The 72089-nt window shown below is 43.6% G+C and overlaps 1 long non-coding RNA gene across 1 annotated transcript; it reads left to right on the top strand.

Annotated features, from left to right (window-relative positions):
- The first annotated feature begins 23918 nt into the window (after positions 1 to 23918).
- LOC137352355 (uncharacterized) lies at positions 23919 to 31320 on the top strand. Its single transcript, XR_010969687.1, has 3 exons — positions 23919 to 24084; positions 28558 to 28749; positions 29059 to 31320. It is a non-coding gene; the product is annotated as an uncharacterized lncRNA (long non-coding RNA).
- Positions 31321 to 72089: the final 40769 nt, after the last annotated feature.

Raw genomic sequence — 72089 nt, 5'->3', positions numbered from 1 at the left:
GGATTCAAGCCAAATGCAGACAAAAATGGTCACACTCAAATCTTTCAGGATTCAAATCTCATCCCAGTCATACCAGTCAAGCAAGGCTCCTGACTGGGCTAGGCAGATTCATTGCCTGAGGTCTGATAGATTAGATTCAGCACAAAGATCATTTCATTCCTGTTTAACAACTGAAACTCCCTAATGAATTGCAATTTTTCCTTTATCTCTCACAAGGTCAGTGTTACATTATAACTAATTATAAGAACATAATAAATAGGAACTGGAGTAGGCCATTCGGCCCCTCGAGCCTGCTGTGCCAGTCAATAAGATCATGGTTGATTTTATTGTGGCCTTAACTCCATTTTCCTGCCTGCCCCCCATAACTCTTGACTCCCCTGTAGATCAAAAACCTGTCTAACTCAGCCTTGAGTATTTTCAATGCCTCCACTGCTCTTTGATTGATTTTTTAATTTAGAGATACAGCACTGAAACAGGCCCTTCGGCCCACCGAGTCTGTGCTGTACCACCTCCTCACCTGTCCCTATATTCCCCTACCACCTACCTATGCTAGGGGCAATTTATAATGGCCAATTAACCTATCAACCTGCAAGTCTTTTGGCTGTGGGAGGAAACCGGAGCACCTGGAGGAAACCCACGCAGACACAGGGAGAACTTGTAAACTCCACACAGCCAGTACCCAGAATTGAACCCAGGTCGCTGGAGCTGTGAGGCTGCGGTGCTAACCACTGCGCCACTGTGCCGCATCAAGATTAACAACCCTCTGAGAGAAACAGTTCCTCCTCATCTCCGTCTTAAATGAGAGACTCCTTATTCTGAAACTACGTTGCCTAGTTCTATATTCCCCCACGAGGGGAAATATTGGGCTGAATGTAGGGGCCCCGTCACGGGTCCTGATGGCAAACCCTTAAGTGGGCAACGTCTCCGCTCGTCATGTGTGCAGAGGGCCCACCGCAATGACACGGCGGGCAGCCAATTACAATAATGGAGGCGAGGGGTCCATCCAATTACTGGCATGGGCGGGCTCTGAGGTGAAGATAACGCTGTCACTGACCCCACAGCACTGGCTGGCCTTACATTTAAAGAGCTGCCAGTCCTGCTTGTATTGCTGCCTTTCAGTGAGGCAGTGAAGCTAGAGTGTTGCTGGAGCTTTGAACTGCTGGACCCCCCTGCCCGCACCCCACCTGTAACTCTACAGGAGCTACTGGTTCCTGTGACTGCAACTCCTGGACCCTGCTGCACCAGGACTTCAGCTGTCTAAACAGAGCCTGATAGAACTGGGACCATGTCTGAGGAATGAGACCGGGTGGCCCCAGGATTTAGCGATACCTGCCTGCAGATTCTCTTCCAGGCTGCAAGGGAAAGACAGGAGATCCTTTTCCTCAGGGGTGGCAAGAAGAGATCCTCCCACCTGACCAAGCAAGCCTGGACAGACATCGCAGAGGAGGTTAGCAGCCATGGGGGTCACCCCCCGCAGACAATGGTCCATTGCAGGAAGAGAGTCAACAATCTCCTTCGGTCTGTCAAAGCGAGTGCTCCATACCTCTCTCCTTTTGGATATTGCATGTGGGTACGCAGCAGGCAGCGCGACATGGGGAGGGAGGCACCATAAAGGCGTGGCACTGGGGGGTTAGGCATCACCACATCCTGACGGTTGCATGGCTGCATCTCGGCCACAGGTCACCTTCTTTCAAAACTCACCCCCATTACCTCCCCTGACAGCACACGTGGGGCGGAGCTTTGTAAGAAAGCCAGCAGTGGACGAGGGGCTGCGACTAGTGGAACTGTTATCTCATTCTTCCTGCAAAGTATTACTATCTCCCTCTTTCCACTTGCAGGACAAACGGGCCCATAACAAGAGGGAGTCCTCGCGGACTGGTGGAGGAATTGCTGAGATACGGCACCTCTTGATGGAACTGGAACACATATATATCTAAAGAGTTACTGCACAAGGACATTTAAATGTGTCTTACTATGCCGGGCTCCACCGACAACTGCCTGGTCACACATGACTTGACATCACTTCCTCTGATGATCTGCACTTGCAGTCCTTAAGGTGATCCCTTCTGAAGGTCGTCCCACAAAATCCCCCTTTTTTCCAAAGATAAAAACATATGTACAAGAAACAACAATGTTGTGTTTCATACGAACTATACTTGATTGAAAAAAACATTATTGCAGATAAGATAATTTAACAGTCTCTAAAATGTAGAGGAGGTTTGCTTATTCATCTAGATCCGGTTGTCATGAGTCTCTTCCCAGAGTTTGGTTCATCCAGAACAAATATAAATAATACAGAGTCTGTGGTGTCTGTTAATTCAGTTACCATCCGGCTGAATCTGGAGTTCTGACGTTCTTGGTTGGTGGATGTTCTTGGAGACAGTCGAGCAGATGTCTTCTTCCCGGGGGTCTTTGTGTTAGATCTTTTCCAGCCAGCAGATAAGCTTCAAACATCCCCAAGGTCACCTGGAGTGAGAGAGAGAGAGAGAGAGAGAGAGAGACACCACCCAGCTGGTTGAGGCTGAGACAGCTGAGGCCTCCGACAGTTGGAGGTCTGTGGGTGGCCAGGCCCACGCTGAGCTCCAGGATGATGACTAGCCTCTGGTGTCGATAGCACAGGGCATGCTGGAGTTGCAGAGAGGGACAGGGCAAAATCTGGCGGAGATGCCAAAAAGCCATGCGCAGCCATGCGGGAATGATGGAGGAGTCCATCCATATCATGGCTGCTGCCATGTTTCAGGCCTGTGAGCACATGGCTTCCTCCATTGAGAGGTTGATGACCCTCATGGACAGCCAGATCCCACAGTTACACACTGACCTGCATACCATCACCTTGGCCATGAGCTCAATGCAGCAGTAGCAAGATGAGACAAGGAACAGGAGCACAGAGGCTTCTGCAGCTCCTGGTCCTTTTCTGGTGAGCAGGGAGGCTCAAGAGAGCCTTGAAAGGGAGGAGGAGAGACTAACAGCCACATCTGGGAGCTCCCTCTACCCGACCCCCTGGCAGAGCCCCTGCCAACCCAGACCCTCTCAGAGTCTGCAGCAAGGTGGTCTCACAGTGGCTTCCAAACCCCCCCTCTTCCCCCATGCAGCAATGCTCCAGGTTGCCTACCCATCACAGCAATGTGTCCTTCTGTCTGTGCTGCCAGGTTTCACTGGTCGTGAATCTGGAGGCACACTAGTGCTGCCCGCTCTTCACAGAATTGCTCATCGATTATTAAATCGGTTATAATGATATTTAAATACACTTAAATCAGCATTTCAGCAAGTTAAAATAGGTTCCCATCGCATTGTGGTGATATTCCGCCATTGAAAAAAACTGGAGGCGACGTCACAATGTTGGATTTCTGGGCGGACGGCTGTGCTGTGATTCCCCGCATCCTCCACATCACCATTCCCACCCTCGACAGCCACACAAAATCCAACCCAAAGTGATCTGTCTCTTACCCGGAGAGGAATCTGTATCCCACAGTGACCCTTCACTGGGAATGTGGCTGGTTGGCTCGCAAGTTCCAGACTTCTGAAATTGGATCTTAGAAAGATGCACTTTCTAAATTTCCCCGTCTCTCCTGCAGGCAGTGGAATCTGGCTGGCAGGAGGGTGGTGGCAGGTGGGTGCAGGATGTGCCTGGTTTCTGATCTCTGCATGGAATTTACAGCAGAGAAAGAGGCTATTCAGCCCAGTGGCTCTGTGCCCTCCCACTTTCATTACCTCTTCCTACCCTGGCTGCTTGTCTCCCTATTCCCCTCTCTTTCATGCACACATCTAGCCTATCCTTAAATGCATCCATTCTTCAACCATTCCTACATTCTCACTACTCTCTCTGTAAAAACATTTCTCCTAAATCCTTTATTTGAACTGTCAGTGAGTATCCTATTTTTATACCTCCTTGTTCTGAACTCATCGACAGTATCTCCACATTCACCTGATTAAATTAATTGTGTCTCTCTTAGCCTTCTGTCCAGAGAAAAGAGTACCAGCTTGCTCAATCTTTCCTGATAGTTGCAAACCCCTCAATTCTGGTAACATTTCTGTAAATCTTTTCTGCACTTTCTCTGGTCCTTCATTACCCTTCCTGTAATATGGAGACCAGGACTGTGCACAGAACTCCAAGTGTGGTCTAGCCAAGGTTCTATGCTAATTTCACATTACCTCCCAACTTTTATATTCTATTTCTCTAACAAATTTTCCAGTACCTTATTTGCACTCTTTATGGCCTCATCAATGCATTGCTATTTTTATGTATTTCCAGATCTCTATGCTCCTCCACCCAATTACCTCCTTAGCTACCAAGGGGTAAGTGGCTTCGTTGTAAAATGGATTTCCTTACACTTCACTATATCGATTCAATATGCCATTTCTCCTCTCACTCTGTTAGACTTGCTGTATTTTCAGAGACGTCTTGCACATTATTAGCCATTTCAACCTCTACCTGCAATCCGTGAGTCCAAATGGAGTGATAGAATTATACAGCCCAGAAACAGGCCCTTCGGCCCACCGTGTCCGTGCCGGCCATCAAGCTTATCTATTCGAATCCCATTTTCCCGCACTTGGTCCATAGCCTTGTATGCTATGGCATTTCAAGTGCTCATGTAAATACTTCTTAAATGTTGTGAGGGTTTCTGTCTATACCAACCCTTCAGGCAGTGTGTTCCAGATTCCAACCACCCTCTGGGTGAAATTTTTTTCCCTCAAATCCCCTCTAACCCTCCTTCCCCTTATATTAAATCTATGCCCCCTGGTTATTGACCCCTCCGCTAAGGGAAAAAGTTTCTTCCCAGCTACCCTATCAATGCCCCTCATAATTTTGTATACCTCAATCAGGTCCCCCCTCAGCCTTCTCTGCTCTAAAGAAAAGAACCCTAGCCTATCGAGTCTCTCTTCATAGCTGAAATGCTCCAAAAACATTTGTGTATAAAAAAATGAAAGACTTGCATTTATGTAGTGCCTTTCATAATCACCGGTTGTTTCAAAGTGCATTACAGTGAATGAAGTACTTTTGAAGTGTCGTCACTGCTGTAATTACCATTGACCTGAATGGTTCTAGGAATGGGGGATTTTCGTTACAAGGTTAGGTTGGAAAAGCTCGGTTTGTTCTCCCTGGAGCAAAGAAGATTGAGGGGAGATTTAACAGAGGTGTACAAGATTATGACAGACTTAGACAAGTTAGACAAGGAAAAACTGTTCACATTAACTGATGGTACAAGGACTAGGGGACACAGATTGAAGGTTTTGGGCAAGAGATGCAGGGCGAATGTGAGGAAGAATGTTTTTACACAGCGAGTGGTAATGACCTGGAACTCTCTGCCCACGAGGGTGGTGGAAGCAGAGGCGATGAATGATTTCAAAAGGAAACTGGATGGGCACATGGAGGGAAATAAACTTGCAGGGCTACGGGGATTAAGCAGGGGAGTGGGACTGACTGGATTGTTCCTTGGAGAGCTGGCATGGTCTTGATGGGCTGATTGGCCTCCTTCTATGCTGTAAATGTCTCTATTGGGAAATGCGGCAGCCAATTTGTGCACAGCAAGCTCCCACAAACAGCAATGTAACAATAACCAAATCATCTATTTTTGTGATGTTGATTGAGGACTAAATATTGGCCAGGACACCGGGGAGAGCTCCCCTGCTCTTCTTCAGGATAGTGCCTTGGGATCTTTTGCGTCCACCTGAGAGGTAGATGGGGCCTCAGTTTAATGTCTTATCCAAAAGACGGCATCTCCAAACGTGTTGCACTCCCTCGGGACTGCACTGGAGTGTCAGCCTGGATTCAATGGCCAAGTCTTGGAGGGAGAACTGAATCCACAACCTTCTACCAACAAAGCCAGGGGTAAGCTGTTTTCTGATGTGTTATGGTGGAGACTGGATGTTCAAAGTCTCTATCACCTGGTACCCAGCAGTTTGCTGAGCCTTTGCATACCCTCCTGTACTGGTCCCATTCTCTGCTTTATGCCTATTGGATTAAGAGTATACTTGATGCAACCTTGGTTTGCTTTCAGAGTTTACATAAGGTGGCTCAGTGGGCAATGCTCTCTTCTCTGAGTCAGAGGGCTGTGGATTCAAGTCCCCACTCCAGTGAGTTAAATGCATAATCTAGGCTGAAACAGCAATACTAAGGGAGTGCCACATTGTCGGAGGTAACGTCTTTCAGCTGAGATGTTAAACATGTCTGCCCTCTCAAGTGGATGTAAAAGATCTCATGGCACTATTTCAAAGAAGAGCAAGGGAGTTCTCCCCAGTGTCCTGCCCAATATTTATCTCTCAACCCACATCACTGAAGCAGAGTATCTGGTCATTATGGCATTGCTGTTTGTGGGAGCTTGCTGTGTGCAAATTGGCTGCCACATTTCCTACAACAGCATCCTGAGGCTATAAAGGTTCTATAGAAGTACAACTTCAAACCTCTTCCCTTCTAAATGTCCATTTGTTGGGGAAAAAAAATTTGCAAGATGAATGATTTGACACGGTGTGTTATCCTGTCACAAGTCCTTGCCAATTCCTACAGCGCAATTTCAAGCATCGGCAGTTTGTACAAAAAGGTCTTGAGAACTGATCACAAATCACTTAGTGCAGCAAATCATATCCATATTTTCATAAGCAAGCCTTTCCTTTTTATTGCTGCTTCATTTTCTGCACGTCAATCTTCAAAGAAAGCACATGATGCTAAACGACACGACACATGAAAGTCGGGTGTCACAATGGCACCAGTGGGGAAGCAGAAGTGAAAACTTAAGCGAGGGCCATCGAGGCTTTACAGAGGCCAGAGCAGCTCTCCATGAGCACGAGTTGAGTCAGGACCACACCCAGGAGGATAAGTGAAAGGTCATGTGCATTTGTTAACCTAATTCCAACAAGGATTAAAACAGCAGATTCAGGTTACACTGCATAGCAAATACTGTACATTAATTAGCATTCCATTAGTCAGGCTGCGTATAAATAGAGTGAGCTTTTGGCACCTGCGCAAGTCACATTGAAAGTGTTGATATCAATGTAATTAGTGGTTCACTGCAATAAACCTATTCTTAGACTGGACTCTTACAGCCCCCAATCATTGCACAGAAGCCACGTATATCACATGCTGGCACCTGGCCAGTGCCTGTATACTACTTCCCAGAAACTTGCGTGCATCTGTCAAAAGATGGCAGGATGTTTTCCAGCCATCCAGAGGGATTGTGAGCGCCGCCAGTGTGAAACTGGGATTGAGATACTTTAAAGCCAAGCATCACCGAGGGACAGCCTCAGCATGTGCCTGTTTTCACCTTTGTTTCCATCCTCCGCATGACAATGTCAGTGACACATCTTCAGAAACATAACACTAAAAGGTATCAACTGAGGTTGGTGATAGCTGTCACCAGCCGTGCACAATGCTAGTCTGACCCAACACTGTTTACAGCACAAGGGACAGGCTCCATTAGAATACAGTCAGTCTCAGAATGTGTTTAAAAGCAGCCCGTGGCAAAGCTGGATAGCAAATACTCGGAAATCGATGGTCAATGATCGCACTTTTGTCGAAGCAAGCATGTCACAGCTTCATGTCACTTTACTTCAATACACTGAGATAAAAACAACACTGGTACAAAGCTTCCTCAGCTGGGTAAAAGCTCCATCTAGTGTGACACTGAGACAGATTCAATGCCTGGCCTGTGCTGCTTTAGCTGATCTCAGCCAGAGTAGTTTCCAGGGTTCTACAATTGGCCTTAGAACCTTGAGTTAGGGAGGAAAAAAAATCAGCCAGACATTTTGCTCCTGATCGTTACCCAAAGGATCACACGGCTAAGGTGTGTGTGTGCGTATTTATGTCTGTGCATGCATGTGCGTATGTTTTTATATTCATTCACAGGATATGGGTGTTGCTGGCTAGACCAACATTTATTATAGAGTCATAGAGTTATTCAGCACAGAAACAGGCCCTTCGGCCCATCATGTCCATGCCGGCCATCAAGCACCATCCCTAATTCCCCTTGGGAAGGTGGTGGTGAGCTGCCTTCTTGAAAAAACTGAGTGGTTTGCCAGGCATTTCAGAGGGCAGTTAGGAGTCAACTGCATTGCTGTGGGTCTGGAGTCACAAGTAGGCCAGACCGGGTAAGGATGGCAGATTTCCTTCCCTAAGGGACGTTAGTGAACCAGACGAATTTTTCTGATAGTTCAAAAAATGTCATGGTCACCATTACTGATATTAGCTTATCATTCCAGACTATTTAATTATTTGAATTTAAATTCCAGCTGCCATTGTGGCGGCACTCAGGTGAGGCGGCAATGGACTTGCCTGTGAAACCTTCCATAGGCAAACAGCCTGTTAACACTCAATATGAAGGCTCCCACATGGCAAACAGCCCATAGTTACCTGCGGAACCATCTGGCAACAGGGGAATCCAGAATTGGCTCCGGGACAGGAAACAAAGTGTAGTAGTCGACGGATGTTTTTGTGAATGGAAAGCTGTTTCCAGTGGCGTTCCACAGGGCTCAGTGTTGGGCCCTTGCTGTTTGTGGTATATAGTAATGATTTGGACTTAAATGTGTGAGGCATGATTGGGAAATTTGCTGATGACACAAAAATTAGCCGTATAGTTGATAGTGAAGAGGATAGCTGTAGACTCCAGAAAGATATCAATGGTTTGGTTGAGTGGGCGGAAAAGTGGCAAATGGAATTCAATCCAGAGAAGTGTGAGGGCATGCATTTGGGGAGGGCAAATAAAGCGAGGGAATACACAATAAACGGGAGGATATTAAGAGGGTTAGAAGAAGTGAGACACCTTGGAGTGCATGTCCACAGGTCCCTGAAGGTGTCAGGACAGGTAGATAGAGTGTTGAAGAAGGCATATCGACTGCTTTCCTTTATTAGCTGAGGTATAGAATACAAAAGCAGGGATGTGATGCTGAAACTGTATAAAACACTGGTTAGGCCACAGTTGGAGTATTGCGTACAGTTCTAGTCACCACAATACAGAAAGGACATAATTGCTCTGGAGACAGTAGAGGGGAGATTTATAAGAATGTTGCAGCTATGAGGAAAGATTGGATCGGCTAGGGTTGTTTTCCTTAGAACAGAGGAGGCTGAGGGGTGACTTAATAGAGGTGTACAAAATTATGAGGGGCCTTGATAGAGTAGACAGGAAGGACCTGTTTCCCCTAGCGGAGAGGTCAATTACCAACAGGTACAGATTTAAGGTGATTGGTAGAAGGATTAGAGGGGACATGAGGAAAAACCTTTTCACCCAAAGGGTTGTTGGTGTCTGGAATTCACTGCCAGGAATGATGGTGGAGGCACAAACTCTCAATTCTTTTAAAAGGTACCTGGACATGCACCTGAAGTGCTGTAACCGGTAAGGCTATGGACCAGGTGCTGGAAGGTGGGATTAGATTGGGCGGTTAGTTTTTCCGGCCGGCACGGACACGACGGGCTGAATGGCCTCCTTCTGTGCCGTACCTTTTCTATGGTTCTATGGGAAATCTCCAGGAGCGTAGAAGGTGTTGTGGGCAATGGAACAAAGCAACACATAAAAAATATCACAGCAGGCAGAAAAACATTTACTCGTAAACTCTTCAGTCACTTGAAGGAAGAAAATATTTTTTTTTCCCTGTTGAAGCTTCGAAAGGCCAGCTTGACAGCCCAGCATTAAAAGTGCTAAAATATGATTGCCAAACACTACAAAACCCTTTTATTGCAGTGCTTTCAGTGACAAGTGGAAAATGAAACAGGCGACCCATTAAAACCTCAACCCTTTCACTTGCAATATATTTCTGCCATCATGTCGAGAGGAGATCTTAATTATTAGGGTTGGGTGCGCAAACGCCTCCTAATACTGTAACAGAGACATTGATAGAGGCTCCTGCTCTTTGTGTGAGTGACGTTAATTGACTTGCTGTTGAACACCTAACCCAATCAAACTGTTACTCATGTTTTAAGACTGTTCCAGTGCTGCAGATAAATGGGTCTATTCTGACAGGCTTACCAGTGATTCCTGTTGCCTGGATACCTGTTCGGCACACAGGTGACATCATTGAAGCAATGTGTAGGCTTTGAATCACTTGGTCCCTATCTGTTACACTGGATTACACAGTAAATGTGTTTCACTTGGATCATTTGTGCTGCTACTGTTTTCCTGTATCGGACTTAATAATGATTGCCGATATCTGATAATTTGGTAAACTGATTTATTACCACACAACATTTTCACTCCACTTTCCCAGTCAGACATTCCCCGAACTCGGCCTTTTATTTTTCTTTAAATATCCTCATAGTCTTGTCTCAGTGGGTAGGCCTTTCACCTCTGAGTCAAAAGATTGTGGGTTCAAGCCCCATTACAGAGAGTTGAGCATAAAACCTAGGCTGACACTGGCAGTGCCAGTACGGAGGGAATGTTGCACTGTCTGAAATGCTGCTGAGACCCTCTCTGTTCTCTTAGGTGGATGTAAAAGATTCCATGGCACTATTTGAAGAAGAGGGGAGTCCTCCCTGGTGTCCTTGACAATATTTGTCCCTCAGATAATATCTAAAACAGATGATCTGGTCATTTATCACGTTGCTGTTTGTGGGAGCTTGCTGTGTGAAAATTGGGAGCTGTGTTTCCAATATTACAACAGAGGACACATTTGAAAAGTACTTCATTGGCTGTAAAGTGCTTTGGGATTTCTTGAGTTTGTGAAAGGCGCTATATAAAAGCAAGTCATCTTTATCCAGCATCAGCATCAATCATTCGTCAGACAGATCTGTCACAGCTAGCTGGGCAGTAAAACTCACACAACTCTACACCAGCAATGGGTGTCAGAGGAATATCACCTTCTGCGTCTTTGTGGCACATCCCACACCAACCATTTCTAGGCCTGTCTTAGTTTGCCAATTCGTGACAAATCAGAACAGTTTTTGGCCTGTCGGCCCAAACTCACTTCATTCAGTGTATTAGCCTGGACTAGATCATACTCAAGTCCCAGAGATCAGTATCCATTCCACCCCATCATACAGTTAACAGCAGTGGGTTTTCAAGTGCCAGTGTTCTGCCCTCTTTGTGCCATCTCCATAGTGAAGGAATTTTCTGTCTGCTTATTGTAACAGCTGCTTGTACAGTCAGCACAAGCCCACAGCAGCAAAACTGTTTAAATGAAGAGTTGGAATTAAAGAATGAAGCGAATGTTCCAGCCGATGCTGCGGATTGAAATCCCAGCAATAGAGTTTCCACTTTGGACACAATCGGCATGTCTGGAGATTAATTGAGCCCAAAATTGCATCCATTTTGAAAAGCGTTTTTTATCTCCCCACGTGTTTCTACTCAAACGTATTTGCATCCCGTCAAAAGCAAAACTTGCCATCAACTAGTGCAATCGGGCGACATTTTAAAATAATTTTTTTTTTTAAATTTTGCTTTAAAAAGAATTCTTTGATATATTTAAGAGTGGTAAATTGGTAAAGTTTGATTGATACAGCTAAAACTGTGTTTAACACAAAAAATAAGCATTTTAAATCACTGTGTCAATCCACTACTGAAAATGACTGAAAATAGCATTTAAAGATATACCAAACTATTTTTTAGTTGGATTGTAGTAGTCAGCTCCTTAGGAAATTTAAAAAAAATCATTCAAAACCTTTCAAAATCTATCTGTTACTCTCCTTGCACCCAAAAGATCCAGCTTAATTTTTGGAGTCTCTTCAAAGCCTGCAAACGACTGCAATTAGCGGAAGGGTGAATTTGGTGATGGCACCACTGCAGAGGGTGCATTTGCCACCCATGCAGTGCCTGTATCAATGATATAGCCCACATACCTGAATATATCACATGTTACATATTACGTTTAATTCCCAGTAATAATCTTTCCCCACTCCCATTACATTTACTATGTTTAACCCTCATTAATCTATATTCCACTACTATATTTGTCCCTCAGGTATCCATCTAAAACAAACTAACGGTTCATTTATCTCGTTACTGTTTGTGGGAGCGTGCTGTGTGCAAATTGGGAGCTGCATCTCCAACATTACAACAGTGACTACCTTTCAAAAGCACTTCATTGACTGTAAAGCACTTTGGGATGTCCTGAGTTTGTGAAAGGTGCTATATAACTGCAAGTCTTTCTTTATCCGGCATCAGCATCAATCAATCCTCAGACAGATCTGTCACAACTGGCTGGGCTTAACACTCATTAATATACTTTCCACGATATAATTTCACTCTATTCTTAATCCTCATAAACCTATAATCAACAATATCCATTTCATATTATTTTTCCTCCTCAATTTCCTGTCATAAAAATTACTTTTCTGAGCTGGTAAGAAACCCATATCCCGCTATTAAATCCCTAATAATTGATCAAATCTGGCATCTGATTACTGCTTGATCGTCTCAAGATTATTTTCCGCCCGGGGCTAATTAAAAACACTGAGGTAAACTTGAATTCTCTCTCGACACTAATATCATATATACCCAAACAATAGGGAAAACTGCACGTGAGCAGGCCAATGCAACGTGAAGCCAATGCACCTGAGCAAAGACACCTTTGAGTGGGCATCAAGAGATACAGTCTTAATGGAAACAACCAATGGTGATTAATTCACCCTCAGGGTGTGGCTAGTTTTGTGGGCAAGGGTTAGATCTAGTGATTAATTACTGGTCATCTTTGCATAATTGGGTCTGTATTCTATAGATTGAATTTATATGGGTGGAGAAAATGTTATTTTCCAATCCAGTAAACAGAGCTGGAATTCTGTACTGAGGTCGTATAAGTGGAAATGCAATGATCAATAGCAAACAAGTGTTGTTTTACTGGCTACAGGGTAGTGTTTGTGACTGAAATATGAACAGATCGATATAAAATTCTGGCTAAAGGGGGCCATAAAAAAAAACTTAGTTTCCTCATGTGTCTGACTAAAGTTAAATTTCAGGGTTTTTATACCCGAGGGTGCAATTATAAGGAATAGGATTTTGAATTTTACGTCATTTAGACGGCAGATTTTCAACTGCCGTGGGTCCACTTGTGTAGCTATTGAGGCATTATTCACTGGGATGGAGATGAATACTGACTGGCCAAAGTTAGCTTGCCTGCACAACAGATTCAAAGGCAATAAACCAGTCATCATTACAGAATCATATAGATGTATGGAAGAGGGCAGTTGCATAGCAGCAAAGAGTTTAAAAAATTAAAATAGTCCTACAATTGAAGGCAAAAGTGAGTGTGCCGGCAGGTTGTCAGTGAAAATGAGACTGCCATATGACCATAGGAACAGGAGAAGTCATTCATCCCCTCAAGCCTGTTGAGATGAAAACCACACCTGCCAAGAATGAGGCATCTTTATTTCGTCATATGGAACATTCATTTTAAGCTCTTATAGGACTGAAAACATGGCTGCACCTGCATTCTAAAAGGACAGTGGCTGGAAACATTTGCATTCTAAGGGATGGTTGCCTGAAGAAGACAATGGAACTGCTCCCTGATTCAATTAACCAAATGGATTTTGATCACCAGGCATTGAATGTGTGAAAGTCAGCATTCCAGCCCCCTACTGAGGATGTCAACTAAGACTGAAGGAATGCACAAAACCTCGCCGGGCAGGTTATCCTGAAAAAAAGAGCTAGTCACATTGGACTGGCCTGCTGGCCCAGGTTTGGTTTGAATTGTGTTCACAGAACAAGTTGAGATCAGACTGCAACTGATCTTGAAGGAAGACGGCATCTCCTTGTCTCGCTCTCCCTCTCTCACAAAAAGCAGAGACTGTAACTGGATTTCAAGAAGACAGAAAACCATCGAAACAAGTTTGAAAGTGTGTACTGGGCCCCAACAAGACAGCAAGATTTCACAGCAACCAAAGACTTTACATCGAACTCAAAAGACAGTAAATGAACTCCGGCTATTGCTTTAAACCTTTCCCCATGATTCTTTCTCTTCTGTTTCTATCTGTGTGTGTCTTCATCACGTATGCATGCTAACGTGATCACATCATGTATTTTAGTAGTTTTAACCGAATTAGAGTTTTAAGGTTAATAAACTTACATCTTTCTTGTTTAAATCTAACAAAACCTGTCTGGTTAATTTCTTTGTCATTACAATTGGAGAGCAGTGAGCAAGGATTCACTGAGAGGAAGCTAAAAACACGGTGTTTAAAAAATTAAACCCTGTTATGGCCAAACCAGGAAAAGGTCGAGTGGAACCCCTAGACCCCTTTCTCACCTGGTTGTAACACTGTTCTACCATTCAGTGAGATCATGGCTGATCTGTGACCTAACTCCATTTATCCTCCTTTACCCCATATCCCTTAATTCCTTTGGTTAACAAATATCTATCAATCTCAGAGTTAAAATTAACAATTGACCCAGCATCAACTGCCCTTTGCAGGAGAGAGTTCCAAACTTCTACCACCCTTTGTGTGTAGAAGTGTTTCCTAAATTCACTCCTGAAAGGTTTGACTCTAGCTTTTAGACTATGCCCCCTAGTCCTAGTCTACCCAACTCGGAGTAATAATTTCTCTCTATCAACCCTATCCGTTCTTCATAATATCTTGAAAACTTTGATCAATTCACCCCTTAACCTTCTATTTTCCAGGCAACACAGCCCTGCTGCTCTTTGATTTCCACGGAGCTATGGGCTGTGCCACTAGGAACCTTCAAAGAAAATCACGCAATGTTGTGTCGGATCTAAGGAACCAATCTGCTTATTAGAAAAACATCCTCAGTGGTTACTCTACCTAGTAACCATCATTACCGGTTATTATTAACTAGCATAGGCCCTTAGTCACAACATTCATTGATGAACAAATCACAAACAAGGAATATTAGTCTAGGGGGGTCTTGCCTGTGATTCCCCATCTCTGAGCTAACCTCCTGGTAACTTTCAAGCTGATAGATAATTGAGATTTGAGTGGAGACTTGGATTTTCCTTCACTTTATACCTTCCATCACTTACAATTCTTTCACACGTTGCCTCAAATTCTGACAATTGATTCAATCATTGGAGGAAGATATTTCCTCTTCAGCTGCCTAGACCCTAAGCTCTGGAATTCCCTCCCTAAATCTCTCCACCTCTCTCTCCTCCTGTGAGACACTGCTTAAAAACCTACCTCTTTGACCAAGCTTTTGGTCACCTGTCCTAATATCCCTTTATGTGGCTTGGTGTCAAATTTTGTCTGATGCTCCTGTAAAGCACCTTGGGGTGTTTTAGTACAAGATTGTTTTTGTGACAATTAAGATGAGGGATGTTAATTCTGGGGAATCAAACCCTCTCCTATTTCAGGTACTCAGTGTGGTGTATGGTAATATCTTTTGTATACAGCCTCTCTGCTGCCATTTCTGTTGGGAGGTGAAAATAAACTTACCAACATGGCTGCTGCCCGTTAAGACCTCATGTTAGTTTTACTCTGAATACACAATGGACAGTGTCAACTTGACAGCATTCCCAGGTCAATTATACTAGAGTTCAATGCTGCTTCTACTCTGCCCTAACAAAGGAAGAACCTGCATTAATATAGCACCTTTCATGACCTCAGGCCATCCCTGTAATGAGTTCTTTCTGTTGTCTTGTGCAACATAAATGAGATGCCTGGAGTCCAGTTTGTTGAAGATCTCAAACAGGTTTATTAACAGCTAAACTAGTATGTGCAGTACAGAGCAAACTATTTACAGGACCTTCATCTGATTGTTACAGTTGCAGAGTGACGCTGGCTTGTAGTCACATGACTACATCCTAGTACTTAGTTCATTAGCATACTGAGATCTGAAAGGGACATTACTCTGAAGGCGATCATACAACATCCCCTTTCTTTCCAAAGATAAGACTCATATGCTGGACTGGTGTTGAGACAATCACCAGCTCCATTAGATGCTCCAACAGCTCAGTTTCTGAAAAATCACATTTGTTGCCCTTACTATGGCATCTAATGATGAACAGATTGATTGGTTCCTGTGGCTGTTGCCTGTAGGACATCAATTCCAGGCTGTGAATTCTAAAATTCACTCTTAAGTGGAGCTGATCTTCTTGCACTTTCCATATCTTTGTGGTATCTTTCTGGTCCTCTTCAGATAAGCCAGAGATATTGATTCAGTGTAATCCCTTATTTGCAACTGCTATCAGTACTTTTAGAGCTTGTTTCTTTGGTTCTACAATCACTTGGTCTGTGAAGCATAACTCCATTCTTTGTTTAAAAAGTTTGTACATGGATAGGATATCAATGCCCTTCCAGTCCATGCTGGGAAATTTGGTATCCATCTTTCTGCTGTTCTTTTGCTTTCTGCTCTATATTTAACTTTGTTATATTCACTCTGTGCTATTTCCCCTTTAAGAAATTCTCTGTTATTTTGACTAGCTGCTTGGATGGAGAGGAGCAAATGTTTGATAGTGTTCTGTGTTTATCTTGCTTGCAGCACTTAAGCTTGTCTGTTTACACAGCTGTTCAATAGGCAGTTCAGTTGCTTTTCTTTTGCTAGAGTTTGTTTGTGTTCTTCACTCTCAAGTGGTTTAATGGTTTTTTAAATCTGTGGCTGTATGAATGGAAACTCTTCTTCATGCTCCAGTGGTTTAATGTTTTTTTACTTTGGCTGCATGAATGGAGACTCTGCCATGATTGGGGTTTCTCCCATGCATTTTTTGCTATCGGACACCTCCTGTAATGGCGTCGACCTCGATTAGCCTGGGAGGGGAACCGTGTTTTCCCTGTTATTTTCCACGGGGTCTTTGAAAAAAATAATCGATTTCTTAAGCACTTCAAGGCTTGTTTTTTTAAACTAGGATTCTTCGACTGTCGGCACAATGACTCACCCGATCACAGGAATTAATTTTCAGCCTGTCGTTCTGAGCTCTGTCTTCTACAGCTGGAGGTAGGTTCTTTCTTCTGCCCACTTTTTTTTCTTTTGAACTTGCTCTCTTTTGGCTGTAGGAAGGGTAATTTTGAAAGCTGTTTTACCCGTGGTCTTCAACTTAGACTTTGTCTTTTCACCACAGCTGCCACCATATAATGAGTTCTTTATTTTGTCTTGTGTGACATTAATGAGATGCATGAAACATAGAAACATAGAAAATAGGAGCAGGAGTAGGCCATTTGGCCCTTCGAGCCTGCTCCGCCATTCATTATGATCATGGATGATCATCCAACTCAATAGCCTGTTCCAGCTTTCGCCCCATACCCTTTGATCCCTTTAGACCCAAGAGCTATATCTAACTCCTTTTTGAATACATACAATGTTTTGGCCTCAACTGCTTCCTGTGGTAGCGAATTCCACAGGCTTGCCACTCTCTGGGTGAAGAAATTTCTCCTCATCTCAGTTCAGATAGGTTTACTCCGTATCCTTAGAGTATGACCCCTTGTTTTGGACTCTCCCACCATCGGGAACATCCTTCCTCAGATAAGGAGACCAAAACTGCACACAATATTCCAGGTGTGGCCTCACCAAGGCCTTGTATAATTGGAGCAAGACATCCCTGCTTCTGTACTCGAATCCTCTCCTAATGAAGGCCAACATACTATTTGCCTTTTTTACCGCCTGTTGCACCTGCATGCTTACCTTCAGCTACTGGTGTACGAGAACACCCAGGTCTCGCTGCATATTCCCCTCTCTCAGTTTATAGCCGTTCAGATAATAATCTGCCTTCCTGTTTTTGCTACCAAAGTGGATAACCTCACATTTATCCACATTATACTGCATCTGCCATACATTTGCCCACTCACTCAACCCGTCCAAATCACCCTGAAGCCTCTCTGCATCCTCCTCACAACTCACCCTCCCACCCAGTTTTGTGTCATCTGCAAATTTGGAGATATTACATTTAGTTCTCTCATCTAAATCATTAATGTATATAGTGAATAGCTGGGGTCCTAGCACCGATCTGTACGGTACCCTACTAGTCACTGCCTGCCATTCGGAAAAAGACCCATTTATCCCTACTCTTTGTTTCCTGTCCGCCAACCAATTTTCTATCCATCGCAATACACTACTCCCAATCCCATGCATGTTAATTTTACATGCTAATCTCTTATGTGGGACTTTGTCGAAAGCCTTCTGAAAGTCTAAATAAACCACATCCACTGGCTCCCCCTCATCAACTCTACTAGTTACATCCTCGAAGAATTCGAGTAGATTTGTCAAGCATGATTTCCCTTTTGTAAATCCATGTTGACTCTGTCTGATTCTACCACTGTTCTCTAAGTGCTCTGCTGTAAAATCTTTGATAATGGACTCTAGAATTTTTTCCACTACCGATGTCAGGCTGTCTGGTCTATAATTCCCTGCTTTCTCTCTACCTCCTTTTTTAAATAGTGGGGTTACATTAGCTACCCTCCAATCTGTAGGAACGGTTCCAGAGTCTATAGAATCTTGGAAGATGACCACCAATGCATCCATTATTTCTCGGGCCACTTCCTTAAGTACTCTGGGATGCATACCATCAGGCACTGTGGATTTATCGGCTTTCAATCCCATCAATTTCCCCAAAACCATTTCTCTAATACTGATTTCTTTCAGTTCCTCTCTCTCACTAAGCCCTGTGTTCCCAACATTTCTGGTATGATATTTATGTCCTCCTTTGTGAAGACAGAACCAAAGTATGCATTTAGTTGGTCAGCCATTTCTTTATTCCCAATAATAAATTCCCCTGTTTCTGACTGTAAGGGACCTACATTTGTCTTCACCAATCTTTTTCTCTTCACATACCTATAGAAACTTTTACAGTCAGTTTTTATGTTTCCCGCAAGCTTGCTCTCGTACTCTATTTTCCCCTTCTTTATCAATCACTTGGTCCTCCTTTGCTGAATTCCAAACTGCTCCCAATCCTCAGGTCTGTTGTTTTTCCTGGCAAATTTATATGCCTCTTCCTTGGATCTAATGCTATCTCTAATTTCCCTTGTAAGCCATGGTTTGGCTACCTTTCCCGTTTTACTTTTGCGCCAGACAGGGATAAACAATTGTTGCAGTTCATCCATGCACTCTTTAAAGGTTTGCTTTTGCCTATCCACCGTCATCCCTTTAAGTAATGTTTCCCAATCCATCATGGCCAACTCGTGCCTCATACCTTCGTAGTTTCCATTACTAAGATTCAGGACCCTTGTCTCAGAATCAACTACGTCACTCTCCATCTTGATGAAGAATTCAATCATATTATGGTCGCTCATCCCCAAGGGGTCTCGCACCACTAGATTGTCAATTATTCCTCTTTCATTGCACAATACCCAGTCTAGGATGGCCTGTTCTCTAGTTGCTTCCTCAACGTATTGGTCCAGAAATCCATCCTGTACACACTCCAAGAATTCCTCCTCTATGGTATTGTGACTAATTTGATTTGCCCAATCTATATGCAGATTAACGTCACCCATAATTACAGATGTTCCTTTATCGCATGCATCTCTAATTTCCTGTTTAATGCCAATCCCAAAATCACTACTACAGTTTGGGGGTCTATATACAACCCCCACTAACATTTTTTGCTCCTTAGTGTTTCTCAGCTCTACCCATACAGATTCCACATCGTTAGAGCTAATATCCTTCCTCACTATTGCATTAGTTTCCTCTTTAACCAGCAATGCAACTCCACTGCCTTTTGCATTTTGTCTGTCCTTCCTCAATACTGAATATCCCTGGATGTTCATTTCCCATCCCTGGTCACCTTGCAGCCATGGAGTCCAGTTTGCTGAAGATCCCAAACAGGTATATTAACAGCTAAACTAGTATATACAGTGCAGAGCAAACTACTTACAGGGCCTTTGTCTGGGTGTTACAGTTGCAGAGCGACTCTGGCTTGTAGTCACATGACTACATCCTGGTACTTAGCTCATTAACATGCTGAGATCCTAAAGGGACATCACTCTTCAGGTGATCGTACAACAATCCCAAAGTGCTTTTCAGACAATTAAGTACTTTTGAAGTGTAGTCACTGTTGTAATGTAGGAAATCCAGCACCCAATTTGTACACAGCAAGATCCCACAAACAGCAATGTGATAATGATCAGGTAATTTGTTTTTTGTAATGTTGGTTGAAGGATAAATATTGGCCAGGACGCCAGGGAGAACCCTCGCGCTTCTTCAAAATAAATGTCATGGGATCTTTTATATCCACCTGAAAGGGCAACGTCTCAGTTTGACATCTCACTTGAAAAGCAGCACTTTTTTACAGTGCAGCACTCTCTCACTACTGCACTGCAGCGTCATCCTAGGCTTTTGTGCTTAAGCCTATAGATTAGGACGAACCCACAACCTTCTGACTCAGACACAAAGTGCTACCAACTGAGCCACAGCCTCATTACAATGCATACTTAAGTCAGTCTCTCCAGCACTGCATTTCCACTGCCTATACTTGATATTTGTTAGTATCACACATTCCCTATCACAAGCTCTGAGCTGGAAGAATCACCTGACTACACAGATTAGGTAGCCCACACAACAGTCTTCATTAATACAATTTACAACAGAAATGTGACAGATGCTTCTAATTGCATCGGGTTTGCAAAAACCATGCCCATTATTTAACTATAAATGCCTGAAATACTGAGATAAATACCAATACCCGCGTCAGTCACTCAAAGCACATTATCATACCACAGTAATTGACAACCCAGGAAGGTTGTTTCCTGTTGTGTGGGTTACTCTAATTTTTTTCTGTCAAAGATATAATTGTACTGACTGTCATCCTGAAGAATTTGTTTTGTCTAAACTTGTGAAGCAAGTTGTGCAAGGGACAGCAGCCCTTACTGGGAATTGAGCGACTGTGCCGGGAAGCAGTGGGTGCTCAGAAGAGAATTTTCTTTCTTCTTTCTCGCTGAAGGAAATGAACAGCTCGATTAGTTGCTGGTGCTTCACTGATCCGCTGGGTGGACACTCAATGGTGGCAGGAGATACAAAGAGAAAACACTGAAAGGTCAGGCAGCTTCCATCGAGAGGAGAGGCCAGATGAGTCACATTTGGACCCTTCCTCAGAACAGCAGTTAAAAAGGAACTGATAAAAGGGAAGGGGGCAAAAGAAGTACATGCAAGATTGAACAGGCTGGGATTCTATTCTCTGGAAAAAAGACTGAGAGCTGTCGTGATCGAGGTCTTTGAGATTTTGAAAGGGTTTGATAGGGTAGGCGTAACGAAGATGTTTTCACTTGTGGCGAAGAGCAAAACTAGGAGCATAAATATATGTAAGATAGTTACCAATAAATCCCATAAAGAATTCAAGAGAAATTTCTTTACCCAAAGAATGATTAGAATGCGAAACTCACGACCACATGGAGATGTTGAGGTGTTTAGTACAGATGTATTTAAGAGGAAATTAGATAAACACGTGAGGGAGAAAGGAATAGAAGGAGGTGCTATAGGGTGAGATGAAGTAGGGTAGAGGGAGGCTCGTGTGGAACATAAACACTGGCTTAGACCACTTGGGCTGAATGGCCTGTTTCTATGCTGCAAATTCTAAGTATTTTGATGCATGATTCACTCCTGTGAACTATTCCAGACATCATGTGACAATCCCACAATGGTGACCAGAATGACTTAGACCATTAAAACCAGACAATTTAAATCAACAAAACATGGATTGTTTGCTTAAGGAAAGCTCTGTGCCTCAAACAGTTGCTCAACATATGGATTTGAGCTGCTTTATAGGTTTGTCCCGAGCTCGGAATCATTGTCTTTGTGGTTAGCTTCTAAAAATTCCACAGAAAATTGAAGTGGCTTGGATGGATTTGAGTGTTTATATTTTCCAGTTCCACAGCAGATACTGGTTGCACCAGATGGATAAACCAGTAAACCCCATGCAATGTTCAGTGATATAATTGCTGTTTCTGTTGCTATTTGCCACAACCCAGATCCACCAGTCAAGGAAAACACAGTGGTTTTAACCTCAGAAGCTCAAAACCAATTGCTGATGGCATCATGCTTATATAGAAGGATTGTAAAAAGAAATACTTAACTCTTTAAGCTGTACAGCACTGTTTCCTTATTGAAGTAAAAGACTGCATCTTGGAATATTGTGCCAACTTAGTGTAGTGTTCATTCACTATCTATTCATTTGTGAAGTCTCTGTTCTTGAAAGCTATGTGAACAGGAGAGGATGGAAATTCTCATTTCCAACTAGGAGGAGAGGGAGTGCTGGGATCCAACATGAGTCAACCCCCGGTCATGTTGAATTGGCTAAAGTGTTGCCCACAGCCCCCAGAACTTGTTCAATGTCTGAATTTTTATTTGAACGAGTTGAAGCAGTTACCAGTCTCTTTGAAGCCATAAGTTTTCTTTTAACAAATGCTTATTTTGGTAAAATGTGAAGCTCCTCCTCTGTGAACGATGGTTTGTGGAAGTTTTAAACGCCCATCTTTCTTCATTTGTTGCTAAATCATGCTTGTTAAGAAATGTCAAGTGGGTCATTTCCAGTTGTTAAGCTGTTTAATTTGCCTTATTACATCTTGTGTTCCACTAGATGGCTCAGCTCACTCTCAGCACTAAATTATCACAACACAGAAAAAAAGTGGGACCTGAAATTTCACCAGTTGGACGATAACTCTGTGTAATTATCACTCGGATACTTTCGGAGCATGCACTCCATTTCCTGACAAACAAGCAAGACAGGCAACCAACTTCTAAGCTTATCACTAAACATGGTCTGTGCTAAATGAGCTGTTCTCACTCAGAGTGGCGGTTACATCGAATTTTCAGGCCGTATGTCTCAATGGGTCTATGCTAGTGTTTCTGCTCCACACGAGCCTCCTCTCACCCTATCAGTATAGCCTCCTATTCCTTTCTCCCTCAAGTGTTTATCCAGCTTCCCCTTAAATCTACCTACGCTATTCACCTCAACCACTCCTTGTAGTAGCAAGTTCCACATTCTCACCATTCTCTGGATAAAGACATTTCTTCTGAATTCCTGATTGGATTTATTAGTGACTATCTTATAATTATAGTCCCTAGTGCTGGTCTCCCCTGTAAGTGGAAACATCTCTATACCAACCCTATCAAACCCTCTCATAATTCTAACAACCTCTATCAGGTCACCCCTCCGTCTTCTCTTTTCTAGAGAAAAGAGCTCCAGCCTGTTCAATCTTACATGATAGCTATCACCTCTCAATTTCAGCATCATCCCTGTAAATCTTTTTTTAGACTGTCTCTATTGCTTCTATATCCATTTTTGTAATTATGGAGAGCAGCACTGTGTACTGTTGGAGACTTCAGGGGCTCGCTGCCCATTGGCAAGATAGCTGGGTGGATGTGGGGGGGGAGTTGGAGGGGGAATCAGATAGGGTTCTGATTCCTAATTACTGCCGAAAGGTGTATATGATACAGGAGTTGACTAGGGGCAGGATTGGTCTTCACTCTGATGACCTCCAAGGTTGAATAACTGTTGACACACAATGGAGAGGTGGAGTTGAGATTGATCCTCGCCGGTAGCGTGAAATGGCTCTGTTTGCCATCTGAGGTGGATGTAAATGCTATTCAGAGAAGAGCAGGGGAGTTCTCCTGGTGTATCCCACACCAAAAAAACAAATACCTTGCTCAATATCTCGTTTCCCTTTTTGGGATCTTGCTGTGCACAAAATGGCTGCCACATTTTCCTACATTGCAACAGTGACTACACTTCAAAAGTATTTCATTGTTGGTTTAAGTGCCCTCGGAGGCCCTGATGATGCAAAAGTATTTCTTGTGATTTACCCTCTCAGTGACTTTCTTTGGCAAAAGATGTGAGCTGCATCATAGCGAGATTCATATCTGATGTTCCTTCCCCTCCCCCACAATCATTGGTCGAAGTTGGCCTCTGATGACTCGCAAAAGCAGCTGAAATGAGTAATGCATAATATTCGAAGCTGTGGAGATCAGATAAGAACCTCCTTATGATCATGCTCCTATCTTGCTGCCAAACTGCATTCTAGCACTTTCTGCCACATTGGGCTTGTACAGTGCATTGTTCCTCTTTTTAAATTGTTTACAGGCTTTCGTCAGTAATCGGCACTTCTGCACACTACATTAGGGGAAAATCAGAAAGCCTAGCGTGAACTCAGAGATTGCCTATGATTCAACTGGATTGTTTCCACTCATGAGTTAAATGAGGCAAGATGGCAGCCATCTAGTCGGAACACATTTGCAATTAGTTGCGGAAGATTTACTGGAAGTGAGCATGTGTGCTCACCCTTATTGGAAGCCCCATCTGGTAGGTTCAAGGTCCTCAATTGTTGCTTTGTCACAAAAGATCAGTATCGACATTTTGTGAACCGTGTCAGTTGCCATGGGAGCGGCAAAGCCCAACACTCTAGTGAAATGATCAAGGATTGGACGGAGCAGATGGCCTGGTAAAAACCTGATTATTGGGCAAAGCACAGCAGGCCAGGATCCCTCTCTCACGCAATGATTGCTGAGGGATAAAAAGGGTTTAACTAGTTGTCTCTTTGGCAGTCCGTAGTTCTGAGCTGCAAAATCTGGCAAGATGTAATACTGGAATAAAAAAAGCAGTCTTAACAACAACTTGCATTTATATAGTGTCTTTAATACAGCAAAAACCTCCCAAGGTGCTTCACAGGAGTGTTATCAAACAAGATCTGACATTGAGCTACATAAGGAAATTTTAGGACAGGTGACCAAAAGCTTGGTCGAAGGGGCAGATTTTAAGGAGGTCTTAAACGAGGAGAGAGAGGTGGAGAGGTTTAGGGAGGCAATTCCAGAGCTTCAAGCCTAGGAAACTGAAGGCACGGCCACCAAGAAGCTGTCCCACATTAAAATTACGGCCAACATTTGTGCCCCTAGTCAGTGTTCAGTAACTAATTGCCAGTGAATTTTGGGCGAGAGCAGGAGACTGCTTGTTCATGAGAGTCACACTGTGTTGAATAGCCCTCCCCTCCTCTGTTTTGTTCAGTCCCGCATGAAAACAGAAAATGCACAAGACTTGAAGCACTGAGCAGGCTGGGGGTCTTTTCTAAAGAGAAAGCGGAGGAGTGACCTGATAGAGGTTGTTAAAATTTATGGAGGGGTTTGATAGGGTTGACGTAGAGAATATGTTTCCAATTGTGAGGGAGCCCAAAATTAGATGCCATAAATATAAGATAGTCACTAATAAATCCAATAGGGAATTCAGGAAAAACTTCTTCACCCAGAGAGTGATGAGAATGTGGAACTAGATACTACAAGGTGTAGTTGAGGGGAATAGTATAGATACATTTAAGGAGAAGGTGGATAAACACATGAAGGAGAAAGGAGTAGAAGGATATACCGATGAGGTGAGATGAAGTCAGGTGGAAGGCATGGATCTGTTGGGCCGAATGGCCTTTTTCTGTGCTGTGAATTCAATGTAATTCTCTGTAACAGCGTGATCAGTGTCTATGAATAGTAAAGGCAGATTATGGCATTTTAGGCATGTAGCCATCATTAGTTCTGATCAAGAATGCCCACCTGAAACATTACTCTGACTGATCTCTTTCAATAAGCTGATGGACCCACTCAGTATTTATAGTATATTCTGTTATGTTTTGTTACAAACCTCCTCTGTGCTTCCTGCAATCTTTTCTTTTTGAATTCCCAAGAATTCTGATTAATTTTAGTACCTTGCTGCTCACAACGCCAGGGAGAGGTGAGGGTTGGATGATAATTGCCGCAAGACTCAATCCATTTAACGACTGGAGCAGCCACAGCCTGTGGGAACACAGATGCTGGTGTGGCAGGAACTTAACGGGGAGGAAAGATCACCACTGACACTGCCACTCGGCTCAGTCTGGCGTGTGGAGCTAACTCCACTCTTGCGCAGTCACCACCTCTTCCCTCCCCATGATGGTGTCAGCACTACTTGTACAAGCATGGCTTAGGAGCCAGTAGAAATCGGATGTTAAAATGAAAAACAGATTTTTATCTCTTTCCTGAAGGTGTTGTGTCATGCTGAGATGCGGGTTCTTTTGATATCTGGGATGGTTGACTGTAGAGATGGGATCGATGCCAGGGATAAGGGACTTCAGTGACTTGAAAAGACTGAAGAAGCTAAGGTTGTTTTCCTTAGAGCAGAGAAGGTTAAGGGGAGATTTAGTTGAGATGTTCAAAATCATGAGCAGCTTTGATAAAGTAACCAGAGAGAAACTGTTTCCTCTGGTGTGTGGGTTGGTAGCCAAAGGTCATAGATTTAAAATAATTGGCAAAAGAATTATAAAGGAAATGAGAATTTTTTTCCACATGGAGGAGTGTTGTGATCTGGAACACGCTTGTTGAAAGCAGATTCCATTGGAACTTTCAAAGGGCAATTGGGTATGTACTTGAGAAGAACTAATTTTCAAGGTTATGATGAAAAAGCTGGTGTGTGGGACTAAAATGGGCAGCTCTTTGAAAGCACTGGCACAAGCCCGACGGGCTGATTGGCCTCCTGCTGTTCTGTATGGCTCTATGATCAGTGGGTGGGGAAGGGGCCAATCTGTTTGTGGTCTAGAGGAATCAATGGGTGGGGGGGGGCGGGGCAATTGGGGAAGGAGGGTGATAGGTGGGTTGGGTCAATTGATGATGGGGGGATGGGGGAGCTGATCAACCCCAGAGGAGCCATCGCAGCCACGTCTGATCTGCTCACGAGTCACTGAATGCCAACCCTGCCCTCCTTCTCCATCACCCATCCCCCCCCCCCCCCACCAAGCACCAGATCAGTGGCACTGAGAACAACTGCAGTGCATCCGCCAGCAGCTAGGCTTGCCAACACTCCAGGATTAGCCTAGAGTCTCCAGGAATTAAAGATTAATCTCCAGAGCGGTGCCACAAACAAAAAACAGAGAGAAAAATCACAGGGGGCGTTAAACAAAAATGTTTTCATTTTTGCTTATTAGCTCTGAGAGATTTGGAGAAGAATTAAAAATAAAGCTGTTTAAGCAGGTGTGGGTTGGAGGTGGGAGGTCATGTGATGAAACCTCGAGGAATACATCCAACCAGAGTTGGCAACACTCGCATCAAAGGGAGAATTTTATGCCCTCCCCCATGGCAGATTTGGAGGCAAGGAGAACATAAAATTGGGTGGGATGGTGGCGGGTGGTGGGTGAGGGGGTTCCCACCACTGCCCCGCCTCCGCCAAAATTTAGTCCGGGATAGGAAGGCCTGTGAATGGCTTTCCCGCCCCGCCGGCCAATTGAGGCCCTTAACTGGGCAATTCACCCTGATGTTGCACAGGAAGCACGGCACAAAATACAGCACGGGCTGCTTCCCAGCTCCGGGGTGGGGGTCCCTTGTTAAAAGGCACTTAGTGCCTGAACGAGAGACTGGGCATCGGGAAGGGGGGGGGGGTCCCACTGAGTGCCACCTCCCTGCCCTTGCTGCCTCCACCCTGCGAGACCCCTCCCATTCTGACCTACTTGAGGCCTGGTTCCAGCGATGCTCCATGGCCTCCGGTGCATGTCATTGCCTCTGCGGTGGAGCTGCAGCTCCCTGCCTCTAATTGGCCGGCAGTTCTGCAACAGCAGAGCCTGCAGCTACAGGGTCCTTGGTCCGGTGGAAGGCCCACCTGATTGGCACTAAGTTCGGCAGGCCTTCCGTAGAAGAGGCAACGCCGGAATCTCGGCGTCAGTTTCGCATGGACATTGAGACCCCCACCACCAGGATAAAAATCCCCCCAACCCGTCTGAGATCCAGTGGGGGGTAAATTGGAACTGCTCCTTGTCCGTATAACTCAGGAGAGCTGTGGGCAGCATGTTAACCCCCGAGAGAGGACTCACCTTCCAGTTTATATTTTATAAGGGGAACAAAAGGTAATATTTGCATTTTCATAAAAATTAACATCACCATCCATTAACTAGCATGTCTCAGCATTCCGAACACTAATAGATAGATTGGAGAGTTGGGCAGAGAAATGGCAGATGGAGTTCAATCAGGGAAAATGCGAGGTGATGCATTTTGGAAGATCCAATTCAAGAGTGAACTATACAGTAAATGGAAAAGTCCTGGGGAAAATTGATGTCCAGAGAGATTTGGGTGTTCAGGTCCACTGTTCCCTGAAGGTGGCAACGCAGGTCAATAGAGTGGTCAAGAAGGCATACGGCATGCTTTCCTTCATCGGACGGGGTATTGAGTACAAGAGTTGGCAGGTCATGTTACAGTTGTATAGGACTTGGTTCGGCCACATTTGGAATACTGCGTGCAGTTCTGGTCGCCACATTACCAAAAGGATGTGGATGCTTTGGAGAGGGTGCAGAGGAGGTTCACCAGGATGTTGCCTGGTATGGAGGGCGCTAGCTATGAAGAGAGGTTGAGTAGATTAGGATTATTTTCATTAGAAAGACGGAGGTTGAGGGGGGACCTGATTGAGGTGTACAAAATCATGAGAGGTATAGACAGGGTGGATAGCAAGAGGCTTTTTCCCAGAGTGGGGGATTCAATTACTAGAGGACACGAGTTCAAAGTGAAAGGGGAAAAGTTTAGGGGGGATATGCGTGGAAAGTTCTTTACGCAGAGGGTGGTGGGTGCCTGGAACGCGTTGCCAGCGGAGGTGGTAGATGCGGGCACGATGGCGTCTTTTAAGATGTATCTAGACAGATACATGAATGGGCAGTAAGAAAAGAGATACAGACCCTTAGAAAATAGGCGACATGTTTAGATAGAGGATCTGGATCGGCGCAGGCTTGGAGGGCCGAAGGGCCTGTTCCTGTGCTGTAATTTTCTTTGTTCTTTGTTCTAGATTGGAAAAGCTTCCCATTAATCAAGCAACAACACTAAGGTCCTTTCCGGATCTCTACACCCCATAACATTCAAACATGGTGAAGCAGCAATAAAAAGACAAATAGAACGGTGATGACTGGCTTTTCTGGGTCAGGTTTCCTGGGCATGAAGATCTGGAAATAGTCCTCAGTCCTCAGTTTGGACATTCCTGGTCTGTATAACACAGTATTACTGCGATGGAATCCTAAGATTTATTTTTTAATATTGCTGCATCGCTATATGTGAAGTCATTTAAATTGGAATTTTTGTATATGAAGTATTTCAGCTTATTAGAAAGTAACGCTGACTAAACATGGCAAGTCACAGGAGCTGGACTGGTGTGTGGGTGTCAGCTAATTAAGCACAGGTTAATCTGAGAAAAAATAATTAAGACAAAGTATTAAATCAATCACCGTTGTCTTCTCTTTTAATCACTCAGCTTTATCTTAATTTTTGCTCATTTTTGTGAAAACTTTTCCAGGTGGAAAAGACGACAGAGTTCCAGTGTACTGACAATTCAGGAGTTTCACTGCTAGCTTGAGATCTGTTAACGGAGAAGTAATACGAACATATGAACAAGGAGCAGGAGTCGGCCATTTGGCCCCTCGAGCCTGCTCTGCCATTTGATAAGGTCGTGACTGATCTGGATATGGTCTCAACTCCATTTTTTGTCTGCTCCCCATAATACTGGACTCCCTTGTCTATCAAGAATTTATCAAACTCAGCCTTGAATATATTCAATGACCCAGCATCTACTGCTCTCTGAGGAAGTGAATTCCACAGACTAACAACCTGAGAGAAAACAATTTCTCCTTATCTCCATTTTAAATGGGAGACCCCTTGTTTTTAAACTGTGTGCCCAAGTTCTAGTTTCACCCGCAAGGGGAAACATCCTCTCAGCATCAACCCTGTCAAGTCCCCTCTGCTTTCCACCTTCCCCAGCCTACTGACTTGAGCACAAGATGGCACGTTGGTCAATTATTGCCCTCCAGGCCATTGATCATCCTGTGTATCAATACTTTAAAAAAAATTGTCATTGCTAGTGTGAGATCAAACAAGCTGCAAATCCCTCTGATTAACCCCTTCCTCCTGCAAACCCAGGCAGCCACCTCAAACTGGTCTCTCCTGACTTGGAGCTGGGAAGTTACAAGATAAACCACAAACTTGGCTTCGTGAACTTAGTTGGCTCTGATTCAGAAATTTAGGAGTTCAAGTCCCACTAGAGAAACTTGAGCACATAATCCAGGCTGATGCTCCCAGTGCAGTACTAAGGGAGCACTGCACTGTCAGAGGTGCCGTCTATCGGTTGAGACATTAAACCAAGGTCTGTCTACTCTCTCAGCTGGACATAAAAGATCCCACAGCAGTATTTCAAAGAATAGCATGGGAGTTTTCCCCAGTATCCTGGTCAAATGTTTATACCTCAACCAACATCACACAAAACAGATTATCTGGTCATCTGGGCTCAACTGACCAAAGGCAGCATTTTTATTAGAATTGTGTTTTAACCCTTGAGCATTTTAATAGTCAATAAACAGACAAATGACAGGTTTTCTCGTAGGTTTTAAAGAAAAATAAATGTTTATTAAAGAATATCTGAAAACATTCGCAACTTCACCCACTCACACACACACAAGATAGAGATTAAACGATAGCATGCATTTAGATCTAATGAGTTTAAAAAGAGTTTGTTATGAAACCTTGTTGGTTTCCCCAGAAAAAATTTAGAAATGGTGCAGACCTGTTTCTCCTTTTTCCTGGTTCAGTGATGTCAAACTTTGGAAAGTTTCAGGTGGACGGATGCTCTGCTATATACCTCTTTGGTTCAATTTCAGTCAGAGCTCAATGGTGAAAATCCTTTTACAGTTTCTCAGGTAGGGAGTTTCAAAGGTCACCTTTTTGTCTCTGCCTCTAGGTGGTTTAAAGATGATATTCTGGCAGGGTCCTTCTTGTTGGGATGGGTCTCTCATTCCTTCTAGCTTTTCACTTTTTTGCTTTTGCACAGAGGATGCCTCTTATTAAAACCCCTTGTCAGAGACTTGGGCTGGAATTTTATGTCGGGCAGGAGGCCCCACTCACTGGCAGAAAAACTCGGTGGTGAGATTGCCTCCACCGTGCCTGGAAGTCATGCCAGTATTTGACGCAGCCCAGGCCTTTAATTGGCCTCGGGCGGGATTTTCACCCCTCTGAGGCAGGACGTCCCGCCTCCAAGAGCTGCTGGCCAATCAGATCAGTCTTTTGAGGAGTGGGAGAGGTGCTCCAGTGGGGACCCTCCATTGGGAACAGGGTGCCAGATCAGGAGAGCACCCCCACAGCCTTCAAGGAGAACTTCTGAGCTATTCAACTGCCCGCCCACCACTGGATACCAGCAGCAATGGGAGGAGGCCCTTAAGAGGCAATTAATTGGCCACTTAAGGGCTTTAATTGGTCTGGGGCGGGCAGGTTGTCACCTCTGCCGCGGCTCGTAATATTGCAGTGGGTGCGGGACATTTATGGGAATGGCACTCTGTGCCTCCCACTCAATTTTACACACCCTCCCCCCACTCTGGATCCAGCCTGTTCCTGTGTGGGGGGGCGGGGGGGGACGGGACATAAAATTCCAGCCTTGGTTTTTCTCAGATGACAAAAGTTTCTCTCCCCTTGTGTTTTCATAAATGGTGTTTGATGGGATGGCCTTTGTTAGACAATAGGTTTGTATGTTGCTCATCTCTATGCCATCTTGATAAAGTGGTGTTTATCCTGAGTTTGAGTCTGGAGTCTTTATGTCTGCAAAGTCATTGTTAGCCCAACCTGTTGAAGAAGGGTAGCCATTAACATTGAATGGGTCATTTACATTTCTGATGCTTTCTTCAACACTTGACCAGACATGACGATTGGTTCAGAGTTCCAACAGTTACCATGTGTATTCGCAGCACAAGAGAGGTCACCTGACCTCTTATTCCACTTTGTTTTGCAGCAAAAGTGTCTGTTTTAAGTTCAATTCATCAATTCATTTTATAGTTCATAATTTCTTCTTGTGTGAGTGTGACAGTTACATTAAAACAGTGACTAAACTTCAAAGGTGTCTGTGAGGTGTTTTGGGATGGCCTGAGGGCACAAGAGACACTATATAAATGCAAGTTCTTTAAAGAATCATGAGGTATTAATTGATCTGAGAGATGCCTATTCAACAGCCTGCAAGCGACGGTGTCACTATATTATCAGAGCACATAAAACAGAGTTGCATCTGAACAGTGGAATAATGCATGGTGCACTCTATGTCTGAATATCTGATTTATTGGGAGCAACACCAGAGGAGATCCGTTAATTCTATCATAAAAAGAACCAGCGAGTTAGAAAGGGGTTTGGATTTGAAGTTTGACTAGTCTATCAGTGGGGAAAAGCAATGCAGACTGCAATTCCTGTGCAAGGACACAAATTAAGAGCTGCATTAACAATACTAACAGTGTAACAGACTGAATGATTCACACACTGGTGCACACAGCTCAAAACATATCCTTCAATGAGGCAATAGGCAAAGTAGGAAACATATTGTGATTTTTATGATGTGAAGCAGATGCCTTATGGACCCTCTAATCAACGAGTGCGATAATTGCAAGGACCAGAGGAAAACCAAAAACCCAAACACTGCAAACTGGGATAAGAGCATGCCAGGAATTTATTGACTAGGCTATTGGCCAACTTCTCCAGGAGACAAATCAGCAACTCAGCTCATCTCTTTGGAACAGGAACAGCCGGTCCTCCGTTGAACGTTTAGAGACTGGACCCTCTCCAACATCAGATACTTTTTCTTTCTACTCCATCATTCATAAGAATTGCCATCCACTTTTTTTTAATTTGCTCATTAGTTTTTCCATCATCCTGTTGTAGTGGGCTGTTAGCTATGATCTATTATCCAGCTTATGGTATTAGGGAACAATAGATAGCAGTGAGTGACTGCAAGGTAGCTGTGTAACTGTGCAATTCATAGATGTCATAAACTACTAGAGTGATGCTCAAGTGGTTTTATAACTGCCGTGTTTAACCTGAGGTGAGATTGCACTCCAGGCAGTTATTTCTTACATTTACAAAAGATATGCTCTGATAGCTGTGGGGTAACTTTATGCAGTTCTGTGCTGTCAGTTCAGTTACTCATTGCCAGGGCACGGCACGTTGATGAAGTGTGATGACATTCATGCTGCAAGGTCAACTATTTGAGTAGTTTCAGTTGTGGCTCAGTTGGTAGCACCCTTGTCTGTGTGTGAAAAGGTGGTGGGTTCAAATCTTACTCCAGAAAGTTGAGTATCAAATCTCGGCTGATATATCCAGTGTAATGGCAATGGAGTGCTGCCCTGTCAGAGGTGCCATCTTCTGGATGAAATGTTAAACTGAGACCACATTAGTGGATGTAAAAGCTACTATGGTGCTATTCTGAAGAAGAGCAGTGGAGTTCTCTGCAGTATCCTACCCACTATTTATCCCTCAATCAAGATTGCAAAAACAAATTATCTGGTAATTATCACATTGCTGTTTGTGGGAGCTTGCTGTGTGCAAATTGGCTGCTGTGTTTCCTACACTTCAAAAAAAATTCATTGACTGTAGAGCACCTCGGGACATCCTGGGGCCTGGAAAGGGGCTATATAAATGCAAGGTCTTTCTTTAGGTTGAGACAGATTTTGCATGTGGGTGAAGATAATTGTCAGGATGGAACACAATGGAAACAGGGCATGGTGGCAGTCTGTCTGTAAGAGATAGAAAGTCAGGTTGGGCTCTACATGAGGCTGCGATCCTCCCTGCTTCATCGTCCTCTACATGCTCCACCCAGATGTTTGCTCAGTGCCCTGGGCTGATGCCCACAGCCACTTTAGAGTCATTTATTTATGGCAGAGAAGGAGGCCATTCAGCCCATCGCGACCATGTTGGCTCTCCACAGAGCAAACCAGTCACTTCCACTCCCTCACTTGAACCCCGTAGTCCTGCAAGTTTATTTCCTACAAGTACCCATCCAATTTCAGTTTGAAATCATTGTCTCCACTTCCACCATCCTCGTGCGCAGCGAGTATCCAGGTCATTACCACTCACTGCATAAAAAAGTTCTTCCTCACATTCCCCTGAATCTTTTGCTCAAAACCTTCAATCTGTGTCCCTTAGTCCTTGTACCATTTGTTAATGGGAACAGTTTTTCCTTGTCTAACTTATCTAAGCCTGTCATAATCTTGTATACTTCTATTAAATCTCTCCTCAGTCTCTACAACCCCAGCTTTTCCAACCTAACCTTGTAACTAAAATCCCCCATCCCTGGAATAATTCTGGTAAATCTCCTCTGCACCCTCTCAAGGACTCTCACATCCTTCCTAAAGTGTGGTGACCAGAACTGCAAGTAATATTCTAGTTGAAGCCTAACCAGAGCTTTATAAAGGTTCAGCATAACTTCCCTGCTTTTGTACTCTTTGACGCTATTTATGAAGCCCGAGGTCCCATATGCTTTGCTAACTACTCTCTCAATATGTCCTGCCACCTCAAAAGGTCGATGCACATGCATCCCTTTTCTAGAAGAAAAGACAAGATAATAACCAGGCAAGAACTCCCATCTGACTTTTTCCTTTCTTGAACTTGGAGATACAGAGGAATTTCTTTTCAGCAACTTATTCTCAACTTATTTGAGATCAACCACGGCCTTAAAGTCCAGGAATTGAATCTGGGGCCTTTCTCATCTGCATGTCACACTTCCACTGAGTTACAAATAAATATGCAGGACTGGATATTGTGCCTTCGTCCAATTTTTGCAGATTCTGTTCATAAAAGGTTTGAAATCCACACTTCTCTCTGTTTATAATATCAGAGCAGCTCAACTGTACAGCTGCCAATAATTCTCTGCCAGTTATGTATCCATTCAATTATATTCATGTCACATGAATTGGAAAGTGAATAAAATCTGATTCATTTCTTCTGAATAGGTTGGGAAAGATATTGTATAAAAAGTAACATGCAAAGTGATCCCTTTCCGAGTTTGCTTCCATCACACATGGTGAAATTCTTCATGTTATCAAATCCAGCTTAAACTAGGGCCAGAAGTCAGAGAGCACTCCATAGTCCAGCCTCAATCTGATGAAAGAGACTTTCCTTCGGTCCTCCTCTGTTCAGTTGAAGAGGTTGGGTTTCTCCACAGCTTGTCAAACCAAACAGTAATTTAATTGAAGGGTCACTGACCCGAAACGTTAACTCTGCTGCTCTTTCCACAGATGCTGCCAGACCTGCTGAGTGGTTCCAGCATTTCTTGTTTTATATTATATTAGTAATTTGATTGAGTTGCATTGAGTGCAAAGCACAGAAAACAGGCCATTCAGCCCAACTGGTCTGTGCCACCATTTAACCTCCACACAAGCCTCCTCTTCATCTCACCCCATCAACATCGCCTTCTAGTCTTTTCCCCCTCATGTGTTGATCTGGCTTCCCCTTAAATGCATCTATGCTATTTGCCTCAACTGCTCCCTGTGGTAGCGAGTTCCACATTCTCATCACTCTCTGGATAAAGAACGTTCTCCTGAATTCCCTATTGTATTTATTAATGACTATCTTATATTCATTGCCCTTAGTTTTAACAATTCAATGTAATTAATATGAAGGTCCCTGTAGTTTAATCTGATTTGTGCTGTTTAAGGTAATAGCTCCATGGGAGAGAGGGCATTGTTTATGTTCACGTGTTTGTCTGAGACCAACTTAGTGGGAGGGTGGCAGACTGTTGTAATTGTACACATGGAAATCAGAGCAAGTACAAAGCTTTTGAATCATTTCAGCTGGCAGTTGGGTTTGAACTTGATGGTGTCTCTGGCCCAGCTTGTGGACGGCTCAAAGGTTTCCTGCTTACCATGTACTTGAGCAAATGAGTTGACAGAGGCGTAGAATTACATAGAGTCTACAGCATAGAAACAAACCATTCGACCCAACTAATCTATGCCAATTTTTATGCTCCACATGAGCCTCCTCCCACCCTACTTCATCTAACACTATTAGCATATCCTTCTATTCCTTTCTCCCACTTTTACTCAACCACTTCCTGTGGTAGCGAGTTCCACATTTTAACCACTTGCTGGATAAAGAAGTTTCTCTTGAATTCCCAATTGAATTTATTAGTGACAATCTTATATTCATTGCCCCTAGTTTTGACAATTCAATGTAATTAATAATAACAGCCATTTACTTCCTTACATACGGTTCAAAGTAACCATGTCACTGGAGTCACCACGTTTGCAGGATTAAGCTTTCAAAGATCCTTAACTTTTGTGCACCTGACCTTCATTCAACTTTTACTCATCTGCACTTTGGTGGAACTTTTGGAACCAGATCCTAGAGTTTGGATGACATTTTAGTAAATTTGCTGTCCCTTGATGAACCGAAAAGCAGTAAGCCATGTTTTCAGCTGGAGGGTTAGTGGGACTAGGGCCAGTGTTTGATACAGATTGCACTATTTTCCATTCATTCCTTGAAAAAGCAAGCCTGAGAAGCATGCAGCTTGGAGCTGATGTTCAAACATGCAACTCTGGCCAGTCAACAATAGGAGTTTTCCGATTAAAAACTAACAAAGTGGAATAGACGGTCTGCTGCTATGAGTTACTTGATCTTGCCCATATACCAAAGCATTTCTCCCTTTCGGCCAATATTCCAGTGCACACTTTATCAAATTAGGGCTATCAGCCAACATAAATATATGACTTATTTGATGGGATGTGGCATCCATGCCATATCCCATTTTCCTGGCCTACACCATATGGTAGAGGAAATGCCAGGCAAAGGGATTGACTTTCTTCCCTCAGGCTGTTCCAGATTATCTATCATACAACAAAGCAGCCAGATCAATGACTTGACCCAAAAGAAATTAGGCTTTGTAAAAAGATGGCAATGTTTCTGAAGCAGCTTCATAAATATCAAGGTTCAGACAGCTTTATAAACTGCCATTACATTCTACAATGTCATGTGAATCCAAGTTAACCACCACGTCACGATCTACACATGAACTATAGACAGGATTAGAAAATAGTCTCACTGATGGGGTACGGCAGATAAATCGTAGCCTAGAAAAATGGTTCTATCGGCACAGGGACCAATATTGTAACAGAACACAGATGTGTAAAAGGAACTTTTTTCAACCAAATACTTATGTAGAGGTTTCATCAGCCAAAAGTGGAAAATATTGCGTTGATGTAGCTCATTATCATATCCCCAAGAACATTCCCAAAAGTTCTTTGAAATGCAAGTGTCTGCTATGTTGGTAAACATGGCATCTATTTTGTGCACAGCATGATCCCACAACTTGCGGTTAACTGAATGATGAGTTAAATCTATTCTTGCTGGTGTTTGGCAGAGAAAGGGATGATATACAGGAGACAGCAAGGCTGCTGAGCAGGATGTGAAGTTAATACCGCAAGTCACCACATCAATGACGTCAATGACAACTGATGGACTTATGATGACTTATGAATAGATAATTAAATCATACTTTCTTTATTTGTTCCTGGGATGTGAGCATCGCTGGTAAAGTCAGCATTTATTGCCCATCCCTAATTGCGCTCGAGAAGGACTTAATTAAAGTAAGTAACAATTCATACTTAAGTAAAGGGTAATGATTGGCTGGCATGAAACTGCCTGATTGAGGTTCAACTGAGCACACTGGATAGTGTGAAATGTGATAAGTAGAACTGAGACTTAAACTCATTGACAGATAGTTTTAGTTAGAGATAGTAGGTGTCCAACTTTTGCTTTGTTGACTTTCTTCCTGTTTCTCTTCTGAAGACGCTGACGCCAACCTCTGGGACCTCATCAAAGCAACCACTGATGTGTGATTCTAGAACAGTAAATGTCAGGAAGCATGGGGTGGGGCACAGGAAATCCCAGTCAAATTTAATCCAGTCTTCACCCACATATGCCCAATCTCCAGCAAAGGGCTATTGGATAACAATCTGGAGTGGGGCCACAGCTGACCCTTCCTTCCTTAGCCCAAGGGCACTGAAACTGGAAGCTATGCTGGCTAAGAGCAACACATGCATAACAAAACAGGGATCAAACCTTAGATCTTCTTCTGGCCTATATAGCTCAGCTACATTATATGTTTGCAACTGAGTCACCAAGGAAGCTCCCTCCACTGTTGTCCTTGTAGTGATGGTGGCTTGCACAATTCTGTTATAAATTGCATGTATTTAGTGTTTTTGCATATCTCATGATGTTCCAAAACATTTCACATCCAAAGAATTAATTTTTGAAGTCACTCATTATTATTGTGTGGGTAAGAAACTATTAACTTGCATTTATATAGCACCATTAGTGTAGCAAAATGTCTCAAAGTGCCCCACAGGAGTCTAAAATTGACACTGAGCCACATAAAGATACATTCGGACAGGTGGCCAAAGGCATGGTCAAAGAGGTAGGTTTTAAGGAGCTTCTCACAGGATGAGACAGAGGTGGAGAAGCGGAGAGGTTTAGGGAGGGAATTCCAGAGCTTAGGGCTTGACAGGTGAAGGCACGGCCATCATGGTGGAGCGATGAAAATCAGGGATGCACAAGAGGCCAGAATTGGAGGAGTGCAGAGATCTCAGAGTGTTGTAGGCTGGCAGAGGTTATGGTGCTCGCAGGGCCATGAAGGGATTTGAAAACAAGGATGAGTTTGAACAGAGCAAAGTTCCACAAATAGCAATGGAGACAAATGACTAGTTAATCTGTTTTTGGTGGTGTTGACTGAAGGAGGAATAGTAACCAGGACAGCGGGAGAACGCCTAAATTTTCTAAGCACTGCAAAGAAGCTCTTTTAAGGCTGATGTTGTTTTTCACATGCTTTGGTTGTTCTGCCGTAGCATGCCTTTCCTTAATAAAGCATGCAATGATACTTTATTGTTCTAATGCTGTGGTCATTAGTTGACAGTTCACGGTGACTGATGGGAGTAAATATGACACCAGGCATTTGAAGAACCATTTACAGGATGCCAATATCTTGTCTGAAGCACTGAGTTGGTACAACTATACAAGCCTTTTGTGTAGCATGGGTGATTATCAGTACTTTCCAAGCATTTCCTTGCATACCATTGAAAGCACTTTCATGCCAATGCACTCCTCTGGTGGAAATGGGACTTCCAGGATCAAATCCTATCAAGACATCACACAGCAGAGATACGTCTGGACAGAACCTCCTTGCCCACACTTGCACCCTACATCCCAAGACACATTCAACTGAAAATTGCTGCGTTCCGAAATGAATCAAGGAACAATTAATTTAGGCATGAAGCAACAAGCATCTGAATTCAGTTACAATGAGCACTTGGGCCCGGCTCGGGTATAAAATTAAAACCAGACCCCGGCCCGACCTGACAAACCGAACCCGACCCGGGCCCTTTAATTTTTTCAAATGCCCGACCCAACCTGAAAATATCAAACATATTTTTGAAAACAGAAAAAGATCATAGACTAAAACAAAAACAATGCAAAACAAAACAGCAGAGTCCAGCCCGACCCGAGCCCGAATGCTGGACGCCGATTAAAGACCCGACCCGACCACAACACATGTAGTCGGGTTTGGTCGGGTTGGGGTTGGGTAGCCAGGCTTTAATGAGAAGATTCATAGGATTCAGCTTTCAGGCTTTTAGACAGTGAGGAGCGTTTGGGGTCAAGCTCAAACTGCCCTGCAGTTTGGGGCTGCTTCACTTTAGAATCTTGGAATTTGCCACCTGTCTGATATTCCTCATTGCATTTAAATGGGCATCGGAATCCTCACTGATCGCCATTATCTTCTCTTCCTCAGTGCAATAACTTTAAAATCCTCATCCTTCTTTTCAAACCCCTCTATTGTCTTCCAATTTCTTACCTCAGCCATTTCTCCAGCTTTAGACTCCAATGTTTGCCCTCTGCTCCTCCAAGTCTGGTCTACCGTGTGCCCCCACTGTGTCCCCCACTCCATCTTCATTGGCAGAGCCTTGTACCCCGATACCCTCTTCCTAAACCCCTCTGCTTCTCTGTCTCTCTTCCCGTCTACGAATTGCCTCCTCAACATTTCCCTAATGTTGCATTAGGACATTATGGACAATTTGAATCTAGATTTTTTTAAAAACAACTAAAACACAACATGCTATTTAAAGAGGTTGTATTGATTATACAGCAGGTTCATTAAATGCACAGGGGAGGAGAATTAGATGCTGTTTGTTAAGAGTTCTTTTTAATCTCTGTCATTGGACATCCATTTCTCAGCAATTCAAGTGACATTTTTTCCATTTGAATGAATTTGTAAGCATTTTTAACATGAATCTCCTCACACTGTGACACTTCAAGATGTTTTAATTTTCTAGAGTGTTGCTGTAATGCAATCATGCCCATTCATGCTGGTTTATACCCCTACACATTCTTCTCCCTGCAATCGGGGTCTGTGGCATTTCCAGCAAAGGTAAATTTGGGCATGTTGTGCTGCTGGTGGAGAGCTACATGTATGGGCTGTATGCCAAGGGTTTGAGTGCAGAGGTCAGAATGCCTAACTCATGACCACGATTATCCACACTTCCATTTCAAAATGAAATGGGCGGCACAGTGGCACAGTGGTTAGCACCATAGCCTCACAGCTCCAGCAACCCGGGTTCAATGCTGGGTACTGCCTGTGCGGAGTTTGCAAGTTCTCCCTGTGACCACTGCCAAGTGCTCTAGTTTCCTCCCACAGCCAAAGACTTGCAGGTTGATAGATAAATTGGCCATTGTAAATTGCCCCTAGTGTAGGTAGGACAATTGAGGGAATATGGGATTAATGTAGGATTAGTATAAATGGGTGGTTGTTGGTCAGCACAGACTCAGTGGGCCAAAGGGCCCATTTCAGTGCTGTATCTGAGAAAGTGAGTTGACTCAAATACTTTATTCACTTTCAGGATGTGGGTGTCACTGGCAAGGCTGGCATTTATTACCCATCCCTAATTGCACTGAGAAGGTCGTGGTGAGCATCCTTTTTGAACTGCTGCAGTCCGTACAGTATTCTTTGCAGTGGTTGGATATAACAAAGTGGTTTGCTAGACTACTTCAGAAGGCAGGTAAGAGTCAACAGGCTAAGTCTTGACTTTGTGTGTTGGTGTCAGACAGGTGATGGTGAGTGGACAGACCATTTCACATCTATCTCGAACTTCAATTCTGCTATGTGGCAGATGGCCAATTCATGATGATGTTGGTAAAGGGAGGTAATATTGGCCAGAATGTTACCTTGAATATAGAAGATTAAGGGATGATCAAATTAAGGTGTTTGAGCTGATTAAAAAATTGGATAAGGTTAGATAGGGAGAAACAATTTTTCTTGCTTGGGAGTCTAGAACAAGGAGGTATAATGTTAAAATGAGAGCTAGGCCATTCAGGGGTGATATCAAGCAGTATTTCTTCACCCAAAGGGTAGTGGAAATCTGGAAATCTCTCCCCCAAAAAACTGTTGCGGCTGGAGCGTTGATAGAAAGATTTAATTCAGTGTGCAGCATGGCCTGCGACTCACCAACTGAAGGTGTGCTGCATTTTCTCACAGCACAAAGCACCCAACTACATTTCAAAGTAAAACATGAGATAGGTTTTCCACATTTTTGCTGGACAGATAGAAATATGGAAGGAAATTTTAAAAAAGAGAGCCCTTAAAATGTGGAACTCACTATCACATGCAGTTGAGGCGAATAGCATAGTTGCCTTTTAATAGGAACCTGGAGAAGTACATGAGGGAGAAAGGAATAGAAGGATATGCTGATAGGGTTAGATGATGTGGGGTTTGAGGAGGCTCATTGGGAGCATAAACCTAGCATAGACCAGATGGGCCGAAGGGCCTGTTTCTGTGCTGCTAAACTCTATGATAGTCTATGTAATGTGAAGATGTTTAACATAGAACTAGAGCTAAGAATGAAACTAGCTTCCAACGCCGACTGACACCACATCAACCTTGGTTTAAGGTGCCTCCCAAAGTAGGCCTCGCCCATTCAGCACTCAGTCATTCTCCCATTTTGTACATGTTCATGCTGAGGTCAGAGCCATGTCTCATATTGTGAAATTTGGCATGGGAACTGACTGAAATAAATGTTTTATTTAAGTGAGACACATGCCTCCATGTATTATATCACATTTCACCCAGAGACATCGGGCCTTAGTAAATGAATGGGCCTCAAACACTAGACTTTGTGCCTCACTGTCATCACTGAGACTCTGACAAAACTGGGCCCACAAGTTGGTCAATATTTAAAGCAAACCGCCGCCTCAAAACTCTTCTTTTTAAAGATTCTTTTCTTAAAAACAGCTATTGAGAGAAACATTTTGGAACGTTCAGTGATAGTTGATGGGTGGGAAGAGAGGGTGAGAGCAGGGCAAGAAATGGAAAAACCCACAGAACATGCGGCTGGTGAAACATGTTTCAACCCAGAAAGAGAGAGAGAAATAGAAAGAGAAAACAGAGAAAGGAAGGGAAAAAGAAAGAGGAAGAGCAAGAAATAGAGAGAAAAAGAGACAATAAAGAAAGAAAAAAGGTAAATAAAAAAAGAGGGGGGGAAAGAGAAAGAGAGAAATAGAAAGAGAAAAGGGGAGTAAGCAAGAGCGACAAGGAGAAAGAGACAGAAAGTGAGAGAGAGATTGTTATTCAGTGTGACTATACCGTCCAATGCAGTAAAACGCATGCACAGAGGAAATGAAACCCCTCAGAGTTTCATTAATAACCTGTTAACAAGTTGTAGTGATTTTAAAACTCAACCTATTACATGGTGAAGGAAACAGAAATAACAGGATATCCATCTCCTCCCTGAGGCTGAAAATAGGCTTCACCAAACGAGCAACATTCAGTGCATGGGACCAGTTGTGGAAGGCTACAAAGTGGTTAATGAGGTGCCCCAGTCTCAACCAGCTGCAGATGGTGAATCTCTTTGCTCTTTAGTAAAACGTCCCAATAATTTAATGAATTCCATATTTTCCTTGGTGGATTTTCCCCCTTTAGGCTGAATGGGGAAATAATGGAAGGAGCAGGAAAATTATCCCATTTCTTCTTAAAACGGTTTGATCGATGGTCTGGGAACGCTCCAGTTGGCTGCAAGACACGGAGAAGAAGAAGAAGAAAAGTGGAACGTAACTGCCTCCGATTCATAATCTGGTCCGGTTTCATAAACCAAAAAATTCCGGGATTTACCATGTGCTGGGTTTACATGTTTACAAATAACCACATGTTTCATTTGTGGCTGACATCATCCCTAATGTTAAAACATTTTCACCAAGTGTAGAACACTTTGACCTTTCCTGACTTTACAGTGAAATATGATGGATTGTAAAAAGCTGATACTGCATAAGCATTACATTAAATTCAAGGAGCAGTGCCACTGACAAAGGGGCCCTTGCCCAGTCTAATGTTACTGCAGTTGTGCAATTGTTTAAATATTAAATGAAATTGTGGACAACTGCATCACAGCCCTCGTGCTGTGAAGCAATTGCCTAAGATTTACAGCACAGAAGCAGGCAGTCGGCCCAACTGATCCATGCTGGTGTTTATTACTCAAGCCTCCTTCCATCCAGCTTCGTTTCACCCTATCGACATATCCTTCTCGTCCTTTCTCCCTCATGTGTTTATCCAGCTTCCCCTTAAATGCATCTATGCTATTCACCTCAACTACTCCCTGTGGTAGTGAGTTCCACATTCTAAATACTCTCTGGGTAAAGAATTCCCCAGCTCCTTATTGGATTTCTTCTTCCTACCAACGCTGGGACATTTTCACTCTTCACAACAGTAACCTCTTTATTTTCAGGCCAATGCCTGCAGCAACACTGAACCGTAACTGATCAAGGAAAGCTTTAATAAAAGCAAAAGGAAAGCTTTAAGTTTGACTCTCTGAATCAGCTGATTTTAATTTAAGCAGATGTCAGATGGAATGATTAGTCTCAGTGTCCATCCTCATTTGGGTGTTGCTGTTCTGCAACACACAGCCAAGGCGTCAGTTTTAGTTTTAGAGATACAGCACTGAAACAGGCCCTTCGGCCCACCAAGTCTGTGCCGACCATCAACCACCCACTTATACTAATCCTACACTAATCCCATATTCCTACCACATTCCCACCTGTCCCTATATTTCCCTACCACCTACCTATACTAGGGGCAATTTATAATGGCCAATTAACCTATCAAGCTGCAAGTCTTTGGCATGTGGGAGGAAACCGGAGCACCCGGAGGAAACCCACACAGACACAGGGACAACTTGCAAACTCCACACAGGCAGTACCCAGAATTGAACCCGGGCCGCTGGAGCTGTGAGGCTGCGGTGCTAACCACTGTGCCGCCTTAAATTGGTTCCCCAACATAAAAAGTTTTCATTAAAAGTAGATGAAGCCTAGGGCCTACTTGTGGCAGAAGAGGATTGGAGAAAAAAAGATTTACATTTGGATAGCAACATAATCTGTCAGAAACATCTCAAATTACCTCAGTTACAATGGACTATGAAATGCAGTGACTTCGCTACATCAGCAAGAGTGGCAGCCATGCTGTACACTGCAAGATCCAATGAGAGGACTACCCAGTGCATCTGAACTCCCTTTGAGGGAGGGATTTTTACCAGGACACCAGTGAACGTTTTTCTTTTTCCAATCTTTAATGTCCACCTCAACATCAAAAACTTGCATTTATATAGCACCTTTAATGTAGTAAAACATCCCAAAGTGCTTCGCAGGAGCATTATCAAATAGAATTTGACACCGAGCCACAGAAGAAAATATTAGGCCAGGAAACCAAAAACGTGGTCAAAGAGATTAGGTTTTAAGGCAGACAGAGAGATGGAGAGGTTTAAGGAGGGAATTCCAAAGCTTAAGGCCTAGGTAGCTGAAGACATGGCCGCCAATGGTGGAGCGATTAAAAGAGGCCAGAATTGCAGCGATCTCCGAACCAGCAGATACCTTACCTGAAGGAGGGTGCCTTTAACAAAGCAGTACTCTCTCAGTACTGCACTGGAGCTACAGCTCAAACGAAGGCTGCCAAGTTACATTGCATTGTGGAGATAGAAGGAGAGTTAATAGCAGAAAACTCATGGAAAAGGAAATCAATAAGATCTTTAATGTGGGCCAGAGCTGAGTGCTTGTTCAGGAGTTTGTGAAATGTACCATTTAATTCTGGAGAATCAAGAGATGAATAGATCAATAAGGAAAATTTAAAGTGTAACTATTGCTTCACCCTAACCTCTCCGCAGCAGGAAATCAATATGGCCCAGGACTGTTGGCAGGCAGGAGATTCATTTAAAACATTAACAAATTGAAGGGGCATTTAAGTAAAAAAATTTGGCAGTTATTCGACATCTTAGAAATTCAATCAGCTTTAAGTAAAAAAAACTAAATATTTTAGAAAGCTGCAGAGAATCTGGAAAAGAATTTTGGCAAGGTACTTTGTAGAATTACAGTGTACTCAAACCCAACAAGGCGATATATGATTGCTGTTTTGGAAAGAGTGGGGGGGATGAGTCATCGTTTCAACGTGACTTTGTTTCTACATGGTGTTTGGCTTATTGTTGACAGGCCCACTTCAGTTCTCCATGTACCCGTCTCTTCCCTCTCCTTATCCTCATGTCTCACAAGCTAACAGCTCGTGGCCCATGACCTCCTGGACCTGAAGTACTGATGGGCTGTTAATGACAGCAGACACTGCTCATTTGCGAGTGGGGCCCACTGTGAGCTCTGTGCAAGGAATGAGTCAATCCACATTTGCCTTGTTTGATTACATGATCAGGCTCCATGCAGTTAGCTTCAAATAAAAATCTGTTTGAAGTTGAGGGGTGAATGAGAACAGCAAATTCTCCATCAGTGAGTCCCTTGTGATCTGAAATGGATGATGGGTTGGGGAGTGGCGGAGGGGTGGTGGAGGGGTGGTGGAGGGGTGGCGGAGGGGTGGTGGAGGAGTGGTGGAGGAGTGGTGGAGGAGTGGTGGAGGGGTGGTGGAGGGGTGGTGGAGGGGTGGTGGAGGGGTGGCGGTGTTCATGCTATGGAGTGTGAGATCACTAGGTCAGTTGTACAATGACATTAGTTTAAATGTTTCTCTCTGGTCCTAATCCTCACTCTCCTGGATTTAACCACTGCTTAAAACTGAGCCAACTAAATGCTGCCGCTAACTCCACCAGCTTCCCAGCCCCACAAACATCCATCCCAACCCCACCAGTACAGATACTGTCAGCTCCCGATAAATAGATGAGGTGTTTGCCAAGAAATGTCAGGCTGGAACCTCAATCATTCTCAGATCAGACTCTTCATGAACTCCAGATAGGAACAGTCAATTTGCAGGTCTTTGTATTGCGAGCTATTTCATTACCCACTGAGCAATTTAATCTGAATAAAAACAGAAATCGCTGAACAATGAACATATTCTTCAGCAATGTGAGAAAATGTACTGCTGTCTCCAAGGGACATTTGGCTGAGGACTGACTGCATTGCGTGTACTGAGTGTTAAAATCCAGATAATTGGGGAACATTTCATGCTAGGTGTAGAATTTAAATATTGTACTTGGATCAGTATTGTTATATACTGGGAGCAAATGGGAACAAGACCTGCCTCATTGGAATTCTACACACCGATACTGAACAGTAAAAGAGTTTGCAAGATCACATGACCATTTGGGATAAAGACAGCCCTTTTGGTCACATGATTTCATCATTCAGAAGTAGATGAAGCTCTCATCCTTGGCTCAGTGAGTAGCATTCTCATCTCGATAACTGAAGGTCGTGAGTTCAAATGAGGGAACTTAAGCTGACACTCCAGTGTAGTACTGAGGGAGTGCTGCACTGTCGGGGGTGCCATCTTTTGCATGAGATGTTAATCCGAGGCCCTGTCTGCCCTCTCAGGTGGATGATAGAAGATCCCATGGCATTATTTTGAAAAACAGCAGCGGAATTATCCTCAGTATCCAGGCCAATATTTATCTCTTAATCATCATCACTGAAACAGATGATCTGGTCATTATCTCAGTTGTGGGAGCTTGCTGTGTGCAAATCGGCTGCCACGTTTCTGACATTACAACAGTTTTTTTCTTTCCTCATTGCACCATTTCCTGGAGTGAGGGACCTGCCTTGGCATGACTGGGGGAGGTGTACGCTAGAGCTTTGGACTCCATTAATCCTCAATCTGAGGATTGGTAACTCTACGCTTGATGCTTATCCATCTGCCTGCCCAAGTTTGGAGATAAGTGTATGTAGTGTGCTGTAGCAAGTGCCTCTGCCATGCCAAACCAGTTTTAGTGTTTGAGAGGCAGTATACATTTTCTCAGATAGATATCAAGTCTACAATACAGAAACAGGCCATTCAGCCCAACTGGTCTATATCCCTAAACCTTCCACCTCTCTACTTCACTCCCCTCCTGGTGATCCTCCTCAAAACCTACCTCTTTGTCCAGGCTTTTGGTCACCTATCGTAATATCCCCCTTATGTGGCTCAGTGTAAAATGTTGTCTGTGAAGTGCCTTGGGATGTTTCACTACATTAGAGCTACTATATAAATGCAAGTTGTTGTTATACTCCACATGAGCCTCCTCCCACCCTTCTTCATCTCAGCCTACCAACATGGCCTTCTATTCCTTTCTCCTTCCTGTGTTTACCTAAATTCCCCTTAAATGCATCTACGCTGTTCTTCTCTACTACCCACTGTGGTAGCGAGTTCCACATTCTAACGACTCCCTGGAAAAGAAGATTTTCCTGAAGTTTGTATGTTTTCTTTTTCCCCATATTTATTTCTGTTACAGATCCCCTGGCCACGCAGTGCCTCTCTCCCAAAAGGTGTCTGCTTCCTTCCAGAATTGGACAAGTAGACATTTCCTCCAATTAAATACAGGGAAAACTGAAGCCATTGTCTTCAATCCCTGCTCCAAACTCTGTTCCATCCCCCTTCCTGGCCATTGTCTGTGGCTGAACCAGTCTGCATAGCGTCAAGGGCGCTTTATAAAGGCAAAGGTGTTGTTGTTGCTTCAGCTCTGACCACAAGCCCGTCCACCTTCTGTCACTTTCACAGGACCACAGGCAGTTTTCCTAAGCAGCCCTTCATTAGCTTTCTTCGCGAAAACAATTGAAGACTCCTTCAATGGCTCAGTGACAATGGTACCACCCGTTGTAGTGCTGAGACATACAGAACAGGGACAACAACAGCCTCCATTTATATAGTGTCATTAACATTGTAATTTGTCCAAAGGCGCTTCACAGGAGCAATTATCAAACAAAGGAAAAATTGACGCTGAGCCATTCCTAAGGGGATATGAGGACAGGGGACCAAAAGCTTGGTCAAATAGGTAGGTTTTAAGGAGCATCTTAAAGGAGGAAATAGAGGGGTTTAAGGAGTGAATTCCAGAGCTGAGACAGCTGATGGCATGGCAGCCAATGGTGGAGTGAAGGAAGTAGGGGGGATGTGCGAGAGGACAGAATTGGAGGAATACAGAGTTCTCAGAGGGATGTAGGATGGGAGGAGATTAGAGAGTTGATCTGGATTTAAGCGTCAATTTCCCCTGAGCTACCTTATTTAGGGCAGGATGTTGATGTATCAGCTGTGGGTAACACGCTCACCTCTCAACCTGATGGTTGTGGGTCCAAGTCCTGTCCCGGAGACTTGCATGCATGCTGATGCCCCCAGTGCAGTATTGAGGGAATGTATTGTTGGAAGTGGCAACTTTCATATGAGATATTGAACTGAGGACCTATCTGCTCTCTTAGATGGTTGCAGAAGATCCTGTAACAATATTTCAAAGGAGAGCAGGGGAGTTCTCCCCAGTGTCCTGGTCAATGTTTATCCCTCAACTGACATCACTAAAACAGATTACCTGGCAACTATCTAATTTCCTTCCATCAGAGTCATCTCAGAGATCTGCCTGTAACTAGAAACATTGATTCAGCCAGGCTCAGTAACTCCTCCTGGCCAATTCCACCCAGCCAAGTCAGCAACACTTGATATTTAGAGAAAAAATATGTTTGAAAGTCAGTGAAGAAAAGGGAAATGTTAAAGTAAATCAGGATTCTGTGCAACATATCGACTTTTAAAGAGACATTGATAATGAAAATCACTCTTTGAACATCCCAGGAGATCCCATTGCCAGGGAGCACTGCCAGAGTCTCATCAGTTTGTGTTATATATTTATAGGCTTGGAACTAATTCTCCCAAGAAAAAGGAGGAAGACTTGCATTTACATAACGCCTTTCATAGCCATAGGACACCCCAAAGCACTTTACAAACAATAAAGCACTTTTGAAGTGTAGTCTTTGTTGTAACATAGAAAACACTGCAGTCAATTTGCACACAGCAAGATCCCACCAACAATATTTTGATAATAAGCAGATAATCTGTTTTTGTGATGTTGATTGAGGGATAAATATTGGCCAGGACACGGGGGAGAACTCCCTTGCTCTTGTCCAAAATAGTGTCATGGATCTTTCACGTCCACATCTCGAGGGCAGACGGGACCTCGGTTTAATGCATCACTGGAAAGTTGACACCTCCAACAGTGCAGTTGTCCCTCAGTACTGCACTGAGTGTCTTACCCTGGATTATGTGCTCAAGTCTCTGGAGTGGGATTTCAAACCACAACCCTCTGACTCAGAGGCAAGAGTGGTCCTCTTTGAGCCATGGCTAACACACAAAACTTACAGGAGGAACATAGCAAAGGCCCATTATAGGATCAGTGCAGTTCACCCTAACATCAACAGGTGCGTATTACTGACTGCTGAGCTATTGGATGTAGGGTGCATTCGTATTGATCTCCAGTCTCTGCAATTTTAACTCGTGTCTTAACACATCTACTTCGTTTAGTTACAGTGGGTAGTGTGGGGGGATGGGAGTGGTTTCTGTGAACTTGCACTCCCAAGGGAACCTGTGAGTTTCCATCCAGAGTGGTTGAAATGTAACGGGCTGTACATCTGGGATCTCCTGCTGCGATACCCGTGAGGTTGTCTCACATTGCCAGGCTTCACTTACTGCTCCATGGATTGCCCTAATGCTGTTATCACGGCTCAGTGTTTAAACAAATAAACTCTGCTTGATCCTCTTTTGAATCGTGAGATTTTCTGCTGAAAGGCATTAGCTGCAGTCAGCGTATCACCCCAGCTGGAAATAGAAACAGAAAATAGTTTTAGACAGGTACCGTAGCTGGCCATGCATTACAAAACATTCAACCCACATCTCCATGTGGAGAAGGCCAGAGGTTTAGGGATGAGAACAAAACCAATGAACGAGGGAATCAGAGGAGAGAGAGTCGGGGGTTGGGGTTGGGGTTGGGGTTGGGGTTGGAGGGCAGTGGGGGGAGGTGCAAAGACATATTTTAGGGTGGTTATGTTCATGCACTAGGTATCCAGAGGCTGGAATAATGATCCAGCAGTGGTGAGTTCAAGTCCCACCAATGCAGTTTGTGAATTTGAATTCAGTTAATTAAATAAAGCTGAAATTAAAAAGTTAGCAACAGTAATGGTAATCATAAAGCTATTGGATTGTCCAAAAAACCCAACTGGTTTACAAATGTGCTTTAGAGCAGGAAACCTTCTCGACCCTATATGTGACTCCAGCAGTTTTAATACAACTGAGTGGCTTGCTAGGCTATTTCAGGGACAATTAACAATCAACCACATTGTTGTGGGTCCAGAGTCACATTTGGCCAGACTAGTAAGGGCAACAGGTTTCATACCCAGAAGGAGGCCATTCAGCCTGTCGAATCTGTGCTGGCTCTCTGCAAGAGCAATTCAGCACGTCCCACTCCCCCAGCTTATACACACTACTGAGTCAGCGGCGCTTGAGATGGCTTGGCCATGTGAGCCGCATGGAAGATGGCAGGATCCCCAAGGACGCATTGTACAGCAAGCTCGTCACTGGTATCAGACCTACCGGCCGTCCATGTCTCTGCTTTAAAAATGTCTGCAAACGCAACATGAAGTCCTGTGACATTGATCACAAGTCGTGGGAGTCAGTTGCCAACGGTCGCCAGAGCTGGCGGGCAGCCATAAAGGCGGGGCTAAAGTGTGGCGAGTCGAAGAGACTTAGCAGTTGGCAGGAAAAAAGACAGAAGCACAAAGGGAGAGCAAACTGTGTAACAGCCCCGACAACCAATTTTCTGCAGCACCTGTGGAAGAGTCTGTCACTCTAGTATTGGCCTTTATAGCCACTCCAGGCGCTGCTCCACAAACCACTGACCACCTCCAGGTGCTTACCCATTGTCTCCCGAGATAAGGAGGCCAAAGAGAGAGAAGAACTCCCCCACCACCCTGATTTTGTTCAATCTTCCCTAAAGGAGCAGTTATGAGAATCTAATAGTTTCATGGCCACCATTATTAATACCGGCTCTTTATTCCAGATGTATTTAATTAACTGAATTTAAATTCCCCAGCTGGTGTGATGGGATTTGAACTCACATCTCTGGATTATTCTGCTGTAACTTAGCTTCCATACTACCATACCCTTCGCTATGGGAGGAATGAAGTGCATAATGCAGAAAATATCAAATAAACAAGTGCACCCATGTGTACAGTAGACAGGGTCAAAAGAAGCTATACCTATTAAGAGACAATATTGTACAACCTGAGCTCCAGATCTCTAAAAGTAAACTGTTTAAAAAATGTACAGTTGAACTGATTTTATTGAACACGAAACCTTGTCACAGCTACTGTAGTGCTAAAGATGATCATTTTAGGAATGGGCACATTTCTCATACAATCTATTGTTAATTAGCTGCACTACATCAACAACACATTCAATAGTTCTGTTTTTCCAGTTTAATTATTCAATAAAGTATTGCTCTAGCTGTAACCCCAATTAATTTGGTTTTCATGAACGCCTATCAGTTCTGCCAAGCAATGCAGATCATTTGCACTAGGGATTCCTGCCAAGCAAATTAGCATTAACCCTTTCACTCAGAACATTAATGCAACAACTTGTGTTTCAATAGCAACAACGACTTGCATTTCTATGACATCTCAATGTAATAAAACATCTGACCAAAATCTTGGCAAAAGAGGTAGTTTTAAGACCATCTTAAACGAGGGTAGAGCGCTGGAGAGGCGGAGAGGTTTAGGGAGGGAATTCCAGAGACTGGGGTCCAGGTAGTTGAAGGCATGGCCGCCACGGAAATTAGAGATGCTCAAGAGGCCAGAATTGGAGAATCACAGAGATCTCAGAGGGCTGTTGTAATATTCCAGAAAGCCAAATGGTGAGGGATAGAACTGGAGCCAATCTTTACACATTTTATATTTATTAACAGAGTTTCACAACACAAGCATACACCTCCTAGCTCAACAACAGCTTTGGTCTGCATCTATTTATAGGGGGCACAAGTGAATGTCCACTTAATGCCCACCACCTGTATACAATTAAACCCAATTAATATAAATTACTAGTTGTTTAGCTGGAAGAGATTACAGAGATAGGGAGGGGCGGGGCCATGGATGGATTTGAAAACAAGGATGAGAATCTTATTATCGAGGCTGTAGGGCTCACTATATAGAGAGGGGTATCTCCCCACACTTTGCAGAGTGGTGGACACTAAATGGGAGGGAGAAAGAATAAAGGGTCAGGAGGAGTCAAGTGAGGTCAAAATAGAAGAACTTACTGAAGTAAGTAGCGATTGAGGTGACAAGCTGGGGTGCTGAGAAAAGCAACTCCAGAGGTCGGTGGCATAGAAGCTGAGGGTCTGGCTGTCAGTGGAGAGTGGGCAGGGTGTAATACTTAGAGCAGGAGGAGGGTGTGGAGGGAGGGAGATAGGCAGAGTGCCTTGAGGAAAGTGTGAAGATGCACATTCAGAAAGATACAGACACGTGAGCACACACAAACAAACGAACAAAGACACAAACACAGACACACAGACACATATGCACCTACAGAGACACACAAACACACACAGACACACATGCGCCCGCAGACACACACAAACACAGACACACACGCACCCGTAGAAACACACTCACACCCACAGAGACACACGCACCCGCAGACATACTCACACTCACACCCACAGACACACAGGCATCCGCAGACACACTCACACCCACAGAGACACACAAACACATAGTGACTGATGTACTCAGAGACAAACACCCACAAACACACACAGACACAAATGCACCCACAGAGACACAAACACACACATACTCAAACATACAGGGAAACAGACACATAAAAAGCTTCAAATTCCCCATATTTCAGACATTGCATTTCAAAGTGTGAAAATAATTTTTTAAAAGGGGAAGGAAGTAAGACCTTGCATGCTGGCTTCTTCAAGAATATTTCTAAATTTTTCAAGGAAATATCAAAGTTAATTAAATTAGGTAATTAGCATATTGTTACACAATGGCCTCCTCATTAGAACATGGAAATTTCTCCTCTCCGACAGCAATTAAACTCTAATTTTTTTTGTTCATTCTTGGGATGCGAGCATTTTTGGCAAGGCCAGCATTTATTGATCATCCCCAGCATCTGCTATTTGCAATGATTTTTCATGATGGCCTTGTCAAACTGATCTGGTTAAACATAGATGTCCCTTAGCAACAGAATTTCTTACATGAGTGCACTGAAACTTGGATCCTCCAAATCTGAAGTGAGAACACACAGGAATGCTCCAACCTAGTTAGATATTCAGTATATTCCACACGATGGATATAATCCCTGCAATCTTTAAATGATTTTTGGAGTGATACTCCACCTGTCAGATGCAAAGTCAGACCTTTGGGTATTACTGCTTTTACTTTGCACTGGTGTGAATCATCTCTCCACTGGGCTGTAAAATTATGCTCAACACCTAATGAATAATAAGAACTGGATGACAGGCACAAGTTTATAGACAATACACTGGAGTTCATTTCTATAGGGATAGAACTGAAATGCAAAAAACTTGTATAGAACTTGGGTTAGACCACACTAGGAGCACAGTGAACAGTTCTGGTCTCCATATTATAAAAAAGGGTATAGTGGCACTTGGAGGAGGTGCAAAAAATAATTACAAGAATGATCCCAGAACTGAGAGTTTATATCTATCAGGAACAATTGAACAGGCTGGGGATCTTTTCTCTAAAAAAGAGAAGAATGAGGCATGACCTCATAGATGTCTTATATTATTAAAGGATTTGATAGGGTAAATGTAGAGAAGATATTTCCACTCATGGGCAAGACCAGAACTAGGAGCCAAAAATATAAGATAATCACTAATAAATCCACTAGAGAATTCAGGAAAAATTTCCTTGCCCAGTGAGTGGTTAGAATGTGCAACTTGTTACCAGAAGTGAATAGTTTAGATGCATTTAAGAGGAAACTAGATAAACGCTTGAGGGAGAAAGGAATAGACGGATATGTTGATAGAGTTAGATGAGCAGGCTCGTGTGCAACATATTGCATTATGACTATCATGTGTTATAAGAATATCAGATCACCTCAGTCAGAACCTCCTTAACTCTCCTGGCTGTCGTCGGCTGTTCCTTGATTCGATTATAATGTCTACTCAAGGTTGCGAGTTTCTGCCGTGGGTCTTCAGGTGACTGAACAGGCCAATTCTCGACCCGCAGATCTTTGAACACATGGGGCAGGACATCCCATGAGGTAGTGGGATCCGGAGTGCAGGATTTACTTCCTTTTCTTTCCTTCCCTGTTGCTGCTCTGCCTCATCATTAAGGCGTTTGGACTCAAAGCTTGATGTAGCTTGATGGACAAGTTGTCACCATTTGAACGATTGGTAGCAAACTCCTCTCAGTCATCAATGTCAATGCTGCTGCACTTCAAAGAGAGCTTTCGAGTGTCTTTGAAGTGTTTTCTTTGTCCTCCCCTGGAACACTGGCCATTTGAGAGTTGAGCAAACAGGAGCTGGTGGGGAAGACGGTTTTCGGCCATCCGGATACAGTGTCCAGTCCATCGAAACTAGTTTTGCAGGAGTTTTGCCTGAAAGCTTGTGGAGCTGGCTTCAAGAACATAAGAACGTAAGAACCAGGAGTAGGTAATTCAGCCCCTCGAGCCTGCTCCGCCATTCAATACGATCATGGCTGATCTCATCTCGGCCTCAACTCCACTTTCCTGTCCATTCTTCATAACCCTTCAACCCATTTCTAATTAAAAATCTGTCCATCTCCTCCTTAAATTTACTCAATGTCCTGGCATCCACTGCACTCTGGGGTAGTGAATTCCGCAGACTCACGATCCTTTGAGAGAAGTAATTTCTCCTCATCTCTGTTTTAAATCTACAACCCCTTATCCTAAAACTATGACCTCTCGTTCTAGATTGCCCCACCAGAGGAAACATCCTCTCTACGTCTACATTGTCAATCCCCTTAATCATCTTATATACCTCAATTGGTGGTCATCTTCCAAGATTTTATAGACTCTGGAACCGTTCCTACAGATTGGAGGGTAGCTAATGTAACCCCACTATTTAAAAAGGGAGGTAGAGAGAAAGCAGGGAATTATAGACCAGTCAGCCTGACGTCGGTAGTGGGGAAAATTCTAGAGCCCATTATTAAAGATTTTATAGCAGAGCACTTGGAGAACAGTGGTAGAATTGGGCAGAGTCAGTATGGATTTACGAAAGGGAAATCATGCTTGACAAATCTACTAGAATTTTTCGAGGATGTAACTAGTAGAGTTGATGAGGGGGAGCCAGTGGATGTGGTTTATTTGGACTTTCAGAAGGCTTTCAACAAAGTCCCACATAAGAGATTAGGACGTAAAAATAATTTGCATGGGATTGGGGGTAGTGTATTGCGATGGATAGAAAATTGGTTGGCGGACAGGAAACAAAGAGTAGGGATAAATGGGTCTTTTTCCGAATGGCAGGTAGTGACTAGTGGGGTACTGGAAGGATCGGTGCTAGGACCCCAGCTATTCACAATATACATTAATAATTTAGATGAGGGAACTAAATGTAATATCTCCAAATTTGCAGATGACACAAAACTGGGTGGGAGGGTGAGTTGTGAGGAGGATGCAGAGAGGCTTCAGGGTGATTTGGACAAGTTGAGTGAGTGGGCTAATGCATGGCAGATGCAGCATAATGTGGATAAATGTGAGGTTATCCACTTCGGTAGCAAAAACAGGAAGGCAGATTATTATCTGAACGGCTATAAACAGAGAGGGGAATATGTCTCGTACACCAGTCGCTGAAGGTAAGCATGCAGGTGCAACATGCGGTATAAAAGGCAAATAGTATGTTGGCCTTCATAGCGAGAGGATTCGAGTACAGGAGCAGGGATGCGTTGCTCCAGTTATACAGGGCCTTGGTGAGGCCACACCTGGAATATTGTGTGCCGTTTTGGTCTCCTTATCTGAGGAAGGATGTTCTTACTATAGAGGGAGTGCAGAAAAGGTTTACCAGACTGATTCCTGGGATGGTGGGACTGACATATGTGGAGAGATTGAGTCGGTTAGGATTATATTCGCTGGAGTTCAGAAGAGTGAGGGGGGAATCTCATAGAAACCTATAAAATTCTAACAGAACTTGACAGGGTAGATGCAGGAAGGATGTTCCCGATGGTGGGGGAGTCCAGAACGAGGGGTCATAGTCTAAGGATAAGAAATGCTGGAAATACTCAGCAGGTCTGGCAGCATCTGTGGAGAGAGAAGCAGAGTTAACGTTCCAGGTCAGTGACCCCTCTTCAGAACTGGCAAATATAAGAAATGTCAAAGGTTATAAGCAAGTGAAGTGGGGGTGGGGTAAGAGATAACAAAGGAGAAGGTGTAGATTGGACAAGGCCACATAGCTGACCAAAAGGTCACGGAGCAAAGGCAAACAATACGTTAATGGTGTGTTGAAAGACAAAGCATTAGTACAGATAGGGTGTTAACGGACTGAAGATTGAACAGCAGCAAGTACAAACATGAAAAGAAACAGTGGGTAAGCAAACTGAACAAACTAAGATGAAATGAAATAAACATACAAAAAAAAATTGTAAAAAATGTAAAAAAGAAAAAATCACTAAAAATAAAAGTAAAATGGGGGGCCCATCATGCTCTGAAATTATTGAACTCAATGTTCAGTCCGGCAGGCTGTAGTGTGCCTAATTGGTAAATGAGATGCTGTTCCTCGAGCTTGCGTTGATGTTCATTGGAACGCTGCAGCAAGCCCAGGACAGAGATGTGAGCATGAGAGCAGGGGGGAGTGTTGAAATGGCAAGCAACTGGAAGCTCAGGGTCCTGCTTGCGGACTGAGCGGAGGTGTTCCACAAAGCGGTCACCCAGTCTGCGTTTGGTCTCCCCAATGTGGAGGAGACCACGTTGTGAGCAGCGAATACAGTATACTACATTGAAAGAAGTACAAGTAAATCGCTGCTTCACCTGAAAGGAGTGTTTGGGGCCTGGGATCGTGAGGAGAGAGGAGGTAAATGGGCAGGTATTACACCTCCTGCGATTGCAGGGGAAGGTGCCATGGGAAGGGGACGAGGTGGTGGGGGTAATGGAGGAGTGGATCAGGGTATCGCGGAGGGAACAATCCCTTCGGAATGCTGACAGGGGAAGGGAGGGGAAGATGCGTTTGGTAGTGGCATCACGCTGGAGGTGGCGGAAATGGCGGAGGATGATCCTTTGGATATGGAGGCTGATGGGGTGGAAAGTGAGGACAAGGGGAACCCTGTCACGGTTCTGGGAGGGAGGGGAAGGGGTGAGGGTAGAGGTGCGGGAAATGGGCCGGACACGGTTGAGGGCCCTGTCAACAACAGTGGGGGGAAATCCTCGGTTGAGGAAAAAGGAGGTCATATCAGAAGCACCGTCATGGAAGGTAGCATCATCAGAGCAGATGTGTCAGAGACGGAGAAACTGGGAGAAAGGAATGGAGTCCTTATAGGAGGTAGGGTGTGAAGAAGTGTAGTCGAGGTAGCTGTGGGAGTCGGTGGGCTTATAATGGATATTAGTAGACAGCCTATCCCCAGAGATGGAGTCAGAGAAGTCGAGGAAGGGAAGTGTCAGAGATGGACCATGTAAAGGTGAGAGAAGGGTGGAAATTGGAAGCAAATCTGATAAAGTTTTCCAGTTCGGGGCGGGAGCAGGAAACGGCACCGATACAGTCATCAGCCTATCTGTACTAATGCTTTGTCTTTCAACACACCATTAACATATTGTTTGCCTTTGCTCCATGACCTTTAGGTCAGCTATGTGGCCTTGTCCAATCTACACCTTCTCCTTTGTTATCTCTTACCCCACCCCCGCTTCACTTGCTTATAACCTTTGACATTTCTTATATTTGCCAGTTCTGAAGAAGGGTCACTGACCCAAAACATTAACTCTGCTTCTCTCTCCACAGATGCTGCCAGACCTGCTGAGTATTTCCAGCATTTCTTGTTTTTATTTCAGATTTCCAGCATCCGCAGTATTTTGCTTTTATTGTCATATTCTTAGGATACGGGGTAAACCTTTCAGGACTGAGATGAGGAGAAATGTCTTCACCCAGAGAGTGGTGAGCCTGTGGAATTCACTACCACAGAAAGCAGTTGAGGCCAAAACATTGTATGTTTTCAAGAAGGAGTTAGCTATAGCTCTTGGGTCTAAAGGGATCAAAGGGTATGGGGGGAAAGCGGGAACAGGCTACTGAGTTGGATGATCAGCCATGATCATAATGAATGGCGGAACAGGCTCGAAGGGCCAAATGGCCTACTCCTGCTCCTATTTTCTATGTTTCTATGTTTTCTAATTCGATCTCCTCTCATTCTTCTAAACTCTGGAGAGTAAAGGCCTAAACTGCTCAATCTCTCTTCATAAGACAAACCCCTCATCTCTGGAATCAATCCAGTGAACTTCCTCTGAACTGCCTCCAATGCAACTACATCCCTCCTCAAGTAAGGGGACCAAAACTGTATGCAATACTCCAGGTACGTTCTCACTAATGCCTTGTACAGATGCAGCAACACTTCCCTAATTTTATACTCTTTTCCTTTAGCAATAAATGCCAAAATTCCATTTGCCTTCTTTATCACCTGCTGTACCTGCATACGAGTTTTCTGCGATTCATGCACGAGAACACCCAGATCCCTCTGCACCAAAGCACTCTGAAGTTTATCTCCATTTAGATAATAATTTGCCTTTCTATTCTTCTGACCAAAATGGATAACCTCACACTTATCCACGTTAAACTCCATCTGCCAAATTTTGACCCAGTCACCTCACTTATCCACATCCATTTGTAAATTTCTTATTTCTTTATTGCAACTTACTTTCCCACCTATTTTTGTGTCATCTGCAAATTTGGCAATGGTACCTTCTATCCAAGTCATTAATATAGATTGTAAATAGTTGGGGCCCGAGGACTGAACCCTGTGGCACCCCACTAGTTACAACTTGCCAACCAGAAAAGGACCCATTTATCCCGACTCTGTTTTTTGTTGGTTAGTCAATCCTCTATCCAAGCTAATAAATTGCCCCTAACCCCATGTGATCTTACCTTGTGTATTAACCTTTTGTGTGGCACCTTATCAAATGCCTTCTGGAAGTCCAGATATACTACATCTACAGGATCCCCATTATCCACTTTACTTGTTACATCTTCAAAGAACTCTCGCAAATTAGTCAAACACGATTTACCCTTCATAAAACCATGCTGACTCTGATGGATTGCGTTTTGATTTTCTAAATGTCCTGTTATTACTTCCTTAATAATGAATTCTAACAATTTCCCAACGACAGATGTTAAACTAACTGGTCTGTAGTTTCCTATTTTCTGCCTCCCTCCCTTTTTGAACAAGGGCATTATATTAGCATTTTTCCAATCCATTGGAATCTTTCCCACATCCAGGAAATGTTCGAATATTATAACCAATAGATCCACTATCTCCACTGCCACTTCCTTTAAGACCCTAGGATGTAGGCCATCAGGCCCTGGGAACTTGTCTGCCTTCAATCCCAATAGTTTGCTCAGTACTTTTTTCCTAGTAATGATGATTTTTCTAAGTTCCTCCCTTTCTATAACCTTTGCATTAGCTGTTACTGTTGGGATGGTACGAGTGTCCTCCACCGTGAAAACTGAGGCAAAATACTGATTTAGTGTCTCCGTCATTTCTGTGTTCCCCATTATTAACTCCCCAGTCTCATCCTCCAAGGGACCAACATTCACTTTAGCTACTCTCTTCCATTTTATATACTTATAGAAGCTTTTGCTATCCATTTTTATATTTTGCGCTAGTTTTCTTTCATAATTTACCTTTGCTCTTTTTATTACTTTTTTAGTAACCCTTTGTTGATCTTTAAAAGTTTCCCAATCTACCAGCCTGCCACTGGCCTTTGCAATATGATATGCCTTAGTTTTTGTCTTTATGATATCCTTAACTTCCTTGCTTAGCCATGGATGTTTTTCCCCCTCTTATAATCTTTCTTCTTCTCTGGAATATATTTTAGTTGGGAGGAATTGAATATCTCCTTAAACATCTGCCACTGCTCATCAACTGTCCTACCTTTTAGTCTTCCTTCCCAGTCCACTAGGATGAAATCTGTCCTCATGCCTACGTAATTACCTTTGTTTAACTCCAGAATGCTAGTGTGGGACTCCAGTTTCTCGCCCTCAAACTGAATTTGAAATTCTAGTATGCTATGATCACTCTTCCCTAGAGGATCCTTAACTATGAGATCATTAATTAATCCCACCTCATTACACAATACCAAATCTAGAATAGCCTGCTCCCTGGTTGGTTCCACAACATATTACTCCAAAAAACAATCTCTAATACATTCAACGAACTCTCCCTCGAGGATACCCTTGCCAATCTGATTAATCCAGTCTATATGCATATTGAAATTACCCATGATTAGTGCCGTACCTTTCTTACATGCACCCAGTATTTCCTGGTTTTTACTGTACCCCACTGTGGAACTACTGTTTGGGGACCTATAGTTTACTCCCACCAGAGACTTCTTTCCCTTGCTATTTCTTATTTCTACCCAGACTGATTCTACGTCTTGATCTCCAGTGCCTATATCATTTCTCGATGGTCCTCCTATTGACTCCAGATGATGCGGTGGAGGCATTGCTGATGGAATTTCTCTAGTGCTCTTATGTGTCGCTGATACACAGTCCAGGTCTCACTGCAGTACAGGAGTGTGGTGACAACAACTGCTCTGTTCCCTCCATGGATCACCACCTTGACGTGGTGGAGAGGCTTGTGCACTCTGATGATCCCTTGAGCGATGCCGTCGGGTGCTCCTTGCTCCTGGTAGGGCCACCTGTGGCGGCAAGGTCAGGGGGAGGTGCCAGACAAAGTGCGGTCCAAAATGTTAATGGCAGAACAGGTGAAGACTGTGCATCTCAGTGGCTGCGAAGGCGGAAGAAGGCTGCAGCAGCAAGGTGGTCCCAGTCATCGTGGTGCAACATGTCACTGAAATCTGACCACCAATCCGTCCACATCATCTGGACAGTGAAAACACCCCAAGGTCCCCAAGTTGAACAAAGTCATGTGCAGGCTTCTACCAGGGTACATTTGCCAAGTCCTGTGGCGATGGAGACAGGGCTGTGAACCTCGGAGTCCCTAGTCAAGAAGCTATACACAGGTGACAGATGCATGAAGGTTGTTGGGCACCTGCATTGGGACAGAGGTGTCTTTGGGCAGCAGCATCTGTGACTGAGCAGTCATAGAGAGAGATACAGCACTGAAACAGGCCCTTCAGCCCGCTGAGTCTGTGCCGACCATCAACCACCCATTTATACTAATCCTACATTAATCCCATTTCCCTCTCACATCCCCACCTTCCCTCAATTCTCCTACCACCTACCTAAACTAGGGGCAATTTACAATGGCCAATTTACCTATCAACCCTCATGTCTTTGGCATGTGGGAGGAAACCGGAGCACCCGGAGGAAACCCACGCAGTCACAGGGAGAACTTGCAAACTCCGCACAGGCAGGACCCAGAACCGAACCCAGGTCATTGGAGCTGTGAGGCTGCGGTGCTAACCAGTGCACCACTGTGCACTCTTCAGGATACCCTCTGCTCACCCCAAATAGGGAGGGGGCAAGAAAAGGTGCCCTAAAAATAGGCTGTCCCACTTCCTCCTGGCTGGGGAACCACACCCTGCAGGATCACCAGCTTCGTGGTCAAAGAAAGAAAACTTTAAATTTTGCAACTTGAAATGTCAGAACACGCATGGATAATCTCAAGAGTGACCGTACGGAAGGAAGAACTGCAATTGTAGGACGTGAGCTATCAAGACTCCAAATTGACATCGCCGCCCTCAGTGAGACCCGCCTTCCTGGGATGGGGCAGTGGAAGGAACAAATAACTGGAAAGGAAAGACTGGCAGCAACCCTTGTGTTCACAGAGTTGGTTTTTCTATCCTTGAATTGGATCTTGGATGCACGGCCAGAACTCCCCAACTGCATAAATTGAACTCTCCTGGCACAGTAAGTTGTATAAACATTGTTTTCTGGGATGATTCAGAACTTCAGTTTTATCTCCAATTTTTGTTCCCAGTATGAGACCTCTGCTTTCCTAAAGGGCATTGTGACAGTATGAGGCATACGTAAGGAAGGAAAGATAAATTAAAGGCAGCAACCTTCACAGAAAGATAAATAGCTACAATAGTTTACTTTCTACATTCATTCCTTTATCTCTAAGCGAAACTCAGAGCTGAAGCATTGGAACTAGCTATCTTTTTTTTGGACATCATCATTTATCAGATCTCATTCTCCCTCCCCCACCCCCACTACCTTCCTAAAAATATAGATGCCTTTGCCTTTCTAGGATATTTTTTAAAAAAGCAAAGATAGTCCAAGATTCTAACTGGGGATCTTTGATAAATATGCCAAAATGACATTTACTTATTTGGTTAATAAACTACTAGTGCAAGAGTGAGACTATTCCAGAAATATAAAGAGTGATAGATGGCATGCAATCCAAATAAACATGTACTGATGGTAACCAGATGGTTAGAAGTTCCACCTTGTTCAAACACACCAAGCAAAGTACATTGGCAGGACACACAGTAACACAAACAACTCTTTCTCTTTGTTTAACTCTAAAACTGCTTGTCTAGGCCCCAGTTCAAATAAACACATTGTTCTAACAGGCTTCTGCTGTGCAAAGCACACACACAGGACAAGGGAACCAAGGGATCATTAGCAAAAACTGTACATTACTTAAGGTTAAAGTCTCTTATTCTCAAACTCTGAAAGATTTTCACTAAAATTATTTCCTTTTGATTTATTTTTGTATGAGGCTGGCCAGTGGAACACTTTGGGAAGCCAGTGTCAGACTCAAGCACTCTTAGATCAGGTACAACACAGGTTAAACAAACCTTGGCTCTACTCAAACATTACAAACCAGCTGTGAGCTCAGAGAAGTGTCCCGACTCTGCCTTTTTTTCAATGACCATCCATCTCATGACCGCACTGTGTGAGATTTACTATCAATGAGTGCTAAGCTAGAATTCCATAGAATGTACAGCACAGAAACAGGCAGTGCGGCCCAACCGTTTTATGCTCCATATGAGCCTCCTCCCACCCAACTTCATTGAATCCTCAGCAATTTTTTTAACCCTTTCTCCCTGATGTGCTTATCTATCTTTCCCCTAAGTGCATCAATAATATTCACACCAACTACTCCTTGTGGTAGTGAGTACCACTTTCTCACCACTCTGAATTCATTATTGGGACTTATTCATGTCTATCGTATATTTATGGCTCTTTGTTTTGGAATCTCCTACAAGTGGAAACATCTTCTCTAAGTCTACACTTTTGAATTCCTTCATAATTTTAAAGACTTTTATTAGGTCACCCTTAACCTTTTTTTAATAGAGAAAAGAGCCCCGGCTTGTTCAGTCTTTCCTGATAATTATAACCTTTCAGTTGTGGTGACTCTTTTTTGCATCTTCTCTAGTGCCTCTATATATTTTTATAATATGGACACCACCAAGTGTGGTCAAAACAGAGTTCTATACGTTTAACATAATTTTTCTGTAACTGGGGGAGTTTTGTGCTCCAGGCATGATACCTTCTAAGAATTGCATTGGAAATGCCAAACCTAGTTCACATAGAATCCTTATAGCACACAGATGAATCTTTTCATCCCATTAGTTAGACCTATTCCATCATTTAATTAGACCATGGCTGATCTACACCTCAATCCTATTTACTCATCTTAGCTCCATATCATTTGATACCCTTACCCAACAAAAATCTATCAATCTCAGTCTTGAAAGATCCAGTTAACCCTCAGCAACCACAGCCTTTTGGGGGCAGAGAGTTCCAGATTTCCACGAACCTTTGTGTGAAAAAAAGGTTTCCTGAATTCACCTCTGAACAGCTATGCTCTAATTTTAAGATTTTGCTCCTTGTTCTTGATTCTGTCACCAGAGGAAATAGTTTCTCTCTATCTTCCCTATCAATCCTTCTAACATTTTAAACACCTTGATCAGATCATCTCTCAATCTCCTAAACTCAAGGGAATGCAATACCAGTTTGCACAACCAAATGAGGAAAATTCAATGAAGAAAAAGATTCAAATTCTCTTTCCTCAATTTTATTCTCTCATTTCTTTTTTTGCCGGCCATTTCAATTTTGCTCTGCATTTTTATTCCTTCCCTTCCCGTCCTTTTTTGTTTCATTTCTATCCTGTCATTCTCCCCCACTGTCTATTTAACCTTTCCACCACGAGTTCATTCTGGTCAGCAGGCTCAGCTCTGCTTCACTACAATCTGCTCCACAGGCATTCCGAGCTGTCGGAATCATTACCACGTACCGTGACTTCAGCTCCAATTCTCTCAGTACAAAAGCTTTCATCGCTCAAGATTTTTAAAATCCCATTTTGCCCTTTAACCTATTCACGACACAAATCATGCTTCACTGACATAAGCCTAAATTCTCTTCAATTTTACTTTAAACAATAATAACAGCAAGTTGCATTTATACAAGACCTTGAATGTCGCAAAAACATCCCTGGACACATTCATTGGAGCAAAATCAGGGAAAGTGTGACACTGAGCTGAGTAAGGAGATATTGGGTCAGGTGGTCAAAAACTTGGTCAAGGAAGAAGGTTTTAAGCAGTATCCTAAAGGAGAGAGAGGTGGAGAGGTTTAGGGAGGGTATGCCACAGCTCAGTGCCCGGAAGGCTGAAGGCACGGCCACCAATGGTGGAGCAATGTATATCAGGGATGGACAAGAGGCCAGAATTGAAGGTACCCAGTTCGTCGAGGGCGGTGGGGCTGGAGGAGGTTACAGAGATAGGGGAGGGGCTGAACGGGACTTGATGCAAGTTAGGATACAGTCATGTGGTATTCTGGGCCAAAAACCTGCAACTCCCTTCCAAGCAGCACTGTGAGTGTACCTACCCCGCACGGACTGCAGCAGTTCAAGGCGGCAGCTCACCACCAACTTCTCGAGGGCAATTAGGGATGTGACACTCACTTCGCACAAATGAATAAAAAAAAAATTCTATGGACAATATGTAAAAATAATCTTACACAAATATAGCAAAAATTCTTAAATAATTACCAGCAATTAAAAGGAGTGATGAGCCTGAAAGGAAAGGGGAACTACAGATTAAAATAACATCTGGTGTTCTGTATACATAAGGGACCACCCAGAGGCAATACAAACGAGGAAAGTAGAGCTGGTCCCTTCATCAGAGGAAGGAGCTGTGAGCTCTGTAAACCAGGGCTCCTCAAGGTTGAAATTACAGTTCCCAACTCTGTTTCAACGGAGGTTTCACTACATGACCTCTCGCCTCCAACCGCCCTACCAAGTCCTATTTTCTTTCTTCACCATCTCTGATATTTTGATCACCGATTATAGAATCATTGAAGAGCACAGCACAGAAAGAGGTCATTTGTCCCATCGAGTCTGTGCGTGCTCTCTCAGAGAGCAAACCATTTAGTCCCACTCCCCACTCTTTCCCCATATCCCTGTCACGTTTTCACCTTCAAGTATTTAACCAATTCCCTTTTGAGAGTTACTATTGAACCTGTATCCACCGCCCTCGCAGCCAGCATTTAATAAACAGATCTGTTCAAAGAAAATTAAACAAAATCTCTAATTTGTCTTAATGATTTTTCTCTCGGGACCTGGCTCGCAGCAGTGTCCTGGAGCTTAATCGCCAATTCCTGGAGATTCCACATCAATCCCGGAGGATTGATAACCCTAGCTGGAAAGAGAATGTCTCAGATAGGACCTTATGTCTGATGGTTAACAGGATAAAAACAGCAAAGCTGCAGAAGTACTTTCAGATAGGCAAAGGCAGGAGGTCACAGGGTCAGGACAAGTTCAGAAGTGGTGCCAGGAAGTATTTCTTTACACAGAGGATGATCAACATCTGGAACAGATGTGAGGAAGGACAGTTGAGGGCACTGAACTCATTTGGAAACAAGAAATGTCATGGGGAGACGGTTGTGTTCGTATTCAGGCAGAAGAAATCAAATTGACCGAACGATCTTCTTCACTCGATAACTTTAGTTAAAACCATGAGGGGATAAGTTCTCTGCTTTGTTGGTGTAATTACAGTGAATGAGAATTTCCACCTATCCCATGCCCCCCCCCCCTGAGCCTAGCTACAGAATGGACATCCTTTTGTGTAGCTAGTCTCATAGACACGTCATCATTTTCTGATTTTAATCATTATATTCCTCCCGCAAAAGAAGATCTTGACTGACTACTAGCTAGAATCATAAAATGATACAGCACTGAAGGAGGCCATTCGACCCATCTTGTTGGTGCTGGCTCTTTCAAAGAGCTATCCAATTAATCCCATTTCCCCTGCTCTTTCCCTATCACCCTGCAAATTTTCCCCTTCAATTATTTATCCAATTCCCTGTTGAAAGTTACTGTTGAATCTGCCTCCATTGCCCTTTCAGGCAGTGCATTCCAGATCACAACAACTCACTGTGTAAAAAATAATTCTCCTCATTACCCCTCAAGTACTAATTATCTTAAATCTGTGTCCTCTGGTTACCAACTCTTCTGCCGGTAAAAACAGTTTCTCCTCATTTACTCTTATCAACACGCTTCATGATTTAAAATTAAAACTCCCCAGTATAGAGAGCTTTTTAATCCTTTTATTTCTGTGTTTGCATGATTAAGGGAGTTTTTTTCCTTCACATTTTTCTGTGTGGCTCAGGGAGTTAGGGCTGACTTGACACTCAAAATTAACCCAGGTTTACAACCCTATCAGTTTCCAGCACAAAAGGAGGCCACTGTGTGCCAGCTGTTTGAACATAGAACATATAACAGTACAGCTCAGTACAGGCCCTTCGGCCCACGATGTTGTGCCGACCCTTTAACCTACTCTAAGATCAAACTACATACAATACTCTTCATTCTACTATCATCCATGTACCTATCCATGAGTCGCTTAAATGTCCCTAATGTATCTGCTTCTACTACCACCGCTGGCAGTGCATTCCACGCACCCACCACTCTGTGTGTAAAGAACCTAACTCTGACATCTCCCTTAAACCTTCCTCCAATCACCTTAAAATTATGCCCCCTGGTGATAGCCCTTTCCACCCTGGGAAAAAGTCTCTGGCTATCCACTCTATCTATGCCTCTCATCATCTTGTACACCTCTATCAAGTCACCTCTCATCCTTCTTCGCTCCAATGAGAAAAGCCCTAGCTCCCTCAACCTTTCTTCATAAGACATGCCCTCCAGTCCAGGCAGCATCCTGGTGAATCTCCTCTGCACCCTCTCTAAAGCTTCCACATCCTTCCTATAATGAGGCGACCAGAACTGAACACAATATTCCAAGTGTGGTCTAACCAGGGCTTTATGGAGCTGCAGCATAACCTCGCGGCTCTTAAACTCAATCCCCCTGTTAATGAAAGCCAACACCCCATACGCCTTCTTAACAACCCTATCAACTTGGGTGGCAACTTTGAGGGATCTATGGACATGGACCCCAAGATCCCTCTGTTCCTCCACACTGCCAAGAATCCTATCTTTAAGCCTGTATTCTGCATTCAAATTCGACCTTCCAAAATGAATCACTTCACACTTTTCCAGGTTGAACTCCATCTGCCACTTCTCAGCCCAACTCTGCATCCTGTCAATGTCCCGTTGCAACCTACAACAGCCCTCCACACTATCCACAACTCCAGCAACATCTGTGTCATCGGCAAACTTACTAACCCAGCCTTCCACTTCCTCATCCAAGGCATTTATAAAAATCACAAAGAGCAGAGGTCCCAGAACAGATCCTTGTGGAACACCACTGGTCACCGAGCTCCATGCTGAATACTTTCCATCTACTACCACCCTCTGTCTTCTATGGGCCAGCCAATTCTGTATCCAGACAGCCAAATTTCCCTGTATCCCATGCCTCCTTACCTTCTGAATGAGCCTACCATGGGGAACCTTATCAAACGCCTTGCTAAAATCTATATACACCACATCCACTGCTCTTCCTTCATCAATGTGTTTTGTCACATCCTCAAAGAATTCAATAAGGCTTGTGAGGCATGACCTGCCCCTCACAAAGCCATGCTGACTATCTCTAATCAAACTATTGCTCAAGCAATCCAAAAACTAATCCCACTGCCTTGCTCTTTCCCCATAACCCTGAATTTTCATCTACTCTTCCCTCTAAAGATACAGTGGTCTCTGCCTCATCCACTGCTTATGGCAAATAGTTCTCTTCTCCAGCAATTCCCTGCTGGAAATTTCTCTTGATCTCTCCCCCCACCAATATTTATTCCTCAACCAGCACTGCCAAAATCAAATGGTCTGGTCATTATCACATCGCTATTGTGGGATCTTGCTGAGTGCAAATTGGCTGTTGTGTATCTACCATTATAGCAGTGACAACACTTCAAAAGTATTTCATTGGCTGTAAAGTACTTTGGGACATCATGAAAGGTGCTATATAAATGCAAGTTTTTTTCTTTTTAGTTACTGCCATGAGTTTCTTTGTGTTATCTTAAACAACACAATCAACTATATGGATTCCAGTTCCTTGAAGATCTCTATAAGGTTTATTAACAACTAAACTACTATATATAATACAGAGCAAACTATATGCATAAAACTTTGTCCAGAGTGTTGCTGTGCAGAGTGACTATGGCTTCTAATTACATGACTACATCCTGGTACTTAGCTCATTAGCATACTGAGTTCTTAAAGGGACATCACTCTTAAAGCAATCATACAACAGTTACAATTTTAAATTGATGACCCCTTATCACTGACTCCTCAACCAAAGGATAGAGCATGTCTTCATTCACCAATTTCAAAATCATTCATAATTTTTAAGACTTTCATTCAATTCCCTCTTAACCTTCTCAGCTCCAGCAGAAATGGCCCCAGGATTTAAATTACGCATCGTGTGGGAGCCCTTAAAACCCTCCCACCATATAGGGCATTCCCCACATCACCCAGCCCCCTCACCATCAGCTGATATGGAGTAGGTTACGGACATGGAAGGAGAGTTAACGAGACTGTTAATCAGCCCACAAATCCTTCCAAGGCTTCACGCTCCTCTCCAAGGGAAGAGTACGTAGATGTGAAAAACAAGCAAACCAGGAATCCAAGTCTCTACAAAGACCAACCATGGACACTGCACCTTTAACAACCAGTCCTAACCTACAGATCGCAAATGGTTCTTCAACCTCCAGTTCTTAGTAATGGTAGGCTGCCAATTGTAACCAACACCAGCTCAAATAAATTCCACAAACCGAACTTACTCAGCTTCCCGGAATTGATGTCAACTTGACTTCTCATATAGAATCCCTTTCCCACATAAAATGCATAAAAAAATGAAGCAATATCCCTTGGAAATGTAACCCAAGAGAATCCAATGATTTAGGTAGCTCTCTTCAGTAGAATCAATGAAGAAGGTTTGAAAAATCTGACTACAGACTAGTCATTCACACCAGCGGCAGGGTTGAACAGTGAACAATGTCACATGTAATGTTTATTAAGGGGAGCACCTTGGTTAACTCCTGCCTGCACACTGGTCTCCAATCAGTAGCTGTTAGCCCACGTACACATTGGCCTGTAGCACAGTCATTGCCCAGTGACATGCAAAGCTTGTTTATATTATATTATATTATATAAAATATTATATTATACTATGGTCTGCCTATGAAATATGTTGCAACAGAACAATTTCAAAGGGGGCATTTTATTGGGGGCTGCAGCTGTTGTTATGTTGCTATTTTGAGACGTGTCTTTCATTTTGAGGAGGGTTTGCAGCTCAAAAACATTGTTCAGACGAACATTTTAACTGAACTGACTTTTTTCTTCATTAAGTTGCAGAATGTGGGCATCGCTGGCAAGGCCGACATTTATTTTGATTTAATTTTAGATTTAGAGATACAGCACTGAAACAGGCCCTTCGGCCCACCGAGTCTGTGCCAACCATTAACCACCCATTTATACTAATCCTACACTAATCCCACATTCCTACCACATCCTCACCTGTCCCTATATTCCCCTACCACCTACCTATACTAGGGGCAATTTCTAATGGCCAATTAACCTATCAACCTGCAAGTCGTTTGGCTGTGGGAGGAAACCGGAGCACCCGGAGGAAGCCCACGCAGACACAGGGAGAACTTGCAAACTCCACACAGGCAGTACCCAGAATTGAACCTGGGTCGCTGGAGCTGTGAGGCTGCGGTGCTAACCACTGCGCCACTGTGCCACCCATCCTTTAGTTGCCCTGAGAAGGTGGTGCTGGGCCTTTTTCCTGAACTGCTGCAGACCGTGTTGTGAAGGTGCTCCCAAAGTACTTTTTGAAGTATAGTCACTTGTTGTAATATAGGAAGCGCAGCAACCAATTTGTGCACAGCAAGCTCCCACAAACAGCAATAATATAAATGACCAAATAATCTGTTTTTTTTAATGATGTTGATTGAGGGATAAATATTGGCTCAGGACACCAGGCGGAACTACCCTGCTCTTCTTCAAAATAGTGCCATGGGAGTTTTTTTGTTCACCTGAGAGAGCAGACCTCAGTTTAACATCTCATATGAAAGACAGCTTCCCTGACAGTACAGCACTCCCTCAATACGGCACTTAAAGTATTGGTTGAGATTGTGTGTTCATGGTCTCTGGAGTGGGGTTTGAACCCACAATCTTCTGTTGTGGACACAACACGATGTGGACACAGAAGCCTGGATTTCAGCATCACAAATGGGTCAGTGTCTGCATTAAGATGGCACTGATCGATAAAGCTAGACTAACCGCTCACTGTATCATTCACACAGAATGCTGGGGTTTGAACACACTATGGCACTGCATTCCATTCTCACTTCTCCCACTCCTTTCCATTCCCACTTCATGTCATTGTTGTGAATGAATGAAGTTCAGATGGTGCCTACTCCTACTCAGATGGATATTGTCTCTTGTCCTGTGCTCCAGTGAGCTGGGCCTTTTACTCATTTATTCAGGCACTTCAGAACAAACAAACAGTCACTTAAGCGACACAGGATAGCCCTGTAATCCAGTACGTCACTTTGAAAGAACAGGAATATGAATAAATAAACCCTTGAACATACAGCATAGGCAAATAAAACTTTAATTTGGTTTAAAAAAAAAGCAGAAATAAATATTATAAAATAAATCCACAAGGCTTTGTTGTACATATATCCAGTATAGCTGTTTTTGGTAATTCATACTCAGGATGTGGGCATCAATGGCAAGGCTAACATTTATTGCCCATCCATAATTGCCCTTGTGAAGGTGGTGGTGAGCTGTCTTTTTGAACTGCTGCAGTCCATGTGGTGTAGGTACAGCCACAGTGCAGTTAGGGAGGGAGCTCCAGGATTTCGGCCCAGTGACCATGAAGGAATGGCGATATATTTCCAAGTTGGGACACTATGTGATTTAAGGGAGGTCTTGAAGGTGGATGGAGTTCCCATACATCCACTGCCCTTGTCCTTCTTGGAGCTGGAGGTCGCGGGTTTGTAAGGTGCTTGGGGAATCATCAGTTATAGCACGAACACAACACGGCTCACGGATGCAGCTGAGAAAGACCATTTGACCCATTTACCAGTAAGTCTGGTCAGTTCCTCCATTCCAGCTTTCAATTATTGTTTATATGATTCCAGTGGTTTTACCCAGGTTTCCATATCTGTGTGTCCGTTCCATGTGTTGATCACTCTTGATGTGACGAGCTTCCTGACATAAGGCCTAGATTTGGTCTTTGCGCTTTGTGCCCTGCTGCGTTGGTTAAATTTGAAAATGTGGAAATGTTTAACAGTCAGGGATTGAAGTGAAATTCTAACCCTGCTCTTTATTGATGATAAAAAGGAGAGTCTGAGAGAATGACCTGGGCAGAAACATCAGACACTGGAGGTAATTGAAACAATTGATTTGAACTGGATCCAGATGAACTTGGTTTGGGTTTCTGTCGCTTCCATCTCCCCTTCCTTTAGAAGCTTAATCAGTCCTGATTGGGGATTTGGACCTCTTGGTCTAAGTTTGCATCCTGATGTGACATATTGCGAGGAGCCAGCTCCAAAAGGAACTCAAAGCACGCTAAACGTAGTGGCATTGTAGACTCAACCCAGAGAGAATGAGCACAGGAAGAGGCAGCTTTATTTTCCAGTTTAACTTTGCCTCCCTACTTTGATCCCTAAGCAGTGTCTTCCACTGGAAAAGCCCACTCTTGTGTTTGTGCAAGAACAGAATCAGCACAGTCAGTGCCAT

This window comes from Heterodontus francisci, chromosome 38 (assembly GCF_036365525.1).
Source record: "Heterodontus francisci isolate sHetFra1 chromosome 38, sHetFra1.hap1, whole genome shotgun sequence".
Classification (NCBI taxonomy): Eukaryota; Metazoa; Chordata; class Chondrichthyes; order Heterodontiformes; family Heterodontidae; genus Heterodontus; species Heterodontus francisci.
The sequence above is the reverse complement of the archived record's forward strand: the minus strand, read 5'-3'. Positions and strand labels throughout refer to the sequence as shown.